This window comes from Ruditapes philippinarum, unplaced genomic scaffold, assembly GCF_026571515.1.
Source record: "Ruditapes philippinarum isolate M1 unplaced genomic scaffold, ASM2657151v2 ctg105_1_1_1_1, whole genome shotgun sequence".
NCBI lineage: Eukaryota > Metazoa > Mollusca > Bivalvia > Venerida > Veneridae > Ruditapes > Ruditapes philippinarum.
This window is the reverse complement of record NW_026866838.1, coordinates 68,600-122,090: the sequence shown is the minus strand read 5'-3', so window position 1 is coordinate 122,090 and position 53,491 is coordinate 68,600. Positions and strand designations below refer to the sequence as shown.

Below are 53,491 nucleotides of genomic sequence, written 5' to 3'. Positions count from 1 at the left end.
TCACATTAACAAGCTTATCTCGAAATACATTAAATGATACAATGTATACTATCCCAGGAAGCAAGTTGCTTCATATAAGCGTTACGTAACGTGTACGGTTGGAAATATATATTACTTGATTTATTTACGAACAACTTTTGTTTTTACCGTAACCATGGCATGGACATGTTTGTGGCCGCTGCGAAATGGAAATGCTCTAGTGAAATCAATGGTACTTTGTGGGTTATAATCTACATAATTATAATGTTTGCATGGGATGTTAACGTAACCGTTAGTTTTAATGATACTAGTATTTTGATACACATAAAGTGATGTAAAATCGTACGTATAAATTTAGTAAGAGCTCTGTTTCTTGAGTTGATCTTTACTTTCAAATTATGTACGTTTAACAGATTGTTGTATGATAAAGTTAAACTTACGTAAGCCTGGTACATGTAACTGGCCTTGAGTTCATACTGTATCTGTAGAACAATCTTGTTGTTCACTTCATCATCGTAGTTTTGTGTTACCCTCTCCACATCTGTAATGTCAAAACCATAGTGAAATCATATCTTATATATTAACACGGAGTTGTAATGTCAAAACCATATCATAGTGAAATCATATCTTATATATTAACACGGAGATTTTCCTGCACTTTTCAAAATAGCCGTCTGAATATGGCATGAAGAAAAGGCTTTTTCAAGGTTAACGATAAAAAGGGTTTTGTTTCAATCAAAGTTACGGTGGGTTTTTTTTTTTAATTAAAAAACAGTAATATAAGTTGACTTAAACAAAGAAATAACTACTTTGTAGTGAAGCTATACAGAACCCTGGAAGGGCCGAAGCTATAGCGAATTTCAACATTTTCCTATTCCTATTTAAGTGGCGGCGTGGACGAGTGGTATACCTGCCGGACATGTAATCTAAGGATTGTTGGCCGGATGGTTTCAAACCCCGTCAGGGAAAAGCCGTTGTTCCCTTGAGCAATAAACTTTACATTCATAGCTTAGTACCAGTTTGTTCCAGGAACGGATTCGAGAGTGTTTCAATAAGCTTATAGTTTCCAACACAATCGAACTAAAATAAATTCGAACAAAGTAAACAAACAAAGAAAGACTTACTTTGCAGTGATGCTAAACAGAGCCCTAGAAGGGCCGAAGCTACAGCGAGTTTCAACATTTTCCTATTCCTAAACTACCTACTGCTAACTGTTTGTCCGTAAGTACGCTTGTAATGAAATTGCCCTCTAAGATAATGATATTACATACAAAGTCCATTAGGTGATAAATTGTACATGAGAAATGATATAAATGTGTGACATGAGTTATCTTTAAACTAAATGATTTCAAAGATAAAATATTCAAGTTTCAGATTTATAACTACGTAAAATTATACGATAATATAATTTTGACTTTTAAGGTTTTTTTATAATAATTTGTGAGAAATGATCCAGAAGTTTTATCATTTACAACTTTGTAAAAGCATGATTTATTGAAGGCGCGTTTCACTAGCTAGTACAAGGGTCTTTCAAACATTTTAAAGATCCTGCTAGTATTTACATATGAGTATGAAAAGTAACTCTCATTTCTTCCTATAACCTCTAGAGTTGTCTTCCCTGTCGTTATAATACAACCTCGTTTATTGTGCTAAATGATAAAATCGTTTTTTATCTGTTCTTAGATTCTTAGATTATAATCATTTTATTACGAAAAATTGTATGTATTTATATATAAATTGGTTTACAAATATGTACCTCGTCTTGACGTATACTTTTAATATAGAAAAAATATCAATGCGTTACTAAAAAAACGAAGTATAGAATATTTTTTATCTAGATTCCGAACATCGTCCTATAATTTAGCTGTTAAACATGGAAGATACAATAATATCACAAGACATGAGAGTTTTTATGAAAATATGATTGAAGGACCAATGCTACGTGTAAGGCGGCAAGTTCGCATGTTGTCTACAGCTCGGGGTAACGTTTAAGGCGATACGACTTAGTTTGCATGAAGTTAGCTGCCGGTGTCCTGACTAATGCCGAGGGGAGTGGCCCTACAAACTAGGCTGAGACGACGAGGATGGTGTGCTAGGGTGCGTGAGCCCGAAGTACAGATAGACGGCTTGTAAGGCATGCCTTTTGCCGGCACCAACAGCCCTTTTCAGAGCTACCATTTCATATTGTCACAGGTTACTGTACATTTAGGTTCTCATTGACCGTCGTACAGTGACCTACTTTTGGCTCAAAATTCATATCTTTGGCTAAAACTCCGTGGAAATTGCATGGAGGTAAATTATCACCACTTTGTGCTTCAAAATTAACACTTTAAGGGCATGACTGGTGACATGTCCGGGGTCCGTACTCGACAGCGAAAGCTGCATTTTGTGCTCGAAAGGGCGGATGGACCCTCATTAAGCATAAACTACATACATACATGCATTCTAAGAAAGTGACCTTGAAAACTGTTATTAGTCTGAAAAATAACAGATAGAACAGAGCGCAGTTATTTAAAATAAATAATCAATATTATGGCACGGATTTATATTACAAGGTAATATAAATCCGTGATTATGGTCATCATTTAATGAAAAATACCATTAAACTTTATATATGTATTAAGAAATTTTGTTAAATCAAAAGAATCAAATTTATATTAGCATAAAAAAGGGAGGAAAACGTGTGACGTTAAGAAACGTCTTTCTATGGTCTAGAAATGCTTGACGTCAGAATCTTGGCAGTCTAATACCTACAATAACGTCACAACTTATTATTCTTACGTTTACGCAAAGAAAATATTTTGTAAGCAAATTTCGTTTTTAATTTTTATATCACTTATCTAATATAAAAAAGATACATGTTTTTCACAAATTAAGTTTAACTGAATGAAAATGTAATGCATTTTTAGGTGATAAGTTGTAATAGTTGAGAAAAATAGCAGAAATTTAGTTTTGTAATATGATTTCGCGATTTGTCAAATTTTACGTCTTTGAAACGAAGCGCAAACATGATTACATTTATTGTTTTTGTTGTTGTTTTTATGTATGAATAATTTATAACCAACTAGATCTTTGATATGAATAAGCCTAATTCTTAAATGGTGCTCTCTTACATAATTTTTATGAATATATAGATTTTATAACGCATTTATTTATTTATTTAACCCAGCTGCCAAATTATTATTTAGTAAGTTGCATTAAAAAGGTAATTATTTTGTTGGTTATTTATCATAAATTGTTCCATAGCCTTGAATCAGTCAAAGTTTACGTATTTACAAACGTTTTTATAAAACAACCGTGAATACACTAAGAGTGTCCCATTTTGGAAAATGTACTTTGCGAAACTTGATATTAGGGCTGATCTGCTTCCCTGACCTAAAATGGTTCCCGGGTTTTAGAACCAGTCTAGTAGAAGTAATTGGCAAGGTTTTCCCACAGATCTACATACAATGGATAGGGAGCTCTGAAAATAGACGATAGTCAGATTCAGATCCACAATCCTTTGCGCGCTTTTTTGATATCGGGTTTCCCCCTAGTCTCTGATTCTTGCACTCGCGTTAAACTTCGGCGATTTTAGTAAATTAATGTTTACATTGCCGACAGGGATTTGTTTGGAAAAGTGTGTATATGTACGGTTTAGAATAAAGAACTATTGCTTCTATGTAAGAAGAAAATGCTTCATCTTTTTATTGATGTATCTCTGGGAATTTAATATGGCGGTAATTTGGCAACTTTAACCCAGGATGCCTAAAACCTCGGAAAATCCTGCGACATATAACTTAAGTAAACACAATTCAGCCGATACTGAATTTAACTGTGTGACATCAAAGTTTCTTCTCCATCTTTATTAAGCTCCATGGTTTTCCGAATGTCAATTTTAGTTGGAACGAAAATGAGATATGAAACCAGAAAAACTGTTTTAACATACAAGGGGATGCATAAAAATATAATATTGGCTTATTACATTTTGCTTAAAATCATTAATAAAACCTTGCAGTACGAGTGCTTGCTACATTTAAGATATCAGTAAATAATTGAGTAAAGTAAGGAAACTGCTTAAATTAGTGTTTGAAAACCAGGGTTTCTATTGACGCACATTTCCTGCGTCCTTGACGCTAAAATAGTAACCTAGGACCCTCAATTACTCTAAGTGTGCGTCCATGGGGACGCAAATTAAATTTTCCTCCGTAAATATCATTTGGAAATTCTTCCGCTTCTTTAAAGGAAATGACGTAATTTGGTAGACGGGTTCTAATATTGAATACAGCAGAGTTATCTTTCTTTCAATTAATTACAGTTAAATACGGAATAAAACGGCGCACACTAGAATTTAGTCGACCTTAAAAAGCGTCCCAGTCTATGCGTTTTTTGTTCTAAAATAAATCGTAAAACATGTCGGCTGCTCCCCTAATTTTAATGAAAAGTGGCTAAGTTAACTTACCCGTGGCTCGTCCAAAACGAGACGACCACGGATATGAAATGCAGCCATTGCGTCTCAACCAAACAATGTAATCCATTTGCCTCGGAAAATGGATGTTTGAACTTCCAAAATAGTAGATACATTTGTCCGTCATCAAGACGTATGTCGGACCAGATATGAAAGATCTTGACATTATGCAAGTTGCACAAACATTCAGCCAAATGAAAGAAATGAAAAAGTAACAATAAATAATAAATAGTTTATATTTTTTATTTTATTTAACAAGGTTAATAAAAATGCATATGTAGTTGAACAATGTATATAAATGTAAAGAATTAAACCTAGACAATATATATATAAGTAATACCTTACTTTAAAGTAATAAATGATGAGGACCCTCATATTTTTCTCTGGGACCCTCATATTTTATGAGCACGAGTCCCTGGTACTCTTAAATAAAAATTCCTAGTAGAAACCCTGGAAAACCTTGAATTAGTAGTTGGGTCGCTTAAATTAGTGGTTGGATCCCTTAAATTCTGCATCCACTGGACCCCTGAAATTTAAAAATGATGTAAATCTCCGTTAAATTTGATATATCTACCTAGGGGAAAAAGACCATGTTTTGGATACCTCATTCAGGACCATTAAGAAGTACCAGATTCTATTTCCATAAATATTCGTAATAGTGCAATGTAAAGTCTTTGAACAGAACTTTGTTTATGTGGGTCAATATGTTAGATATATAATAATCTTTTATTATTTACTATATAATAATTTTTTTTTACAGATTTCCTAAAACTGTGAAGAAAACATTCTATAAGCTTTTTGTCAGCAATTACCCTGACCAGTGTGAGCAGGTAGTGGAAACAAGATGGCGTTCTCCACCAGTTTGCCGCCATCTGTAATAGCCAAACAGGCTAAGACAGATGAGTCGGACGAACCACAGAAGAAGTCGAGGGAGGACTATAAGAAAATGAAGGAGCTTGAAGAGGCGAGAAAAGCTGGTACAGTGCCAGCAATGCAAGATGAAGAAGGAAAGTAAGTTAAATATTGTTGCTATGAATATATGCATTTACATTGTAACAAGATATTCTGTTGATAGATATGTCATTAACACACACTAAAAAGTAAAAACATTGACTTTATGTTGATTTTAACAGTTTTTTTTAAACATTCATATTTTATAGTTCAAACTTGATCAGAATTTGCATAGTATTTATTTTTAAATAACTAAAGGTGGAAAAAAATGAAGTCAGTTATTTTAATTATATTAAATTGTACAATGATTATGTTTCAATTCTTGTAACTTCCACTAAATTATAAGAACTAGACATCTCTGTGATAATAAGAATTTAATGGTTGATGAAAATAGTTCATAATTTTCAGTTATGACATTATAATAAGAATATAAATTACATTATCATTGTTTTATAATTCAGGGACATAAATCCACACATTCCTCAGTATATTATGCAAGTACCGTGGTATTTTGGGGAACACCGTCCTACATTAAAACATCAAAGGCCACAACCAGAGAAACAAAAAGATTTCTCTAAACTCACACAGTGGTTCAATAAAGGTGTTAAAGATGTAAGTTATTTCTCACAGTGTTGTTATTAATTGATGATGTGATTTTATACATGTACTAGCTGTTTGCCAATCATACAATGTGTAGAATAAATTACATGCCATTGGCATATTCACTGAGACAAAAAGCTTTACTCTTGATCAAAGTTCTACTAGAGTCCATATATTGATCACCCTTTAGAGATTTTATATACATGTATGTACTTAGTCAGCTCACATTTAACCAATTTTTATCAAAAAAATAAATGCCATACAAATTTCAAGGCTTTAAGTCAAGTTGCCTGCCTCTGAATTCAGAAATTTTGGTTTCAAGTCCAACTTGGGTCTGTTTTAAGTTTCCTTACATGTTGTAAGTACTGGTTAGTTCCAGGAAGTGGACTCAAGAAAAAAAAAATTAGCTTCAAGTTTTCGTCACAATCAAGGTAAACTAAGTATGTAAATTTATAATGCTTTTAATCATTTGACAGAATACAGTTAATATCAAACAGTTCATAATCCAATTTGAATATTGAAGAGCACATTGACAAACTTATAATATGATTATGATTTATATTTCTAGGGGGCAATCACTACCAAGTTCAGGAAAGGCGCTTGTGAAAACTGTGGTGCAATGACACATAAGAAAAAAGATTGTCTAGAGGTAATTCAGTTTATACATGTAATATTGTTTTTGCATTAAGATGTTTTCAAGTTGTAATATTAGTTTATTAACCCACTGGGCTTCAGTAATTGACCTCCACCACCAGTAAAGATGCAGGTGAGTCTGCACAACCGTGATGATTTATCAGACTATAAGTTTTGCTGTCTTCTCAGTTTTAGTATTTTATTTATAATACTGAAATTATTTCTCAAAGCAGGTCAAACCAATTACATGTGTACAAATAGATTAACTCCGGAATTTAGACTATTTGTTTTTTCCCAGTCAATCCAAACAAACAAACTTTTACAGTTTTGAAAATATCGCAACAGGTTAACTAATCTATTGTGACCAATCTTGTACCATATAGCTATAACAGTAACAGTTTGTTTGTACCTACGGATTAGCTTTGAAAAACCAACATTTTCAGAATTCCAGATAACATCTATTCAGCACAATAAGAGTTGTTGTCATTAATATACATTATTTTAAAATATTAAATACAGAAGTTGTCACAATAAGTACATAAAATGATTGAAAACTGGCTTAAAGGTCTTGTTTTGCTAAGTAATATTTAGAGACAAATGCCTTCTATAGCCACTCTGACTTCACTTTTTTTGAGGACAATCAAAACCAGATAAATATTTTAATCCTTAACTTTCTTAAAATGAACATGTCTGGTTTCCATTGTGGAACTGATCTTTATTAATTATAATCTTAATAATAAAGATGAGATTAAAAGTTGGCCAGCAAACAGTAAACAGTTTTATACTGGTGACTTTCTGATCCAGCTGAATAAGGGATTAAAATAACTGTCATTTAAAATTGCTGTATAAATGTACATCTTATACTAGGAGATTTTCAACATTTGGTTAAATATTTTTCGTAATTTTGAATATTAAATCATTTTTAAACCCTTTTCTCATAAAAAATCTCTCTTTTTTTTGTCTGACGGGCAAAGTCACTTCTCCCCCTTTTTTGGCATGTTCGAACCCTGGATATAGATTTCAAAGGTCAATAGAAATGAACATAAGAAAACATACTTTCTTTTAGTACATGTATGTTATAATTGAGATTGTGAGATTACTTAGATAACTGGTATAACACCATGATGACAGTTTATATCATACAGTCTAATTGCTAACACTTTACTACCTGGTAAATTTAATATCTTAATAATATAAATTTATATATTCAATTTTGATATATCAATAATATAACCAGATCATATTTTGAATTAAAAAAACACATGAAAAATAAATGTCTCTTTACTAACATTATTGTTAGTGACAAATATTAAAATGATTCCTAGTTTGATCAATTGTGCAATTACAACTGAGTTTAAACACACACTATGTCAGATATATGCAGGTATACAGTCAATATAAGTTGTCATATAAGTTTTAAGCTATTGTTGAACTTTCTTTTCTTTTCATATAATTTCAGCGACCAAGAAAGATTGGTGCTAAGTTTACAGGTGATAGTTTTGCTCCAGATGAACATATACAGCCAGATTTAGAGTTTGACTATGAGGGAAAGAGAGATAGATGGAATGGTTATAATCCTGATGAACATCAAAGAGTTTATGAGGAGTTTGAGAAAATAGAACAGGTTAGTGATCTTAGTTAAATTAAACAAGCCAAGTTAATTCATTATGATAAGGTCAGTTAAGATAATTCATTATGTTGGAAAAGTTTACTCATTCTGATTATGCAAGAAATTTTAAAGACAAATTTCAATCTTTTGTCTGTCTCTTCCAGAAGAAGCAAATGTCTCTTGTTTGTGTGTAATACATTTAATTGCACTAACATTTTCAGTATAAAACATTTAAAATTCACATTAAACAGATGACAGTGAAACGTAGAGATAACCTTAAAACAATTTATTTGATATATTTCAGGCAAAAAGAATGTTAAAGGAACATGATATAGAGAAAGAGTTGTTGGAGGGAAATGAAGATACTGAAGAAAGAACAGACACACAAGTATGTCACAACTTCTCTCATAGAATAAAAAAATATATGTTTTAATTGTTGGTTTTGTTGTGATAAAATTTATAAAGAAAAGGATATGTGATAGCATAAAAAATAATAAAATATTTTGTTTGCTATGTTTCTTAAAAAAATTCACTTAACTTTTTATAACAAGACTGTTAAAGGTTTGACATTAGGATGCATGGAGTTCTCTGTGTTCAGTCTCATAAGAGATGGAAATGAATCATTTATAAAAAAAATCATTTAAAATCTCTTTGTCTAGTTTGTGTACAGTACTATACATAGAGGAAATTGTATGAGTATATGTTCAATACTTAATTTATTGAACAAGTTGAATAAATTATATTATGAGAGCCTCTATTCATCACATACCTAAAAAAGAACCATTTTTCAGGTAATCATTTTTTCATTGAGGTACCTTTAGCAAGCTTTAAGGATATGTTTGTCTAACGCAAATGACTTCACCTCAAAATGTAAGCATGTCCATGCCATACCTTTTTTACTGAGTCGCAAAAGCAGCATAGTTATGTGATGAATATATATACATGTATATTAAAGCTGACATACACATGTATATTAAAGCAAACATATTATGTTATTATAGACAAAGGATGACTCAGACGATGAAGATAAATATGCTGATGATGTTGCCATGCCAGGCCAGAAGTTTGAAACCAAACAGAGAATTACTGTGAGAAACTTACGTATACGTGAAGATACTGCCAAGGTAAGTTCTGGATTGTTGTATAGAGAATTACTGTGAGAAACTTACGTATACATGAAGATACTGCCAAGGTAAGTTCTGTATTGTTGTATGGAGAATTACTGTGAGAAACTTACGTATACGTGAAAATACTGCCAAGGTAAGTTCTGTATTGTTGTATAGAGAATTACTGTGAGAAACTAACGTATACGTGAAGATACTGCCAAGGTAAGTTCTGGATTGTTGTATAGAGAATTACTGTGAGAAACTTACGTATACGTGAAGATACTGCCAAGGTAAGTTCTGGATTGTTGTATAGAGAATTACTGTGAGAAACTTACGTATACATGAAGATACTGCCAAGGTAAGTTCTGTATTGTTGTATAGAGTATTACTGTGAGAAACTAACGTATACGTGAAGATACTGCCAAGGTAAGTTCTGGATTGTTGTATAGAGAATTACTGTGAGAAAACTTACGTATACGTGAAGATACTGCCAAGGTAAGTTCTGGATTGTTGTATAGAGAATTACTGTGAGAAACTTACGTATACATGAAGATACTGCCAAGGTAAGTTCTGTATTGTTGTATAGAGAATTACTGTGAGAAACTTACGTATACATGAAGATACTGCCAAGGTAAGTTTCTGGATTGTTGTATAGAGTATTACTGTGAGAAACTTACGTATACGTGAAGATACTGCCAAGGTAAGTTCTGGATTGTTGTATAGAGAATTACTGTGAGAAACTTACGTATACGTGAAGATACTGCCAAGGTAAGTTCTGGATTGTTGTATAGAGAATTTCTGTGAGAAACTTACGTATACGTGAAGATACTGCCAAGGTAAGTTCCGTATTGTTGTATAGAGAATTACTGTGAGAAACTTACGTATACGTGAAGATACTGCCAAGGTAAGTTCTGTATTGTTGTATGGAGAATTACTGTGAGAAACTTACGTATACGTGAAAATACTGCCAAGGTAAGTTCTGTATTGTTGTATAGAGAATTACTGTGAGAAACTTACGTATACGTGAAGATACTGCCAAGGTAAGTTCTGTATTGTTGTATAGAGAATTACTGTGAGAAACTTACGTATACGTGAAGATACTGCCAAGGTAAGTTCTGTATTGTTGTATAGAGAATTACTGTGAGAAACTTACGTATACATGAAGATACTGCCAAGGTAAGTTCTGTATTGTTGTATAGAGAATTTCTGTGAGAAACTTACGTATACATGAAGATACTGCCAAGGTAAGTTCTGTATTGTTGTATAGAGAATTACTGTGAGAAACTTACGTATACGTGAAGATACTGCCAAGGTAAGTTCTGTATTGTTGTATAGAGTATTACTGTGAGAAACTTACGTATACGTGAAGATACTGCCAAGGTAAGTTCTGTATTGTTGTATGGAGAATTACTGTGAGAAACTTACGTATACGTGAAGATACTGCCAAGGTAAGTTCTGTATTGTTGTATAGAGAATTACTGTGAGAAACTTACGTATACGTGAAGATACTGCCAAGGTAAGTTCTGTATTGTTGTATAGAGAATTACTGTGAGAAACTTACGTATACGTGAAGATACTGCCAAGGTAAGTTCTGTATTGTTGTATAGAGTATTACTGTGAGAAACTTACGTATACGTGAAGATACTGCCAAGGTAAGTTCTGTATTGTTGTATGGAGAATTACTGTGAGAAACTTACGTATACGTGAAGATACTGCCAAGGAAAGTTCTGTATTGTTGTATAGAGTATTACTGTGAGAAACTTACGTATACGTGAAGATACTGCCAAGGTAAGTTCTGTATTGTTGTATGGAGAATTACTGTGAGAAACTTACGTATACGTGAAGATACTGCCAAGGAAAGTTCTGTATTGTTGTATAGAGTATTACTGTGAGAAAAACTTACGTATACGTGAAGATACTGCCAAGGTAAGTTCTGTATTGTTGTATAGAGAATTTCTGTGAGAAACTTACGTATACGTGAAGATACTGCCAAGGTAAGTTCTGTATTGTTGTATAGAGTATTACTGTGAGAAACTTACGTATACGTGAAGATACTGCCAAGGTAAGTTCTGTATTGTTGTATAGAGAATTACTGTGAGAAACTAACGTATACGTGAAGATACTGCCAAGGTAAGTTCTGTATTGTTGTATAGAGAATTTCTGTGAGAAACTTACGTATACGTGAAGATACTGCCAAGGTAAGTTCTGTATTGTTGTATAGAGAATTACTGTGAGAAACTAACGTATACGTGAAGATACTGCCAAGGTAAGTTCTGTATTGTTGTATAGAGTATTACTGTGAGAAACTTACGTATACGTGAAGATACTGCCAAGGTAAGTTCTGTATTGTTGTATAGAGAATTTCTGTGAGAAACTTACGTATACGTGAAGATACTGCCAAGGTAAGTTCTGTATTGTTGTATAGAGTATTACTGTGAGAAACTTACGTATACGTGAAGATACTGCCAAGGTAAGTTCCGTATTGTTGTATAGAGAATTACTGTGAGAAACTTACGTATACGTGAAGATACTGCCAAGGTAAGTTCCGTATTGTTGTATAGAGAATTACTGTGAGAAACTAACGTATACGTGAAGATACTGCCAAGGTAAGTTCTGTATTGTTGTATAGAGAATTTCTGTGAGAAACTTACGTATACGTGAAGATACTGCCAAGGTAAGTTCTGTATTGTTGTATAGAGTATTACTGTGAGAAACTTACGTATACGTGAAGATACTGCCAAGGTTAGTTCTGTATTGTTGTATAGAGAATTACTGTGAGAAACTTACGTATACGTGAAGATACTGCCAAGGTAAGTTCTGTATTGTTGTATAGAGAATTTCTGTGAGAAACTTACGTATACGTGAAGATACTGCCAAGGTAAGTTCTGTATTGTTGTATAGAGTATTACTGTGAGAAACTTACGTATACGTGAAGATACTGCCAAGGTAAGTTCTGTATTGTTGTATAGAGTATTACTGTGAGAAACTTACGTATACGTGAAGATACTGCCAAGGTAAGTTCTGTATTGTTGTATAGAGAATTACTGTGAGAAACTTGCGTATACGTGAAGATACTGCCAAGGTAAGTTCTGTATTGTTGTATAGAGTATTACTGTGAGAAACTTACGTATACGTGAAGATACTGCCAAGGTAAGTTCTATATTGTTGTATAGAGAATTACTGTGAGAAACTAACGTATACGTGAAGATACTGCCAAGGTAAGTTCTGTATTGTTGTATAGAGTATTACTGTGAGAAACTTACGTATACGTGAAGATACTGCCAAGGTAAGTTCTGTATTGTTGTATAGAGAATTACTGTGAGAAACTTACGTATACGTGAAGATACTGCCAAGGTAAGTTCTGTATTGTTGTATAGAGTATTACTGTGAGAAACTTACGTATACGTGAAGATACTGCCAAGGTAAGTTCTGTATTGTTGTATAGAGTATTACTGTGAGAAACTTACGTATACGTGAAGATACTGCCAAGGTAAGTTCTGTATTGTTGTATAGAGTATTACTGTGAGAAACTTACGTATACGTGAAGATACTGCAAAGGTAAGTTCTGTATTGTTGTATAGAGAATTTCTGTGAGAAACTTACGTATACGTGAAGATACTGCCAAGGTAAGTTCTGTATTGTTGTTTAGAGAATTACTGTGAGAAACTTGCGTATACGTGAAGATACTGCCAAGGTAAGTTCTGTATTGTTGTTTTGTTATAACAGTAAATTTAGGGAGCAGGCAATGTGACTTATTGATAAAAAATGTTCTTAGTGATATTCCTATAAACTTAAGTAACGGTAGTTTTTGAATCCACAGAGTAAAAATGATGATTTTATGTGACACAGTTGTAACTCATATAACATAAAAGAGAAGATACAACCATTTTGCACAAAGCTTGTGAAGTGATAACTTTAAAAGTTAATACTGACGTTGCAAAAATTCTGATATATAATGCCTATTTATACAAAATATAATAAAATCAAATTTTTTCTTTTAATTCCTAAAATATTATAATGTTGAATATGATAATGTGATATTAATGCCCCCTCTGATTACCATTATTATTTCAGTATTTGTATAACCTGGATGTGAACTCGGCCTACTATGATCCTAAAACAAGATCCATGAGAGATAACCCATTCCAGAATACAGGCAAGGAACAACAGTAAGAGTTATCCTTTTATCTCAACTATTAGATTGTTAGAGGTGGTAAAAAATGACATGATAATGTCAGTAGTACAGAGTCAGGCTGTGGTGATCATCGTGAACAGTCTCGTGTACAGTGTGACCACACTCTATCATGATTGTTACATACTTTATTTTAGTAACTTGTTTTCAAAGTCCCTCACATTATTTATGGTCTGTTACAAAGTCAAAGCAATATGTCAGTTTTGTAAATTTTCATGTTTATGGTCAATCAAGATTTTTGTGACAATTTTATTATAAGCTATACCATAACTTACCGCACTTTCCCGATAATGTTTCACTTTTTCTTCCTTAATACTATATTAGTAGACACCAGCTTGAAACCTATTTTGTTATGTAGAAAAGCTACAATGTTTGTTAATGGAAGATCATTGCCTGTTCTTACTTTTAGTTGTTGTCTGGAATAATACCTGTATAATTTGTACAGATAGAAACATAGCAGAATTAATGTTCTTTTTATATCTGCTCTATTTTTAGATTAAACAATTTACAATTGTAGAAGAATTATTGTCTACATAAGAATAATTAACTTGGTCCAGATGTAATTAATTTAATGGTTATCAATAAGACTTGTGGGACAGAATAATGTTATCTCTATTGTTCAACAATTTATAGCCAGTACAGAAACTCAAAAACAAAAGTCCTGATGAAGTGAATTTTTTATTCACTATTTATCTGGTAAAGATTAACCAAAATCTTAATATTTTGAATTTATTTTGATAAAAGCTGTACAAAAAATTTGTTTTTTATCTCTTTCTATAGAACTCAGTATCATGGTGACAATTTTACAAGATATTCAGGGGATGCACAAAACTTTGCTAAAAAACAAGGTGGGTGAAAACACATTCACTTGATCTTTTCCTTTTATCATGTTAGATACTTTAATTCTTGGCAAGTTAGTTATTTGTTCTAAGTGTAAATTTACACTTTCCTTGCAGAATTGATTTAATGGATTAGTAGGTGTATCTGTGGCCACGTTGATACAGTCATTGATTTCAAATCACTTGCCCCTCACTGCTGTTGGTTTAAATCCCAATTTGGACTTTGGACTCATTCATGTGAGGAAGCTATCCAGCAAGCTAACAGAGTGGAGTGTCAGTTGTTCTGCTCCGGTGCCTGAAATAATACAAGGAAGGCCAGATGTCTATCTCGTCCAGTAAATCCTGAAAGTCACCATATGACCTATCCTGTGTTGGTGCGAAGAAAAACCCAACAAACAAAAAATGGACTGATTCATCTTCCATTTTTGGCAGTGTTCATTATCAATAATAGGAATATAAATGTTTATAGTTTGTCAGTCTAAAGTTATGAGTAAATCTAGCAAGCCTGTATACTGCTAAATTTTCAATGTCATTATTTTAAAGACTAAAAATAGATACATTTATATAATATTAAAACAATGCAGGACTTAAGTCACTGAGATGTTAATGCGTATAATTTAAAAACAAAAATTTAACAATCATATTTTTTCTATAATTATCTTTATAATTATGGTTAATCTCCGATGTCTCTGTTATTTAACACTCATGAAATATTGTATGTAAACAGAATTAAATGTTCTGGAATAAAGTATTATTCTGTTATTTTAAGTAGGGTTACATCATTGTTTAAATCATTTCATGGCTTCAGTAACATTGGATCATCTAATACATTTGTATTATACAACAATTAGAGTGATAGTTTTAAATATCTTATTGGCACGATTGAATGTGAAGAATCTTAATTATGTTTTAATTATTTTAGTATTTGCGTGGGAAGCATATGAGCATGGTTCAGATGTACATATTCAGGCTGATCCTACAAAACTTGAACTTTTGGCTAGAGAGGTCAAACAACGTAAAGAAGATACAAAAGTTCAGGCAAAGAACAGTATCCTAGAGAAATATGGAGGGGAGGAACATTTAGAAGCTCCACCAAAACAATTATTACTGGCTCAAACAGTAAGTTGTTTCTCCATATCTGATTAATTTATGATCGTTATTATACAAAATTCAAGTGAGTGTTCATGTTGTTAAGAAAACTGTTACATTAAGATTTAGTCTGTGCTGCCAAGTTATCTTTGTTCATGACCTAAAACTGTTTGACCTGCACTACTTCAGTTTTGTTTCAGGTACTCTATTTATTATTAAAAATAATCATAAAAATACAAGCAAATTGTGTCTTTGATTTGACTAATACTTTGATTACCAGCTAGTCTTTATAGGAACTTAAAGTAATATTTATTGTGATCATGTATTTTTTCAGGAAGATTATGTAGAGTATTCGAGACATGGTACAGTGTTAAAAGGGGCGGAGAAACCTGTAGTACGATCAAAATACGAAGAGGATGTTTATATTAATAACCATACAGTAAGATATAATCTAAATCAGTCAGAATACTTTATGTAAGAAATTAAAAGTTTATGTTTTTAAAATACAGTTAGTGAAATCAGAGAATATATATTGGAGGATATATATTTGAACTCATATGTTTCTTGGACTGTTTTACACATACTTTTACATAGAAAATATTTCATACTTTGGAGTTTTGAGAAAAATCCAAACTGATTAAGTTTTTGAACTATTTGTTTCTTTATAGTTTATGTCTGTTTATAAGTGCAAGTATAGTAAAGTATAATGATGATTTTTGTTGTTATAGAGTGTTTGGGGATCATATTGGCATGCCGGGAGTTGGGGGTTCAAATGTTGTTGTTCAACCATAAAAGAATCATACTGTACCGGCCAGGCAGGCATAGATGCTGCACATGAGGTAACTATTTACTATTTCATGTTCTTATAGGTCATGAATAAGCACATACTAGTATCAATGTCAACTTGTTTGGTATCCTGCTAGGCTCCTTACTGGTAGTCCAGTGTTGCTGTTAATCTTGTTTGTCATATTTCAGGTGACAGAAGAGAGTAAATATTTTTATTAAATTAATACATGAGACAGACAAATACTTGTATGTTACTTTTTTGTGTCGAAGTCCCTTTGGCAAGTTTAAATCATAATGTTAAGTGTTTTAATTTTAAGTAGATGTTCATTAAAAATGGTGTTACACATTGTACTTATTAGTTACTATGTAGAAGAATTACTTATTGGAGAAAAAACTATGTCTTATATAAAGTTATGTTGTTCATCATATTGTTGTAAATATGTAAGGACACAGAAATAACCATATTACATGTATTTTCTATTAATTTATAGAGAAGTCTTATACCTGTAGAAGAGGAACAAGAAGAAATTCCACAAAAATCTTTATTAGAAGTAAGTTTACACTGTGTTTTACATCTTTTAAAAAAAATTCCCAGTGTGAATTGTACCTGTTACTAAATTATTAAGTTTGCTGATTTCAAATGGCTTGCCATTATTTCAGTTGGTTAAGTTCAAAGAAACAAACATTTAACTCTTTGGTGTGAAGATGTGATTAAGTTGGTTTCTGCAAAATTATTGGTTCTACCTGGATTTCCGTCTATTTTAGACAAACAGAGGTGTTCACCTAAATAAGTCTTCCTTTTAGGTTTTCCTTCACATTCACTGGAGAATAGTGGTTGTTGATCCATCTTGTATCTATACAATTAAAGCCTCCAGTCTTCTTACACCAATTACATCACCCCCTCTCCAGTCCCACGTAAAGAAATGATGGGAGAAAATAAAACTTTTTAAACGATGTATCTTTTGTCTAGGTATATCAGGAATGATGATTATTTCATACTACCTCATGACAGTGTTTTTGTTAGCTTTGAGTTGTTTGTAATTTCTTGTCAGTGATATTTAAAGACATTCTTTCATGAAAATATTAAAGGGTGTTCTAGCTATATCTAATGACATTTTATATTATTCATATCCAGTAAAATTAAGTTTTTCTCTCCACAATCTTATGGCTGATTCTCAAAAAGTTGTAACATAAAATGTCTCTTTAAGTTAACACACATTGATGTTGTGAGTTAACAGAAGAAAGTGTTATTATTTGAGTTGGGTTTTAAATGTTTAGCAGCGATTTTGTGGATGCATCATTCCCTCTTTAGGAAATATGCAAACATATATCTCTCTATAAATATAATTGAAATGATACAGTTCATGTTAACATTTTATGTATCAATTTTAGCAACACCAAGAAAAGTCAAAAGATAAAAAGAAGAAGAAAAAGAAGAAGAATAAACACAAGAAGAAGAAGAAAAGGGAGAGCAGTAGTGAGAGTGATGATAGTGATTTATCCGAGGCCGAGATGGAGAGACGTAAAGAGAAAAAATTAAAGAAGGTAAATGTTGTTTTACTATTAATGTTCATTAACTATTTTTATAATACTGAACGTTTGTAACATTGCTTTTCATTGGATAAGCGTGACGCTAATATAGTTTTATATACACAGCTGCTGTCAATTTATGAAGAAATCTAGTTTTTTTCTCTGAAAAAAGATGCTTGCTATATTGTTAATTCATTATAGATATTTCTGACAAGTTATGTGACTGTTCATATAGGACCATATAACCTGTGAAAAATCTTTATAACTAAAAATATGGTAGCAGTCATAATTTCTGGCATTTCCCACATGGATAAAGGCAGGTATGACTGTATTTCTGTACAGTCTAACCAAGCTCTACACTGTTAGCTGTATTCATATTTTGGTAAAGATGCTTCTTTACTGACGATAGACTATTATATATTCACATCACTATGACAGTTTAGTTCAGCATGATGAAATGTGCTATACTATATATAGTTTATTGTAATTTATTGTACATGGGTAAGAATGGTAAAAAACTGGCACCATAGATACAATATTTCTTTTCCTCTATGCTTATCTCCCTTGTAAATGATTTATAATACATCTTTTTCTGTGTGATATTGTCTCCCTTTAGCTATAACAATTGTAAGAAATTGACTTTTTATAGTAAACATGTATGCATAACATATTTGAATTTTTTAATGTAAATAATTAAAAATGATTGGTTTAACTGTACATATAATTGATATTATGCACTTTATATCTTAAATGGGGATATTGTTGTGTGTATCTTTTATCAAATTGCATAAAATAAATTGAAAAAGAATTTGTAGGTTTACCCTTTTCGTCAAATGTTATAATTTATTTTTACTGGCAACCAGTTTTATATCTTGTTTATTATTTGTACAGGCTCTGAAGAGAGAATTGGAAAGTCAGAAGAAAGCTGAGGTATTCCTGGCGATGGATGAGAGAAAGAGACCATATAACAGTATGTTTGAGGCTAAAGCCCCGACGGAGGAGGAAATGGAGGCTTGGAGGATGAAGCGTCGGAGAGAGGAGGACCCAATGTCAAACTTTACATGAAATCTTTATTCTTATATCTGTGATCTGATGTATAATAAATGTTTTAACCCCCAGACACCTGTCTGAGATATAAATAATGTATAGTATGCTGGTCGTGAACTCATGCTGAGCATAAGTTTATGTGATTGAAAAGAGGATGTGTTTTTAATGAAATACGGGTGTTTCATGGAAGTTTAGTACAGCTGTTTGTCAAGTGTCCAGTATTCAGGAATTTTAAAGATTTTTCTCAATAAAGATGAACGATCATTAGACCACTTGCAATTATGATTAATTATTTTGGTCCTAAAATAATGTACTAATAGTATTCTTATTTATTGTGCTTCTAGTGGAGAACTACCTTAATTCTTAGATGAGTTGATATAAATGTTAGAATGCTTACAGCAATTATTACTTGTTTATTTGTTTATAGCACTAGAGCCAGGTTAATAATCTATGAAGTCAGACAATACACTAGACTTACCAGTATTATATTTGATTTTTTACAGAAAGTGTGAAATTATAAGTGAACTCTTTCAAATTCAAAGATATCTATAAGTAATGTTAATGGACAGTTCAAGTTATCAAAGAACCAGAAGGACATTCAGTACAAAAAAAATAACAATTGACATATGAATTATACACAACTTTTTTTAATTAAATGTTCAGTGGGAATATTTTAAGTTGTTGTTGATTTAGAATGAGTTATCAGGGCATTGGTTACTGAAACAGATGTTGATAGTTTGTTAATTAATATAGATGTGAACTCGTATAACAATTAATATTGTTATAATACAGATTATGTACATGTATGTATATAAATAAATTGGTTTTATATTTATTGTATTCAGATTGTTATATATGTTGTTTTATAAACAATAGTAGAATATACATGTATTTAGTTTAATGGGTAATTTAATATACAGTTTATACAGAATTTATTTTAGTTTTATTGTGTAGGAAGCAATGAGCTTATAAAGATACACTCTCGAGCAACGAGTGTAAAGTTTTTATGCTCAAGGAAGCAACGTCTTGTCATTGACGAAACCCACGCGGCTTACTATTCCGATACTGTATACATGTATATGTTTCGATTTGACTTAAAAGCAGTAATATTCTCTTGCGGTTTATGCTATTGTATTGTTTGAAGGTATGTCGTAAAAAACATCTTAAATTTCCCTCATAGTTCAAGAAGCAGGACAAGAAATATACATAAAGAAAAGCTGGATCAAAATTCTGCCAACAATATATACATGTATAAGTTTCTTTTATAAGTAATCTTTATCCCAAAAACTATTATGGAAGAACAATACGGTAGTTGATCTTCTAATTTCATATCCAGGTTTGATCCCCAAGATTACAAATTAAAGTTAAAACCATTCAAAGTAGTATAACCTTTTTTACGAAGATGATATTTATTCTGATCACCTTTACACTCCAGTGTCTACTTACATAACAATATAGTAATTTACTGTTTCCAAAGCGAGAGAAATTTGTATTCACTATACTGGTAATCCGTGACTGTTTTGTTTATAACTTCTGCGTGCATTAACTTGAAGGTTTAACTTTATGATTTTACATCAGATACATAACTTAAAAAGTAAGATTTAAATTGAACGCTTAGTAATGGTTACAGTGTCACATCTTTGCTTGTGTTGTAACAAATTCACTGATCTGACTAAGTAGTCGGGGTGTCTGAATACGGATCTCGTTTCTATAATTAGCGGCACCTATACTTATTTGTTGACAACAAGCATGACTATGGTCATAACCCCAGTAGGGCTCGAATCTACTATCCCTAGGTTGAGAGATAGTCATCGTGCGGCTAGCACACGGCCTCTTTTATTTACCCGTATATGTTATTAACACATTAGTGCATAAGCATTTCGTTAAAAAATGACTGTTTCCATTGAAAAGCCTCCGGTTACAATTTCAGATTGCTATGAAACTATAACAGATGCCTATATTCATCAAACTTGGCACAAATGTTGACTGCACCCTAGCCATTGTGACGGCATGCTCAATCTTATATTTCCTGTTACCATGGCAACGAGGGGACATCTCAAATTTGCCAAAATCACTATTTTACGTTGTTTTATCCCCATCCAAACTGACTTCAAAGTGCTGCAACTTCTCAATTGATTGAGATAGAGGCAAAGGCTTTTCAGCGTTAGTTACACGTTACCTTATGATTGACCTGAGGCCAATTCTAGCCTCTGAAAGGTCCAAAATCTTCTGCCGCCCCCTTCAAACCCCTAAACAGAAGGGTGCACACTCCCCCACCCCCCACCTTGATGTATCTTTCTGATAGGAGGCGGCGCCGAAAAAAAGTGATCATTTTTTCTAACAACATTTCTCAAACGAAAACATGTGTTTGGGGATCAAACAGGACATTTTTTTCACTATTTGAGGTCTAAAATGGGGGGTCGAATGTGCGTTGTTTCGCATATATATATATATGAGATAAACGGTGGAATAACGCCACGTGCACTTATTAATAAATATCTGTCATTTCAAAATCTAATCAATGAATAGTACGAATATCGTTAACTTATAGAACAAAACAAAATCACATTAATAACCCATGGATAAAATAATATGCTTAAAAACAGCAATAGGAATTTTAAACAATACATTATTCAAATTCTCTAATTTCATAAACATACCTTCGCGGTTATTTGCAAACAAATTATTTATTTGACTGCATGGGGTAATTAATTGGAATTTAATTTATTTAACTCCGATAAACTCTGTCAATTGTAACTAGTTACTCACGGATCAATTGTAAGTTTATTAATTCAAGGCTAGTGTTTACGTGTTCATGCATTTTGTTTATAATTTTCGTAAATATAAAATGTACTTTTGGTTAATATTGCAACATTAAACATTTTTCATTTCTTAAAGCGTATACCAACCACTCGTATACCAACCACTCGTATACCAACCACCCGTATACCAACCACTCGTATAGCAACCACCCGTATACCAACCACTCGTATACCAACCACTCGTATACCAACAACCCGTATACCAACCGTTCGTTATTCCTCAAAATTGCAAATCTCGATAATATAATTATTAGACATGATTCACTTAGTTTGTGTGAAGTGGGTTGGTGGGTCGAAATGTATTTTTTATTATTTTTTGAATAGATAAGACAAAACTTGTTTATTGTAAAGTTGCTAGTTAATATATTATGTGGATGTTTCCATGCTCTGAAAAATGTATAATCATTTTGAATTTAAAGTCTGTATATTGATGTGGGTGTATATATTCCTCATTTGTTATGTATACCATCATTATGTTAATATTTCATGACAGACACGTGTATAAATAATGTAGAAAATTGTCATAAATATTTGAATTTAAGCTCAAGTTGACGTCAGTGGTTTGTTGAAATAAGGACTGTGTAGACAAGACGGGCAGAGGTCAATGGCCAATTTGACCTGACACGACATGATACATGTTGTTCAAATAAAATTAATGACACAAAAGTCAAACAATAATATTGTCAAATTCTTGACTTCAGGATCGATTGTAACAGGGTATTTGTAATCAGGGTCCATGTTTTGTAATAATACACGCGCAGCGCAATTGTTAACATTTCTCACCATTTCATATCTTATTCACTTCTTTTTTCATGACCATTTAGCAACCTCCATAAGTCGAGGAGAATGACAGAATCTTATCATAAAATTGTGTTTAACACACGTCAGTTCAGCTTCTTCCTTGCTATAAAAAATCAGTAAAGCGTGACTAACGCTTTTACGTTTGCCTGCATGCCAACATACCAGTTCATCTTATGAAACATAAACAACATTTGGCCAACCCTTTTTGTCTGTTTTAATGAGTGGATAACAATGTTGCATCAGAATTAAACCATTGACAATTTCATTTACATTTCAGAAAAGAAACTTAACTAGCATTTTCTAAAAGCCTTTTTATCACTTACTTTAACTTTAGATTTTATCTTTAGAAATGGGAAGTTCTGTGATTTGTCACATTGGAAAAAAAAACCTAGTATTACCTCTGTACTTGATGGCCGTCAACCGCTAGTTCTATCACCTCAAAGAAGATGCAAAGTTTTCACTTTTCAGAAAACAAACAGAATGGTATAAAATTGAAGAGTGCGCCTTCGATATTTTTACTTTAGAAAAGGAGAGAGAAAAAAAACCAACAATTCGTGCATTTAGTTTTTTTTACATGTCTTTTGTTGTTGATTGTGTAATTTCTTTTATTTATAGCTTATCAGCAAATCTAATATAATGTGAGGATTGAATTGACGTTAAGATGCATGTGAGATGTGCGTGCGTTCATCTATAGATATTTTGTTACAATTAAAAACAAAGATAATTTACTTAAAACCATGTTATCACATGCACACCTGTTCTAAAGTGTTTGATAACCAACTGCTTATGTCAGCTTTGAACGCCTTTATCAGTACGTACTTGTTAAATTCTTACAATGTAGTGTATTTAATGTGGATTTGATTGCAAGTACTGTAAGTTTATTACAGAGTTAAATTTCCTTCACTATGACAGGAGACGAGGTCAGGGAGATTTATGAAGTTCATTTTAATATTCTTTATATAGCGTTTTTATAATTCTTTATCTAGTGTGACACTAGAACTATCTAAAACCTCAATCTGTGACAATATTTAACCACCATCATAGGGGAATTACCTACCAAGTGTTGATTCTATGATAATAAACATGTTACTTTTTTGTTTAAGTACTAAAATGTTTACTTTATCTAAACAACTATATATACAGGGACTTTACCCTGAGTGTGTTGTCGGTACGGTTTTATTGGAACGCGTTCAATGGAATGACGCCCAGGGTTAATGTCTTGTGTTCAGCCTGACAGGGTGACATTTTTTAAAGATAATTTTGTTCCGTGTTACGGACATGTTCATTAAAATGTATGATCCGAGACCATGATATTGTGGGCGTGAATTCCCTGTACTTGTTATGATCTATAGGTCATTAACTTTGTACTGTTTACACTTATAGATATATTAGTCATAATTATAACATGATTTTAATACCTGTTACTCTTTTAAATAAACATTTACTTAACACCGAGTAAGTAAATTAAAGTAAAACGTTTCAACAGTTTTGGTATTTCTAGTAGTTGAAATAGTTCAGTTCAACAATTTATGACAAAGTAAACACTTTAATATTTTACAGATTTTTTTATTGAAACACACACTATTGCTCTACATATTGAAATCGTACGTGTTTTAAAAAGTTATTTTAAGTTATAATTGATCCTGATCCCTTTGCAAGATATATTTTCGATTGAAATGTGCAGTTTGTTCTGCTGTCGTGTGATACATGTCATTAGTAGTTTATAAAGTATTATGTAGTCGTACTGTATATATTTAATTTAAAGAAAAATATTTTTTTTTGTCCTGCAATACGATTACGTAGAAAACACTTGAATGTTTTTGCATAAGATATTTACTTTTTCCTTTTGAAATCTATATCTTAAACTGCTTTGTAATTAGACGGGTCAGTAAGAGTTAATCAAATATTTTGGAGGTGTTCTTTTCTAACATTTAACCGTAAACATTTTTCTTTATACATTAATTAGCCCTCACTGAAGATATGTTAACGTGGCAGGACATCAGGGTTAATCTTTATGCAAATATACAACACACAGACCTAGATGTTAATCTTTATTTTCAATTGGTTGGGATTTTTCAAATTACAGTCAACAAAAGTGAACAAATACATGGCAAAGCTTGATTGGTCATTTACGTTTTAATACAGACTTAACATATATACTGATATCCGGTTCTATTATATTTCATATTACAACAGGTACATTTCTGTTTGGTTACATGCATACTCCTATTGTATATTTTCAAATGAAAAGAACACTGTTTTTTAACTTTCTAAAAAAACAAATAATTTGGTATGACCAAGATGCAGCTTATTACGACCAATATGTTGGTCACTTTCTTTATTGTATTCAACTATCAGCAGTGAGTCATCTTGATAAACTGCATACTTCAAGTTACAAACACTGTAAAATATTCCATAACCGAACATACATATAATCAGATTAAACCTCATAACTCAGTAATAATATAAAAAAGAAAGAATAAAGTGGGTTTTTAACTGATCAAACTCCTCGACATATATGCCAAGCAACTGGTATTACTTCAAATCTGGACAAACATGCCGTTGACGTCATGTAATTCGCTGTTATTAAAAGTAAAGAAGTATAAAAAAAACCATCTCAAACTCGTATCGTGGTAATATTTAAGTTCAGGCATGATTTTTTCGATAACTTGGAAGGATATTAGATAGAGAAATTCCGGGTCTTGCATAGGGAATGTCTGTCATTAAGTAATTAGAAGATGCTGCGTTGGTGTAACATGACGTAGGTTATAAATACGTTAAAATAACGGTCAGTCGTGAACTGACAAAGTTCATGGGTCATCTGTTTGAACTTCCCGATAACAGTTTATGCATTCTTGTCTTTACAAGGCTACGATTGTAAAACATATTTATTTATCTTATCTGTTCCCTTTCTTGAATTAACGGTACTTGTACCACATCGCCGTGAACTCAATAAGACTCTTTCAAATATAACTCATTCAAATAGAACTCTCACAAATAGGACTCGTACAAATAGGACTTGAACAAATAGGACTCGAACAAAAAGGACACGTACAAATGGGACTCGTACAAAAAGGGATCGAACAAATAAAGTCGTACAAATAAACTCGCGCAAATAGAGTCGCACAAATATGACTCGTACAAATAGAACCCTCACATAAGAACTCAAACAAATAGGACTCGTACAAATGGAACTCGTACAAAAAGGAATCGAACAAATAAACTCGCGCAAATAGGACTTGTACAAATAGGGCTCGTACAAATAGTCTTTGATCAAATAAACTTGTGCAAATAGGACTCGTATAAACAGGAATCTTACACACTTTTTGAAAGACAGATAATTGTACAAGCAAGGTCACCACTCATCTAAATGCATCTTCAGATCTTTTTATTGTAAAATACATAATGAAAAAAAGTTTAATTCTGAAATATATTATAAATCAAAATAGTATTTTGTTTCATTCATTTGCCCAGTAATGTGTTCGTTACCTTTGGATTTAAATCTGTCCACATACTGTACAAATTGTACATTTGACAATAAAAGATTTGATTTTTTTTTGCCCTAAAAACTTAAAAACAAATTGTTATTGTAAAATTATGAAATTAATACGCAATATTAACGTTCATGTATCTTTTTTAAATAAAGTAAAATAATTCAGTCACGCGACTGTTTCTAATTATTGATGAAAATTTGAAATTCTATAAACTTGAAAACAGTAAATCGATACACAATAAAATGCAAAAATGGTTATTTTTAAAACTTATTTATTGTATGTATCAATGGAGTTGATTGTATTGACATTAAGTGATATCGCTGGCACTTGAAACGTTAACCGCCTATATAACGCGGAGTAGTATAAATACTGACGCAAATAGCGCGATATAGCAGACGACACTTAGCCGCTTAACAGAGAAGAACATTTTTTAATATAATTCAAAATAATTGTCATACAACATTATTGATGTTGATTTGAATAACATTATTGACTATATTTAAAGAAGTGAAAATAATTTAGTGATTGAATGCTTGAGTTATATGAAACTGTTGCTGTTTTATTGGGAAATGTGTTAGCATAAACAATTTTCATAAAGATCGACTCTAATTGGAAAGTTGTGTTAGATGAAGTGGATGAATTAATTTTAAAACTATTGTGGACACATTGAGAGGAAGAATTTCAATTTAAATTGCAGCGTAACCTGACTAGGACAGAACTCATCTATTATCTCCAGGTATAAAGAGGTACAGTACTCTGTTATCAGTCACAGTGGCGTAATATCTACTTCTGGATTGTTCATAAACTGCTTGAAACGTTTTATCAGGGACACGTACCACAAACCATCTATAGATAACTAGCCTATAGTTTGGGTCATCATCGATAAATAAACAATCAGTACTCTGTCAAGTACGCAAAAATCGGACAGCTAAGATGGCTACCCAAACACTATCTCGAGTCCCGCCGATAGGAAGTGATAAGGCACGAGGATCTCACGCAGACGACAACTTTTCACCGAGAAAACCCACTCAGTCGCCAGTGTTTATTCCTCCAAACGAATTCAGAATGAAACTTTTGAAAAGGATATTATCCGTGGACGGCACAATAGACAATAAAGCTTTGCACAAACTACAGAAATCTTCAAGTGAAAGAACTCTTCAGGCAAATATTTTGTTTCAAAACGGCGATGTCGGGACATTGATATCATTTGACCGACTTAATGATGATAATGAAAAGAAAGACGACGAAAAGGACGAATCTGAACAAGGACTTCCAAGTTTGAAACCCGAAGAAACAGAGAAACAAGACCGACCAAAGGATGGCGTGAAACGAGAAAGACCGTTGAAACTGCCGCCAATAATGTTACCACCGGTTTACACACTGACACCTCGTCCTTTAATGTTACGGGATTATTCCGGACCACCGTGTATACCGCCACCAACACGGGACGAAGACTGGGAAGACCTCGAGGACTGTCGCTACTTGCGACCTGCCAAAAAACAATTTAAAACATCAAATGACTATAAAAGTTTTTTACTCTCAAATGGCTCTACCAGATAGAAGTGCAATACCGCTATATACAAAACTTTGTATAGGTTGCTTTAAAACCAAAGATACTGGGACCACGGATGGTCGGAGAGAAGGAGGGTAATAGCTTGCATTTATATAAATTTGTAAATGTGAGATATGGTGCTAACAGAACGTTGACATTTAAAAGACACTTTGTTTAGAAAATACATCAATATGACATTTATAGAAGAGTGACAGCGGATTTCATGTATATATAAATTCCGTGCTTCCATTCACAAATGTTATGTTTTGTTTGTGCATGTACACTTTGTTTGTTACGTTTATATTTCGCGCGATGCAAACTGATTTTTTCGACATGAGCTATTAAAAGATGTAATCATTTTGTGAAACAACCTGTCATTTTTATTCATAATAATATAATGACAGTTAAATCTTTTTATGTAAATTATTTTTGAGCATAATCATTTCAGTTCATTTTTTTCAATTGGGTCATTCTTTAGCAATTGAAGTGCAATTTTAATATTTAGAAATAGTAGGATGTATTCAAATGTCCACCATTATTGACTTTCTCTCAATTTCATTTAGAATATTTTTTTAGATGTCATTAAATTAAATTCCATTCATTATTAACTCTTAAGTCTAGATTTAAAATAAATCGACCGGGGCATTCTGTACGTGTTCAGATGAATAGATTTTAACTTGCGTACGTGATTTGTACTAAAATATCTCTATTTATACTAATTAAAAAATATCGGCAAATATATAAATGTGAAAACTAACGTTCCACTGTTCAAAGAGTATCAGTTCGTTGTCACTTTCTTCGTTTGAAAACCAATTTATAACTTCATAATTGACAGAAGGAGCGATTTTTACGACATCAAAAATTACCTTGTTGCTATGGATTACCACAGTGAAAGCTTTAGTAAATATAAGGAATAAAAGAGTAAACATTTTATTTTTTCAATAGGTTTAATTGTAAGTTTGGATAACTTTTTTTTTCAAAATATATTTCATGCTTTTGTACTGTACATTCTCTAGATGTTAGGGGTTAATCGTTTGATGATGCTTCATAGTTATAGATTATAGATAATTGCCTTTCGTTATTTCATAAAAAACTGGAGGTAAAAAGTTGATTTGTACATGTATATAGTAATTAATTCACTGTAAATCATACGTTCATGAAATGACAGATCGTTTCTTGATGCATTTTCTACCATTAAATGGTTTTTATGGTATACATATTACATTATTTATTTTATATTTTATGATAAAAATTTAAGAAATTAAAGAAACGACAATGAATATTTTTTTGTGTTTTTTTATTTTATTTCATTTATTTAGTGTTCTTGTCCTTAAAAATACTGAAAGCAGTCCTTCAAACTAGAATATTTAATATTTTAGATTACCCGGTCATTCTTAATGTACTTATTATATTTGATTGAAATTTTTATTATGTATAAAGAAAATGATATGACTTAAAACTAAAACATGTTTAAAAAGGCATCTGATTCTGTGATGACAACGACAGACAAGACATGTAAGAGTCTTGAGTTATATTTCCCACAACCCCGTAGTTTAGATGTTTAGATACCTTATTTACATGCTTTATAGATGAAAACGAATTTAACCTATAACATAAAGAACATTTCTTATAAAAATGGTCACGATATAGCCGTTCGGTAAAAGATAAACTGCCATTGGTTCCATTTTATCGGCAAACATGCAAAGGGAATTTAAAATACCACATGCATTTTCTCAAGATTTCACTTCGAGATTTATTCCTTAATATACAACATTATAATTATATAAGACAATAAATGTACAAAACAGAAGAATAAAGCAAAAAGTGTCAATGACATATCAATTCATCGTTAGTATTCGTTCTACTGTAGTTGGAATAAGGACATTTTACTTTGTTTAAAAGTCATTTAAAATTACAAATGGATATGTTGCCTGCTTTTAAATTTGTCTTTTGACAACTTATCTGTGATTCTGCAGGCTTCATAACCTCCGATCCCCCTTCAAAACTCCATTATTAGTCTCGTTCATTGTTTTCTCGTTTAGGGCACACACATAGAAATGTAAAGCAATCTTCTTTATATGTATTAATTAGAAATATAGCATAAAGCTAATTTAAAAGACTATTGCAATCTTAGGGCTCACTTTTAGTTAAACAGAAATGCACAAATATAAATACATTTGCCTACTAACAAGCATTCTAATCCCTTTATCAAATATTGACAAAACGAAACAAACGTAATCCTATTTTTTACAAAATTAAAAACTTCAAGTATTTCATAAGTTCTTTAATTTTTAAAAAGCAAGTTAAACGTATTCATCCAAAATGTCTTTACAATTTAACTTTTATTTAAACCGGGTTTAGCCTTAAAGTGAAAAGTTTTAATTTCCATTTAAAATCGCTTAATGTACGTTTTTATAAAGACTTGAATTAGATAAATACATACTTTACACCTTGTCCTATTAAAAACATTGACGTAATAATAGCTTCAACTAAATGATTTATCTGTTTTTATACATAATGAAGGCATATAATAAATTCGCTCTTAATTCTATCAACTATTGAGAAGGATAAAACATTTCTTCATTTTAGTTTAAGAAAAAAACCTCTTCAATCTTTGATCTTTTCCCTTTGAGCATCTGTAGTCAATTTTCGAAATTATTGATCTTAAAACTCGAATACGAACAATGTTTTTAGTGTTTTAAGTAAAACATCCGATTGCAATCTTGTGAAATATCGTAAAACTTTTCAAGTTTATATATTTTTGTAGTACTATAAAAGTACAAAGTAAATGCTAAAAATAAACCTTTTTTATATAAAACTGACATTTTTAAATGACAATTTGTCTTTCTATTAAGGCTTTTTATGTTTATCGTTTTGTCGTTTGCCTCGCCTTTACACGTTTATCTTTTTTATTTTTGCTCCTATACCTCTAACATTTCTTGTCGTTTCGTTTCTGCTCATTTCAAGCTTTGTTTCTTCCCTTTCCATTTTTAACGATGATGTTCTTCCGCTTCCTGCTATCTTTCTGTTGCTTCGTTGTTTTTATCTACCAATAACCCTTGGTCTGTTACTAAGTAAAGTGCAGGCTTCAGTTTTTTTATTTCCCTGTGTCTGTAAAATTAAGATAGTCTAACAATGGATTTTCTATACTATCTTAATTGTTTGTATACAAAACATAGTTCTATAGACTAGTTTCTATAGTTCATTAATAATATTATCATTTAGTTGAAAACCACAAAATACTTTTTTCTCAATTACCAAATATCTCTTTGATTGTTATAAAATTGTCGTGGCTAGCAAGTATTTGAAAGTTTGACATAAGAAATAATTAAAACAGGATATTTGACAGATACCAAAGTTCACAAGAACTATACAAAAAGATTGTAATCAAGAAGATTGGTTTGTCTAATTATATACATGTAGTATGTATTTATTTATGAAACGCCAGCTGTTCATTTAGAATTAAAAGTTATGTATTTTATTTTGATAATTCCATTGAGCTAAACTGAATCTGTGTGTACATACTCAATGTTTGAAAAAAAGAGGAAAAAGGTGTTTAGATATACCTTTATTTGTTGATGTCATTTGATTAATTATATTTATAAATAAGAATTCAATTCAATTCAATTATTTTATTAGCATATAAACATAAACATGTTCATCGCCATACATTCAATTGCGGCGGTTACATACAACATGAGAAGAGCATGAGTATTAATACATCTATATCATGTGTATATTAGTAGTATTATTTATATCAACATATATTAACATTAATATATCAATATCATGTGTATATTGTAGTATCATTATATCGACATATATCCCACACAATGTTTATATAAAACATAAACAGTAACGAAAAAAAAAAAAAAAAAAAACACAAGACCAAAAATAACATGAAAATTGATTTGATACACTGACCTAAATTATCGTGTTGATTGTCGATGGGTGGATACTTTACTGTCATATGCATGATATACGTACATGTTAGTTTGATTTTGCACGTGAATTCAGTGCCATATAATGTTGTCATTTTTTTTTTCTTGTTATAAAAAGGCCAATGTATGAGATCAATTAGTTTCACGTGGCTACATTGTAAAATACAAATACATGATCATTGACATATGTAACTAACACATATTTCTAAATAAAGTATATCATCCGGTACGTTTCTTATTTGCTATATAAATAAATTTTGCAAGTTTACACAGAATACTTGTTTGATTTGAAGCTAACAATCCTTTAAATTTTTGTAAAGATGGCCAATTACAATAATATTTTGGAAGGCATTCTTTTCTTTCATCTCTATAAAACGGACAGACCAATACAAAGTGATATTCATCTTCTACTACCTTCATATTACAATACACACATTTTCTATTACAACGTTCTATATTTCGAAATCTACCTTCCTCAATAGCTAATTTATGCGCTGAACAGCGTAATCTTGATAAAGCAATACGATGATTATTATTAACAACACAAGATAAATACTTTTCCTGACATATTTTTGTTTTAATTTTCTTATATGTACTTAGTTTAGGCATATTATCTAACTTACTATAAAAAACTTGATAATATTGATCATATAATCTCTCAACAACTTTATCTATTTGAACTCTAGTGACAGACATATCATTCCATAAATAACTAAAACCTAGTTCGTCAAGCAGATTTTTCACACCCGAAGCCCAAGATCCAATGTATTAGTATTAACTTGATTGATGAAACATGTATATATCAATGTATCTTGGGAGTTCAAAATTCTATACCAATATTTCAATATTCTCCCTTTACGAACAACATCTAATGGAACTTTACCCAGTTCACCAAGAACAGCTATATTTGTAGTTTGAGACCTTACACATAATAATTGTTTACAAAATTTAATATATACCTCTCAATATCAAGGGCCTTATGAAATCCCATATTTCGCATCCATAATTTAATATTGGTAAAAATCATTGAATCAAATAGTTTAATCTTCTCGTTAACACCAAGTGGTACAACATCAAATAAGGAGTTCAATGTAAATATGGCACGAAGTGCTTGTTCTGATAAAGCTTTCTGAGCATTATAAAATTTACCATTTCCTGTCAAAACTACACCTAAATAACAAAATTTACTAACAACATTTAACTTATATCATCATAATATAAATCAACTTGCTCAAACCTACTTCCTAATTTAAAAATCATAGCAACTGTTTTTGTAGTATTTACAGTGACATTCCACTTTAAACAATATGACTTTAATTTATTCAATAATATTTGCAAGCCATTAGACGAATATGAAAACAACACAGTATCATCTGCGAACATGAGCATAAATATTTGCAATTCTTCTAAAGTTATTGTATCAGCACTATTATCAGCAATATACCTTTCCATGTCATTTATAAACAGTATAAAAAGCAAGGGAGACAATGTTTCGCCTTGCTTAACGCCCATATAACTATCAAAATAATCAGTAACATTACCTCGCACCCTTACACAAATTTTCACAGAGTTATACATAGACTTTAACATAGTTATAAATTTAGAAGAAAAATTATATTGCATTAGTTTATACCAAATACCACTATAAATAAGAATATAACTAACATATCGTTAAATCCAATTAGGGTATTGTAAAAACAATGAAGACCCTGATTATATACAAGGATCAATCAGACCAGACACGAATAAGAAAAAAGGGTAGTAAATTTAAAACATGATGAGAGGTAAACTTTGTTTCCTTACTGAAAATTAATACTCTTCAGAAAGGAGATATGATACCTTAAACCGATGTCAGGGGGAGGGGGGCTTTAGAAATGTTTCGTACCAATAACATATTGTTAAATCAAATGCAAGACCTAAATGCCTAATATGTTAGAAACGCTATTTGCTGATAAATGAATACTGCTATTGGCGTTGGGGCGTTAGAAATGTTTCGCTTTTCTTTTAAAAGAAAAACACAAACAAATAATAAATATGCAATTTTCATTACAATTTTTGGGGTATCAAGGCGTCTCAATAAGGTTATCATAAATTTTACAAACACAAATGTATTAATATGAACTCATTTATTCTTTAGTCATTCGCTATGTTGCTGTTTGCAGTTTCCATAGTTGTCAGTACTAAACATTTGAGAATGAAAAATGATTTATTTAGATTGGTATAGGAAGTGAACCGAACAAATGCTGATATGATTTACTTTGTTACTTAATATAGCTCTTAAATGACGCATGTATTATCTTTGCACGTTTTCTTTTCAACTAATTATTCTCTTCTTTACTCTTATTGTCACAATATAATTAAAATACCATTCTATTAAGAACTTAAACCGGTTATTTTTTAAGATTTTAATCTCATTGTCTGTTAAGTTAAAAGAAAAACCTTATAATTGAAATTTATAGCAAGATTTGACTTTGACACAATGTCTAAAAATGTGAAATATTTTTCTCGTACCATGGAGATTTTTTAAAGTTGTTGTTAATCTGACACATATTTAAGACAGAGATTTATCTAGATATTACAAATCTACATTTTTATGTGTTTGGATTTTCACATCTTACTGTAGATTAAAAGCATTTATCCACAATAATACAAATCAGTTAAACAAAATAATCTATAATCAATACTTTCGATTATAAAGAAGTTATAAGTTCAAAAATGCTTTCATCATATATATTTGATAATGAGTTTTTCTTATTGATAATTTAAACATTTAATAACATGTCTTTTTATGTTTTTAATTTAGAAAAAGTTAAAAGGTGAATCAGAACTTAATAATCTATAAAACTATGGCCTAATAAGAACGCTTTAGTTTGCAATTTTATATCTGTTTTATTACTATATCAAGTATATGTGAAGTAAATAAATCTACTACAATTATTAGTGAAGTACTTGAGGCTATGAGTTTTACCGAAGTATGACGAAAATTGTACGACACCTGCGATTGGTCTAATACTTTGTAAAGTGTTCATCTATATTTCCTAAAACAAATATAAACACCTACCTTGTAGGTTAATTAATCGTATATACATGTATAGAAACCTATAACTACGAGAGATATATATTTTTTGTATTAGAAAAATTAAATTGGAATATTCAACGTTATTTTAATAACACTTTCCTAACAAAGTATTTAATAAGGCTAGAAACGCTAGTTTAACATAATTATCACAATATCATCATCATCATCAAGCATCAAGTTCAAAATCTCACAGAAATTTCGTTTCTTCTTACAAACCACATACTAATTATTTTCATGACACGTTCCAATACAACGCCATGTTAATTTGGAATTCCATAGCACTGACTATAAGAACAAAAACTTAATCGTAAATATTTTTAAAAAAACAGCTTTAAGAAACACTTATTATATCAAATTTAGCACGGTTCGTGTTTATTATATTTACAAAGTATGATCGTTATGTTTTTAAGTCGAATTAGTACATTTTTTATTCTGACTATATAATGTTTTCTAATCATGGGTATCTGTCTTAGTTCGAAGATTCGAAATGATGAAATGACAATTATTGATAAAATGAATTGTATGAATGTTATGTATTTGTTTAAGTATACATCTTAACACACTGTGATTTCTATAGCATGTTATATTTTCTTTGATTGAAATGATTTTTTACAAGGCCATGTTGTAATTACGGTGTTGCAAATCTGTATAATATGTTACCTTCTGTAAATAAAGTTATCATCATCGTCATCTTCTTCTTCTTCTTTTTCAACTTTCGTATCAATTAATCTAGGTACCAATACCATGATGGTGATGCAAATAATATAAATGATGATGATCGTCATTGTTATATTGTCATACAATAAGCATGATTAAAAATAATAATATTTTATCATCATCATCATCATCATCATCACCAGCAGCAGCAGCATCATCAGCAGAAGCATCATCAGCATCATCATCATCATCATCATCATCATCATCATCAGCAGCAGCAGCAGCAGCAGCAGCAGCAGCAGCAGCATCATCATCATCATCAGCAGCAGCAGCAGCAGCATCATCATCATCATCATTATTATAGGGCATAATGGCAGCATTGTGTCGTCAAAGTTACATGGTACACACAATAATAGTATTTTTGCGATTGTCGTCGTTTCTATGTTGGAAAAGAAAACAAATAAGATGTTTTGATAAAATTACATCACATCAGTAATTTTCTCATTTCCTTCAATCAATGTATCTTATTTGTTACTTAAGTTTAGATGGAAGCGTCGTTATTGTAAACAAAACTGTTTCTTACTGACTATTAATCAATATCATAAATTCTATTCTTGCAAGAAATATCTTTCACATATTTCCATTCATACTGAGTCAAGCGGACAAAATGTCTTTCGGATATAAAACAGGTTGCTATTAAGGTTTTTACTTTTACAATTTATATGATCATTAAATGCCCGACAAATGTTTACATATAAGTGTTTTACCGGAAAGACAGTTATTTTAAAACATGAAAACATACCCCACTTGCTTTTTTCTATAGAGAATGATGATTTTCCAAGAGCTTTGTAATGGGTCAAGGTCTTCCGGTTTAAGGACGTTTTTTTTTTTATCTTTCATGAACTTGGTTATTTGCCGTATCAAGAGGAAGTTGAGCAGCGTTATCTACAGTGACACCTTTCCCTTTTTAAATAATGGATACAAGTACAAGACAAGTAAAATGGTTTCCTGCGGGGAACATTTTTTATGATATAAAGATATTTCATTTAACTATTTTCAACATTGTTTGGGGGGGGGGGGGATAAATAAACGTTTGTATCAGGAATATAGTTGACAATAATCGATTAATATAGAAGAAGGTCTTTGGAAACTGGTGACCGTTGATGACCGGAGAAGGTCGAACATAAAACAATTATTTCTTTTTAAAAAAAAGATTAAATAGGCCTACCATTTAATGAATAATTCCGAGCAAAAAATAAAAATAAAAAATAAAGTAAACACACAAGTTTTCGCAGAAAATATCTCTATTTATTATTGCAGATGCCACTACGAATATTTTAATTTTGTAGATTTTCAGTATAAACAATTTATTGTTTGTAACATTTTGAGATACATATTAAATAAACATTGATAATTTTCAAAATCATCATTCAACTTTTTCCACCTTAAACGGTAACATAATTATAGGAAATTAAAAATATCACGTAATAGTATTTTTTGTTCTTAATTAGGTGTAATTCTGACTTATTCCCTAGAGGATTATCCTTAACGTACCGGCAAACGGTATTTAGCCAGGTTTTCGAAAAGGTCAATTAACCAATCATGTACGGTTTACAGATCACATGCTCCTCCATGTACCGAAAACAGGTCATGTGCTCCTCCATGCCTCAAAAGTTAAACGCGTATCAATACCCTGCGGTCTCCAGACCGCAGGGAATGATATGGTTCATTCATGAATAAAGAATTTATTGATTAACGCTCAACACTTAGATAAAGTTTTAATGAGACGTCAAAAATTAAATAAATAACACAGCAACCTATCTGTAAGTGTCGGCTATCGGTTATCTTAGAGCAAGACCATAAACGGTCAATATGGGTCCATATGGATTACAACCGGGAAAACCGATATGGGTATGACTATATTGGACCCATATGGAATTCTTTGGATTTACCCATATAGTTGACGGGTTCAGTGAAGCATTCCCATATTTTTATCCATACAGGTCCTTTATTGACAAACCATAACGGCTGTACCTGGGAAAGTGAATATTGGCCCCATATGGGTAACATGTTGGTAAGACCATATTAAAAAGATGCGTTTATAAATATATCTATATTTTCTGATAAAATAACAGTAGTTACATAGCTTTCAGATAAAGATCAAAATTAAAATGGAAAAAATAAATTAGAAATGATTTCAATTTTTTACATGATTTTATTAATCGTGTTGTTAAGCCAAATTGAAATGATAGCATAATTTATAGAAATGGACTGTGACCTGATAGCAATAGTAAAAGAGTCAAATCATGTTTAAATGTATCCGCTGGTTCAATGTAATTGTAAATTTAATAAAATGGAACCATAATAATAGTATATCTATGTTCAGTAGGTTCTATATCAGGAATTACTACAACAATAACAATCATGAGTTCGAGCCCAACTGTAGTCAATAAATGTTTTTTTTATTTATTTATTTAGTTTTGCAAAACTTATTTACATTCTATAAACACATTTAATAAGTAAAAGTTGTGCATTAAACGACAAAATAATTGTTTTAAATATGTTTGTATATGAGCTGTCTATACGGGACCCAGATAGGCCCCAGTTGACTCTCCAAGTGGGGTTTGTCTATTTGGAACCCATATTTGTCCTATGAAAAATGTTTGTTTATAAAATCACATGCATATGTATAGCACTACAAATTAGACTGAATAAAATCATTAACAAAAAGAAACAGGCGGACTTATATCATACCAAATATATGTATGTTGACTAATATAACTGCAAAAACAATATCAAAATACATTTAAAAGAAATTTGAATTTTTTTACTAATTATGAAAGCCAAGCTTATACAACACACACATGCATGTATTGAATCAATTATTGAAAGTCTCATATCAATATGAAAACTCAAATATTTGAATAAAAAAGTGAAAACATTAACGAAGTGACTATAAAATGAATCAATTTGTTTGACTTGTAAAATAACCATTATCAGAAGTGTTATTTTACTCCAGTGAAAATCCATTAATAAATCTGCAGTCGTGTAACTGTGATTGCTTTTAGTTGTTCATTATGTAAACATTCATTTACTTTTGTTTTTATAAAAATCCATTACATTTAAACAAAGTTTGGACACTTTACGGAGACCCCCCGCATAGATCGAACATCAATTATATAATTATATACAATGTACTTTAAGTACCTTCTAGAGAGACCGTATTATATAGAGTTTATTTATGAATATAATATATATATTACATTATCTTAAATAATGTTTATGTCTGATCTGTAAAAAATCAGTTTCATTAACTTTTAGAGACGCAAAAGAATAATTGGAAAAAAAATTAAAATACGTTCTTATCAACGAGTGACACAAAGACATATTTCTTGAGTATACTGACGTTCATAAATGAATTCTGTACACGTATTGTCTTAAACCTATAGGGTTAAAGGGTCAAATATGTGTGGTAATTAAACGTACCAAGAGTAATTTATTAGTTCCCCCTTATACATATGTATTAACGTTTCAGATACAAAAAAAAGGAAAAAAAACAGTGTTCCAATTTGAGCTGACGTCCCACCAACAAAACACCAAACATACACATAACACGAAAGAGCTGTCACGTATGTCTTTTGAAGATACGGATGTTCCTTCACAAGGTTCCCCTTGAAATATCAATATTAGACAGTTCATAAATTAATATTCACTTTGATCAAGTATTAACTCTGTTATAGGTCATTTGATAAGCTTGTTTCATAACTGTTTAATCAAATAGTTTCAAGTGATCATAAATATCCGTCGTGATTTACTTGTGTTATACAAGGAAGAAATTATTTTAGAAATTTATATTTTATAATACATCACTGCTCTTATAGTGTTCTGTAAAAAAAAATTGTTGTCCATGATCTAAATGTTATGCAACGAAAATTATATATACGATGTCAATTTACGAACTTTTATTGGTAGATATGTTTATACATTTCCTGCATCTTCATAAAGGTAAATCACTTCTAAATATCACATTCATTGATTTTTTTAGAACAATTTAGACAATTTATTTATCGGAGTTGAAGATCGTGTTACATAGAAATAGTTATATCCCATTTTTAGACATCACTGATTATACCACCGGACAAACATTTAATCAAGTTTCGCCTCGTAGTCCAGATTTGAAATACTGTTTCATGTTTTAACGATATAAAATATGTTTCTACGTATTACTTCAGTTATTGTTAATATACTTTGACAAGTATCCTAAGAATCATAAAAGCAAATCTTATTCTAGAATACACACAATACATGATATGTTTACATTCAGTTGTATACACTGTGTAGATTGATTAGAACGAAAGATATCAACATTTATAAAGTTCTTCTTCAAGTTGATTATAAATTTACAACAAAAAGCATAACTATGTATGGCCTATACAATTGGGTGCTGTCTTTCAATAAGTACTAGTAACTAGAAACCAAGGTAAATGTTGTCTATCAATAAGTACTAGTAACTAGAAACCAAGGTAAATGTTGTCTATCAATAAGTACTAGTAACTAGAAACCAAGGTAAATGTTGTCTATCAATAAGTACTAGTAACTAGAAACCAAGGTAAATGTTGTCTATCAATAAGTACTAGTAACTAGAAACCAAGGTAAATGTTGTCTATCAATAAGTACTAGTAACTAGAAACCAAGGTAAATGTTGTCTATCAATAAGTACTAGTAACTAGAAACCAAGGTAAATGTTGTCTATCAATAAGTACTAGTAACTAGAAACCAAGGTAAATGTTGTCTATCAATAAGTACTAGTAACTAGAAACCAAGGTAAATGTTGTCTATCAATAAGTACTAGTAACTAGAAACCAAGGTAAATGTTGTCTATCAATAAGTACTAGTAACTAGAAACCAAGGTAAATGCTTTCTATCAATAAGTACTAGTCACTAGAAAACCAAGGTAAATGCTGTCTATCAATAAGTACTAGTAACTAGAAAACCAAGGTAAATGTCGTCTATCAATAAGTACTAGTAACTAGAAACCAAGGTAAATGTTGTCTATCAATAAGTACTAGTAACTAGAAAACCAAGGTAAATGCTGTCTATCAATAAGTACTAGTAACTAGAAAACCAAGGTAAATGCTGTCTATCAATAAGTACTAGTAACTAGAAAACCAAGGTAAATGCTGTCTATCAATAAGTACTAGTAACTAGAAAACCAAGGTAAATGTTGTCTATCAATAAGTACTAGTAACTAGAAACCAAGGTAAATGCTGTCTATCAATAAGTACTAGTAACTAGAAACCAAGGTAAATGCTGTCTATCAATAAGTACTAGTAACTAGAAAACCAAGATAAATGTTGTCTATCAATAAGTACTAGTAACTAGAAACCAAGGTAAATGTTGTCTATCAATAAGTACTAGTAACTAGAAACCAAGGTAAATGCTGTCTATCAATAAGTACTAGTAACTAGAAACCAAGGTAAATGCTGTCTATCAATAAGTACTAGTAACTAGAAAACCAAGGTAAATGCTGTCTATCAATAAGTACTAGTAACTAGAAACCAAGGTAAATGCTGTCTATCAATAAGTACTAGTAACTAGAAAACCAAGGTAAATGCTGTCTATCAATAAGTACTAGTAACTAGAAAACCAAGGTAAATGCTGTCTATCAATAAGTACTAGTAACTAGAAAACCAAGGTAAATGTTGTCTATCAATAAGTACTAGTAACTAGAGACCAAGGTAAATGCTGTCTATCAATAAGTACTAGTAACTAGAAACCAAGGTAAATGCTGTCTATCAATAAGTACTAGTAACTAGAAAACCAAGATAAATGTTGTCTATCAATAAGTACTAGTAACTAGAAACCAAGGTAAATGTTGTCTATCAATAAGTACTAGTAACTAGAAACCAAGGTAAATGCTGTCTATCAATAAGTACTAGTAACTAGAAACCAAGGTAAATGCTGTCTATCAATAAGTACTAGTAACTAGAAAACCAAGGTAAATGCTGTCTATCAATAAGTACTAGTAACTAGAAACCAAGGTAAATGCTGTCTATCAATAAGTACTAGTAACTAGAAACCAAGGTAAATGTTGTCTATCAATAAGTACTAGTAACTAGAAAACCAAGGTAAATGTTGTCTATCAATAAGTACTTGTAACTAGAAACCAAGGTAAATGTTGTCTATCAATAAGTACTAGTAACTAGAAACCAAGGTAAATGCTGTCTATCAATAAGTACTAGTAACTAGAAAACCAAGGTAAATGCTGTCTATCAATAAGTACTAGTAACTAGAAACCAAGGTAAATGCTGTCTATCAATAAGTACTAGTAACTAGAAAAACCAAGGTAAATGCTGTCTATCAATAAGTACTAGTAACTAGAAAACCAAGGTAAATGTTGTCTATCAATAAGTACTAGTAACTAGAAAACCAAGGTAAATGCTGTCTATCAATAAGTACTAGTAACTAGAAACCAAGGTAAATGCTGTCTATCAATAAGTACTAGTAACTAGAAACCAATGTAAATATATGTCCTCAATTGCCTGCATGTTGAATTTATGAAAGTTCCTTCTGTCACACCTTGTTAAAACCCTTACTTTTATCAACACGTATTTCAAGACCTTCATTAATAGCTAAGAGTATATTGGAAAAAGTATTGCATTTTCACATACATTTGATTGCAACTTCTTTTCTCCATTTTTTAAATTTGAATATTTTTTTCATATCTCTCAGGTAATTCTAAACTAACAAGAAAAAACCGTTACATTTTTGAAACAGGTGTTCAACTGTAAGTATACGTAAATCATTAAAACTAAAACGAAGATTTTTGATTGTATGTTTATATGTATTTTATTGCTTTATCAAATATGTGTGAAGTAAGAAGATCTGCTTATATTAAAGGCTTATATACACGAGGATAAAAAATGGCAAATATATATTAAATTTGATGTTACATGTCACTAAATCGTAAAAATAATTTTTACAACATTACGTGAAAAACAATAAAAAAACCCTATTTATATGTTTAAAAACAAGCTTAAAAAGGAAGTATCCGGCGCTAAGTTCCTTGTTTTATATTGTTTTCATGTACTTATATGATAATAATAGGACTGCTAGAGTTACAATGCTGGACTGTCGGCTCAACGAAAATAGTGCTGTGTTGATTTAAATGCGATTATGCTCATGATGACATAGATCAGTTTTTACATTATCATCATAATATAGTGTCGTGCATTTGATGTTTTCCGTATATCGTTATGTGGGCAGTAGGTTTAAGGTGTTCTTTCTGCTGGAAGGAAAGGAACTCAAGTGCCATCGTTTCTGTGTTTATGAGAAACATGAAACAAACGAGATTTTTTTGATAAATAACAGAACATCTGCATTTCCCTCACTTCCTTAAATAATTTATATTGTACATGTATTTGTTTTTTTGTTACAGTTACTCAACAAAACTAGTCTACCTCATGTACAGACTCAATCAAACCGAGTCTGCAATTCTTATGTAATTTTGTTGTGATTAATACTTCCGAGGGATCACTTTGTTTCCAGATTTTTTTACGTTACTGAATGATAATCAATTTATCCCTAGCAACCAATGGATCATCTCTTGTTATGGATCTTAATAAGCAGACAATATTTGTAATATTTGTAGATTTTCGGGTATAGAAACAATGGTAATGTTTAATAAAATTCAAATGAAAATTATCTTTCTCTTTTGCAAAAGTAGGCTTGATTTTTTAAATGTTTTTCCAAGTTTGATTTTTTGGTCAATATTTTCTCCTTTTTTGACTCGAAATGTGAGAATTACAGATTGCTTTAATTTGATGTTTAGTCATTAAAATGTTGTTTTTTTCTGTATATTAAGCATTTATGTTTAATTCATTATTATTACAAATATCATTTCAAGAAACGTGGAAAGGGGGCAGTAAAATTCGGCATATTTATCAAAATAAGAAATAGAATACGCGTTTTTGGATAACCCCCTCGTACATCTAAATATCCACAGAAAATGTTTAAATAAAGGGGGTTGGGGGTGGGGGGGGGGAGAAACACTTGTATTTTTGTAAAATATGTAAAGTATTTTTATGGAACATGTGGTAGTTCTTTTTTGAGGAGAAAAATCACTCTCATATGAAAAACTTGATCATAAAAATGACATTTAATATAATTGAAAAGAACAAATGAATCAATGAAATGTAAAAAAAAACGTTTCTCTATTTATATTTCAATAATTACATTCAAAAATAAAATTTGAAGTACTGCCTGTTTGAAAGGTGCACAATGAAGATATTGACTGTCTATGGACTTTGACAGCCGTTGATATCGACAAATTGTGGCATGAACTGAAGTGAGTTTGTCAATTTATTAAAATGCAAGACCGCCTGATGTCACAATATGTCTTTTAAGACTTTTTGACGCCATTGAATAAGAGTACACTTAAACCTGAATAGAGCGCTGCATTTGTATTTACTTTTTAATGGATTGCAATATGAAACAAAAAAGAAAAAAAAAATGAGTCATTACATAGAAATTTATAGTAAAGAAATAAATCTTTCTGATTAAACATAATAAAAATTGTTACATTAGAATACGAAAGTTCGTTGTATTTTTGTCGCTTTATGTTGTTTGTTTTTTCGAGTAGACTCTAGGTGTCGTCATGGAAATGGTGTAAAACGTTATAATTTAATTACAAAACTTATTAAACAGAACATTTGAAAATGAACAGAACATCACTACATTTAAGATTTAGATCAGCAAACATTTTAAATTATATTCTAACAATTTAAGTGATAAGGAAACAGCTGTTTCAACAGTAATATTTAAACATTTTTTTCTTAAAATGATAGCAAAAATATCGGCATCTTGCAAATCAAAAGAAATATACAAGCTCTTGAAACTGTTTGATTAAGCAGTTATGAAACAATCTTATCACACACCATATGATAAATTTTATACTATCAGCATGGGTATTAATTTACGAACAGAGTAATGTTTCTAATATTTACCGTACATGATTATATGTGTTTGTTGGATCTTTAACTAGCGGTAATAAATCATTTCTACAACAAACCTAATGTTGACGTCCCATCACAAGGTCAATGTCAAGGTTAGGCTGATAAACGGATATTGTAATTTAGATAAAGGCATATATTTATTTAGATAAAGGCATTTTTGAGATTTCTTTCATTTTATGGCTTTCAGTGGCCTTTAATTGGAAAAGTTTTGAATGGGAAACAATTTGGTGTATTTGAGTAAAGTTTTGCTTTTATATTGAAGCTATCCATTTTTTATTTGTACCCTAGAAATCGAGAAATCGGAGAAAATACTACATGTAGCAGAATTTGTGAGGAAGTTTGGCTGGCTATTAGTTATACGAATTATTTATAAAACATTGCATATAGAAATCCAGTGTTTGATATTTTGTAGGAACAAACCATATCAATTAAAGCTATAAATAATGTACTTATACTTCGAGTCGAATAATTGTCTAAATATCTATTTAAAGTTTGCAAAAGGCAAACGAAATATTACTATAAATTACTAATAATAAATAGATAAAAGAACATTTAAAAAAGCATTAGCTTGGTGAACAGTTAAATGGGGAGAGAAGGGAAGGGTTCTTCTGTGGACGTTGACTTAAAACCAGTTACCCTTCATCGCTATAGGCTGGAATGCCGCTATAGGACCTTTAGATTTTTTATGTAACTCACATTAAAGGAAGCTATCCAGCTAGCGTAAGGAAGGTCGGTTGTTACGCAGATGCCTGCTCGTTCCTCAAATACTGCTCGGAGAGGCACCTGAGGTCTTCCTCCACCAGTAATCGCCATATAACCTTGACTATGTTACTGAGTTGAATTTGGCTTGTGTCAGTAGCTTTCCGACAGATTACGAGAAAACATGCAACCTTTTCAAGTTGCCTTTCTTTAATGACTTACCACTATTTTGTATTTGAACATTACAGTATTACGATTAACTATACAATAGGTATGAACACTTGCTTGTTCTCTTGTTTTTGTTTTGTTTTTTTGTGTTTTTTGTTGTTGTTTTTTTGTTGTTGTTGATTTTCGTTTTGTTTCGTTTTAGGGTGTTTTTTTTTTCTAAAAAAGAATTCAGATCTGTACATACGTTGGTATGTAAATGATTTCATTTTATTTGACACTTTGATCTGAGATTAATACATTCTATTTTAGTCGGATGTCAGTTGGATGATTCAGCATTTAAGTATTGGTAAATTACGGACTTTTAAGCAATAAAGTGATAAGAAAACACTTCAGAATAGAATAACGCGATTGGTCAAAACACGGAAAACTGAACATGTGCGAGTACCCGATGGCCTTTTATAGGTTATTTATATAAACAAACTCTGAGCACGTACAATTTTACCTTTAAAGTACTTTCACTTGAAAGAATACTTATAGTGCAAATTTTATAGCATCTTGATCTATGCGGGGGTCACTTCATTTCGCCAAACTATGTACAATGTTATTAATTTTTATGAAAACAAAAAGGAAAGTTATGTTTACATTGTGGAGTACTAAGAGCAATTAAAATTGAATTGCCCTGTCTTGGCATTAAGATTTTGTTTGTATGTTACAGTAAAAGCCCCTCATGATAATATCTAATATCTTTTAAGATAAAATATTTGGACAGTCATCTCGTAAATGTACCTACAGATAATACAAACAGTACAACTGAAACTTATGTTACTTCATACGTATTTCTTGTTTTGTAAACATGTCAGGCTGTTTGACCGAGTCTTAGTTTTCTATACGTGCCACATTTTATATGTATTTTATTCTTGTCCTTGCATTCATCATCAGTTTCTTTAAAAATATTTCTTATTGTATAAAATAATGATTTGATGGTTAATTTAGTAGTTTCTATAGCAATGTTGGAAAAATTGGAAATATCAATAATTTTCAATATTTCATTTATAAGAAGATAATATAATGCAAATATTACCATGATAGTAATAATGATGATTTATTTTGATAGTTATGTATTCTTATTAGTCGTGCAATGTATGTTGTAAAATGTTAGAGTCTTTATTGTTTAACATTGGCTTTTCTTTAACAAAACTTCAGGAGAATATCATAGTCAAACTATTAATTTCGTTTTATAATTACTGTGATATACTGGCGATATTTATCTTATTTACAACTGCCATATTTATGTCCGTAATCACACGTTTGTTGAGAATTGAAGATATTCTTTTAGTATAAACAAAACTGTTTTTTAGTTTTAATATTTATTGTCACTGAATCGATGCAATCACAAACTTGACTAGCCTCTGTTCTTGTTTTGAATGAACTTTATTCAGTTTTGTAAACAAAATTGTTTCTTACGGTACAATTATTGAATGTTAATCAATATATACAATATTTTATGAATGTGGCATCTTGTTTTTCTCTTCAGGAACATGTAATAAATCACCTTTAATTGCCGAAGACTTCCGGGTAGAAGAGCACCATCATGTTGTCTGCTGAATAAAGCTTTTAAGTTCTTAAGAAATATGCAAACAGTTGTCGTTTACAGGAGGAAAATAAAGTGGTTTCTATCACTGTGGTTTTCTGTCAAGTATGTTGCTATGTAACGTAAGTTTTCATTTTTTAGACAGTATCAACAGTAAGATTGGGGTAATATACATGTATAAGGAAATGAAGATTTAAAATAGAATTACAGTAACATTTTACATCTTCAATATAACTTTCCGATTTATTTAAATAACATTTCTTAGAAATATACTTAACGAAGACAAATAACTTATGCAGTACAATTTTGGATTTAATATTAAGATTTCAAGAACAAAATTCGTTGTTTTTATATAACACATACCTTGATCACAATAAAATACGGTCACTTGAAACTATTTGACCAAGCAGTTATGAAACAAGCTTATCAAATCACTTATTGAATGTTCAATACTATATCAGTAAAACAATGTGATACAGCTAATATTTACAATAATGATAAAATCCCTTTTGTTCTATCTTTAACTTACGGTATATACATCATTTGATAACCAATGGAATAATCGTCAATTTTTAAGGCCAATATAAAGGTCATTATATGAAGTGGACATCTTTTGAATGTCTCAGTTGTCAGTTTATGCTCCAATATACTCATCATGTCTCACAATTAATATCAATTTGGAATATGTTTATTTTATTCCCTTATATCATTTATGAATATTTTGCCTTCTAAATTAACATGATTTGTACAAAATGCTGTTAATAGAAGCTACAAATAGATGGAATATTTTTATTTATATTTTCGCAGATAATAAAATATTCTACAAATTTCTTTTTTAGCTTAAATGTCAACTTAATCAAAGGTCTAAATTATTCTTGTCCCAATTGACCAATTGACCACGTGAAAAACTTCACCCGACTTCCAACAGACTATACCTTGATTAAAACTTTGATTTTTTAAAACAAACATAAAAATCTTGAAATGGGATATCCCCAAAAAGGGAGGAAAACAAAAAAGAAAGGGAAAATTGCAGACTCTGTGCACGAGAGACATTGTAGAGTACAACTGCCTTAAAACAGTATTGATACACTACACTAAATGTATTGATACACTACACTAAATGTATTGATACACTACACTAAATGTATTGATACACTACACCAAATGTATTGGAATCAACAATGCCGAGGATCAGAAACTTGTAGCATCATCGATTTGAAGTAAATCTTGAAAATTCTTTTTGCTTAATATTCACCTACAAACACCTACCAAGGGATGTCATGTAGAGTGTCCCATGCTGGCCAGATGTCGGAACAATTCGAGGTCAAGACAGGGGTTCGCCAGGGTTGTTTGCTGTCTCCATTCCTTTTCCTCCTAGCCATAGACTGGATCATGAAGACCACCACAACAGGCAGGAACAACGGCATACAGTGGACACTGCTGACGCAACTCGATGACCTCGATTTCGCAGACGACCTTGCCCTACTGTCACACAACCGTAGACAAATGCGAGAAAAGACTACTCTCCTGGCTACAACAGCGGCAGACACTGGTCTCAACATCAACCGTAAGAAAACAGAGTTGATGAAAATCAACACCACTGCACAGGCTCCTATCACAGTGGACGGTGAGCCGATCAAAGAGGTTGAGTCCTTCACCTACCTGGGGAGTGTGGTAGACCAACAAGGGGGCACTGACGAGGACATCAAGTCAAGAATTGGCAAAGCCAGAGCTGCCTTTATCATGCTAAAAAACATCTGGGCCTCAAAGGAAATCCGTACCTCCACCAAAATACGGATATTCAACTCCAAGGTCAAGTCCGTGTTATTGTATGGCTCAGAGACCTGGAGAATGACCAAAGCTTCCATCCAGAGAGTACAGACATTCCAAAACACATGCCTTAGGCGCATACTCAAGATCAGATGGCCTGAGAAGATATCGAATGAAGATCTGTGGAGAAGAACTTGCCAACAGCCTTTGGATGTCCTGACCAGACAGAGGAAGTGGCGCTGGATTGGGCACACGCTCAGAAAGCCTCCAACCAGAATCACACGCCAGGCCCTTCTTTGGAACCCACAGGGGAAGAGAAAGAGGGGACGTCCAAAGAACTCCTGGAGACGTGACACCGAGTCTGAGCTGAAAGCCAACAACATGTCCTGGCACGATGTCACCAGAGCAGCCCAGAACCGAGTGAGATGGAGGTCCGTCGTGGATGGCCTATGTTCCTTCCGGAACGACAGGCCTAAGTAAGTAAGTAAATATTCATTTGACACTTCACCTCAACGTGTATTTATTAAAACTGGTAGACACTTGAATATGTATCATAGATGGATATACAAATCGAAAGTATTTGATTTGTCACTTTTCTTATCTAGGCGTCTTCAATTCCACGCGAGTATCACGCGAACGTGTTATCAGATATAAATGTTATTAACATCAGCATGTTTTCTAAATTTAAATAAGTACTTTAAAAGGAATATATTTTCCTTTTATAACAGACATTCATTACATATAGATAATGATTTTAGAGCATGTAAGATGCTTACAACCTGAAGAAAATAGCGCTGAATTTGAAATTATTTATCATAAAAGTAGCAAAATATAAACCAAGCCTTATTTTAAATTCCATACAGAATACCAAAATCACTATATCTGTACTACTTTCCGGAATGCTACAGAAGCAAAAGGCATTAAAAAAATCTACAATAGGACAAAAAGAGGGGGGGGGGGGAGATTGAGAAATAAAAAAATTTTTGGTACATTATGGGTCTTTGAGTGCAAATATTTTTGATAACTGCTCCATGTGGGGGTGGCAATTTTATTCAACCAAGTTTATGTTATAGATTTATATAAAAACAAAAGGGAAAGTCATGTTTGCATAGTTTACTGTAACTAAAATCAATCAAAGTTTAACAGCCATAGGTTTATTTATACATTAATATTGTAGTAAATGGACACTTCGGTTATCATTTAGTAACAAGTCAAACAAACTAAACTTTTTGAGTAGAAATTTAATTTAATTTAAATTCAAATATTTCCTTAGATATTGTAAAAGTTAAGAGATTTTACACATTTTCTTCTTTTATCTAGTTTAGAAGTGCTATCAGATAGTGATATCTTATGAAACCAAAACTCATTCATGAATATATGTTGTATCAATTACTCATTAGTCCTTCCATAATTACAATAAGAAACATACATTTATCTTAACATAACATGTGAAAATACAAATCGATAATTACCTTAAAATTAACAAAAATATAAATTAAACGAAAAGAAGAAAGAAAGACTGAATTAAACTGACAGTTACAAACAAATATTTATATCTACTGAAGGCAATGACAAATATTTATATCTACTGAAGGCAATGACAAATATTTATATCTACTGAAGGCAATGATAAATATTTATATCTACTGAAGGCAATGACAAATATTTATATCTACTGAAGGCAATGACAAATACTTATATCTACTGAAGGCAATGACAAATATTTATATCTACTGAAGGCAATGATAAATATTTATATCTACTGAAGGCAATGACAAATATTTATATCTACTGAAGGCAATGATAAATATTTATATCTACTGAAGGCAATGACAAATATTTATATCTACTGAAGGCAATGATAAATACTTATATCTACTGAAGGCAATGATAAATATTTATATCTACTGAAGGCAATGATAAATACTTATATCTACTGAAGGCAATGACAAATATTTATATCTACTGAAGGCAATGACAAATATTTATATCTACTGAAGGCAATGACAAATATTTATATCTACTGAAGGCAATGACAAATATTTATATCTACTGAAGGCAATGATAAATACTTAAAGAGAAGTTCACCAGATAACACTTTGGTCAATTATTCATGCAATTGTTAAAATAAAAATCGTTTAAATTATCTAAATAACTTTATATGAAACCGTGTACATGTAATTACCTAATCGGAGACAATACAAATAGGAAGAAGAAGAAAAATCACCCATTCTTCAGTTGTTATCATATTGGATAAGTTGAATTATTTTCAATCAATTTGTTTTAACTTTTGTTACTTTCTACCCAGGAATTTAATGTTTTAAAGTGATCAGACAGAGAGTTTACCTGTGTGGGTTGATGAGACAGAATGAAGTAATGGTTTCTATTTTCATACTCAATTGTTTGCTTTTACCGATACAAAATGTATTTAAATTCGAACCGCTCTTTATTAAAAACTGAACAAGTTAAAGAGTAAATATTCATAACAAAAGCTTACAATATTCAATAATACTGTACATTATGTGTCTCAGTTTGAAATGATTTGGAATGATTTTAATGTCTGGTAGAATTTGGAGGGAGAACTAGTACTGTATGGCCATCGACTTAGGCAAAAGTATCGGCATGTTCTTTCATCATTTGTCATCCGACACAAAATTTATTATGTATTCAATGCTTAATATATTTAAAGATCGTTCATTTTCTGTTTAAGCACGTAGTTATTTTTTGAAATGAACTATAATATTCCAAATTCAAACAACTTATTACAATGTAATAATTTACAGACACAATCCGTTACATGCACTTGTATTGACGCTTTATAAACGTGCAGTGGGTCCTAAACATTTTATTGAATTTAAATGGATTGATTGCAGATAAAAATCTCTGCTTTAAAAGCTTGAAACAAAAGTGTAATGCATTAAAATACATTTGATATGATGACGTTGTACTTTTATTTCAAAGTTTTATCATTGTTTTTATAGATTATGTTAAATTTCGACAGGAGTTATAAACATGTCAGTTATATTTTTTACATAATTGATAAAAATCTGTTAACCTGCTTAAAAGTTGTTGTTATTGTTGTTGTTGTTGGGTATTTTTAAAAAATCCTATTAAAAAGGTATATGCCTTAAGTGGTTCAAATTATATTTTGTCGTATTGGATCGTTCAATTTTTTTTTAAGAATTCTGATACATTTAAAGCTATATCTCATGAACTGTTTTGTTTTTTTTTATGAAATTAATAAAAAGTAAATTAAGTTGTTTCCATAATTCTATGGTAGATGCCCGAAAGAATTCTAACATAAAATGTTTCTGTTATTTAATGCACATTAATATTGTAGGTTAACAGAATGCACAAAATAATATTTTGCTATTTGAAGTAGATTTGTAACCGTTTAGCAATGATTTCGTGCATGCGAAATATACCAACATATTTCTTATAAACATGCATATAGGCATCATTGTTTTTCAAAGTTTAATAAAATATTGTTTAGTACAGGCAGAGGGATATAGTTTTATACACTTTAATTTATTTAATTAGCAAGAACTTAGCTGAGTTCCATTTGAATCAACTTTATTATACTCACATTGTCTAAAGATGCAAAGTATCACTAAGTAATTTAAAAACACACTAAACTTTTCCTATTTATAAAATGATATGAAAAGGATGGATATATTGTACTGTTAAAATGCAAAATGCATTTCAGTAAAAGTGATTGTTATTTTTTTAACCTATATTGTAGCCTTTATTTATCGTTCACATTACTATCATTGTTGCGACAGTCACAGTATTTTCGGTATGAGACAAACGTTTCATGTATTACAGATCATGATAAATTGTTTCCTAATGTATCACTGTAAAATACATGTGTTTTCTTTCATGTAACATTGGTAATTAGATATGTGTATGGTATGGAAAGTTACCTTTTTTATGCTTCATTTCTTTTCATTTTCCATTTGTCAAATTGAGCGTGACCAATCCAGATTTTATATTTTCTCATTTTCACTCTTTAATAATTAAAATAACTATGACGAGACTATAAAAACAATTTTTATTTCATACAGTATTACATTAAAACAGTCAATGAATTGTTTTCTACCGCACAAATAAATGTTTTATTCTATCTTTGTTTTTGTTTCACTGCTTTGATAAATTGTTTTGGTTCATTCGTTATACAGGGAACTATAAAGGTAAACAAATCATATAACGCTTCAAAAAGTGGTCTAACAAACTATTCGTCCAAAGGTCCATATCTTCGCCATCGACTTCCGTATTTCGTATGAAATTTTATTTTTAGTAACAGTCGTTAAAGCTAAGAAAGAGATTGCTTTGATGATTTTTATTCTGTGTCTTGTAAGCGTACATTGTCGCAGGTGTTTTCTTTTCATCATACATTCGACTGTTCTAAAGGTATGTTATCCATGTCTGTAGATGTCTGTAAATGTTTGTAGATTTTTGTAAATGTTTGTAGATTTTTTGTAAATGCTTGTAGATTTCTGTACATGTCTGTAGATTTCTGTAAATGTTTGTAGATTTCTGTACATGTCTGTAGATTTCTGTAAATGTTTGTAGATTTTTGTAAATGTTTGTATAGATTTATGTAAATGTCTGTAGATTTCTGTACTTGTCTGTAAATGTCTGTAGATTTTTGTAAATGTTTCTAGATTTTTGTGAATGTTTGTCGATTTCTGTAAATGTCTGTAGATTTCTGTAAATGTCTGTAAATTTCTGTAAATATATGTAGATTGCATGCATGTCACATCGCAGGTGTAATATTGAATTGATTTCTTTGTTAACAATAATAAAATTAGTATTGATTTAATCAAATATATGTGAGTGAGCACTAATATTAATTGATTTAATCAAATATATGTGAGTGAGCACTAATATTAATTGCATGGTCTATTATGGTACTAATTAATATTTATTAAGTAATGATAAATTATGTGTATGACAATTAGTGTATATAAGATGATTCGCGATTTGCAATCTCAAAATACAAGCGAAAGTTGCACAAAGAAAGTTTAAATGTTACTTTACATAACAAATATGTTTCGCTTTGAATGTTAATGATAAAAATCTAATCATTTTATAA

General features: G+C 31.0%; 3 protein-coding genes across 3 annotated transcripts in view; 2 read left to right on the top strand and 1 right to left on the bottom strand.

The window, feature by feature from the left end:
- The window catches only part of LOC132733885 (yolk ferritin-like), a 6,005-nt gene extending 4,740 nt beyond the window's left edge, over positions 1-1,265 (bottom strand). The window contains exons 1-2 of the mRNA XM_060720612.1: positions 1,104-1,265; positions 420-520 (exon numbers count right to left, since the gene is read on the bottom strand). Coding sequence (XP_060576595.1) covers positions 420-520; positions 1,104-1,161 — 159 coding nt within the window. The 5' untranslated portion in view covers positions 1,162-1,265. The remainder of the gene's footprint in view (positions 1-419; positions 521-1,103) is intronic.
- Positions 1,266-2,642: 1,377 nt separating this feature from the next.
- LOC132733876 (pre-mRNA-splicing factor SLU7-like) lies at positions 2,643-19,582 on the top strand. The gene is made up of 15 exons (XM_060720602.1): positions 2,643-2,782; positions 5,187-5,437; positions 5,839-5,989; positions 6,546-6,626; positions 8,070-8,234; positions 8,524-8,607; positions 9,221-9,343; positions 13,400-13,494; positions 14,298-14,365; positions 15,279-15,475; positions 15,780-15,884; positions 16,174-16,284; positions 16,723-16,782; positions 17,624-17,776; positions 18,653-19,582. The coding sequence occupies exons 2-15, from the start codon at positions 5,271-5,273 to the stop codon at positions 18,824-18,826; spliced, it is 1,734 nt and encodes a 577-aa protein (XP_060576585.1). The 5' UTR covers positions 2,643-2,782; positions 5,187-5,270; the 3' UTR covers positions 18,827-19,582.
- A 6,721-nt stretch (positions 19,583-26,303) lies between these two features.
- LOC132733871 (uncharacterized) lies at positions 26,304-28,757 on the top strand. Its single transcript, XM_060720596.1, has one exon. The coding sequence runs from the start codon at positions 26,859-26,861 to the stop codon at positions 27,483-27,485; it is 627 nt and encodes a 208-aa protein (XP_060576579.1). The 5' UTR covers positions 26,304-26,858; the 3' UTR covers positions 27,486-28,757.
- Positions 28,758-53,491: the final 24,734 nt, after the last annotated feature.

What these genes read in the sequence shown, in the direction of transcription:
- LOC132733876 (XM_060720602.1), top strand. Translation starts at nt 5,271, where the DNA reads ATGGCGTTCTCCACCAGTTTGCCGCCATCTGTAATAGCCAAACAGGCT. An exon ending in AGTTTGAGAAAATAGAACAG is followed by an intron (nt 8,235 to 8,523) that starts GTTAGTGATCTT and finishes GATATATTTCAG; the next exon opens with GCAAAAAGAATGTTAAAGGA. An exon ending in AAGAGAAAAAATTAAAGAAG is followed by an intron (nt 17,777 to 18,652) that starts GTAAATGTTGTT and finishes TTATTTGTACAG; the next exon opens with GCTCTGAAGAGAGAATTGGA.
- LOC132733871 (XM_060720596.1), top strand. Translation starts at nt 26,859, where the DNA reads ATGGCTACCCAAACACTATCTCGAGTCCCGCCGATAGGAAGTGATAAG.